General features: G+C 31.3%; 2 protein-coding genes and 1 long non-coding RNA gene across 5 annotated transcripts; 2 read left to right on the top strand and 1 right to left on the bottom strand.

Annotated features, from left to right (window-relative positions):
- Positions 1–16,227: 16,227 nt before the first annotated feature.
- LOC143056521 (D-2-hydroxyglutarate dehydrogenase, mitochondrial-like) lies at positions 16,228–31,490 on the top strand. Of its 2 annotated transcripts, XR_012972384.1 has the most exons (8): positions 16,228–16,573; positions 19,787–19,984; positions 21,037–21,230; positions 22,891–23,059; positions 25,403–25,692; positions 26,274–26,445; positions 27,035–30,550; positions 30,588–31,490. XR_012972384.1 is itself a non-coding variant. In XM_076229604.1 (7 exons), the coding sequence occupies exons 1-7, from the start codon at positions 16,312–16,314 to the stop codon at positions 27,289–27,291; spliced, it is 1,542 nt and encodes a 513-aa protein (XP_076085719.1). In that variant the 5' UTR covers positions 16,228–16,311; the 3' UTR covers positions 27,292–31,490. The 2 variants fall into 2 exon arrangements, 1 of the variants encoding a protein (XP_076085719.1); XM_076229604.1 differs by having other exon boundaries at positions 27,035–31,490.
- A 10,022-nt stretch (positions 31,491–41,512) lies between these two features.
- Positions 41,513–53,466, bottom strand: LOC143056520 (tumor protein p63-regulated gene 1-like protein). 2 transcript variants are annotated; one of them, XM_076229602.1, is made up of 5 exons: positions 53,108–53,466; positions 45,715–45,806; positions 45,065–45,241; positions 43,655–43,790; positions 41,513–41,850 (listed from the first exon to the last, which is right to left on the bottom strand). In XM_076229602.1, the coding sequence occupies exons 1-5, from the start codon at positions 53,396–53,398 to the stop codon at positions 41,641–41,643; spliced, it is 906 nt and encodes a 301-aa protein (XP_076085717.1). In that variant the 5' UTR covers positions 53,399–53,466; the 3' UTR covers positions 41,513–41,640. The 2 variants fall into 2 exon arrangements, with proteins under 2 accessions (XP_076085717.1, XP_076085716.1); XM_076229601.1 differs by having other exon boundaries at positions 43,655–43,802; positions 53,108–53,465.
- Positions 53,467–65,605: 12,139 nt separating this feature from the next.
- LOC143057331 (uncharacterized) lies at positions 65,606–68,970 on the top strand. Its single transcript, XR_012972708.1, has 3 exons — positions 65,606–66,296; positions 67,345–67,438; positions 68,896–68,970. It is a non-coding gene; the product is annotated as an uncharacterized LOC143057331 (long non-coding RNA).
- Positions 68,971–72,089: the final 3,119 nt, after the last annotated feature.

Raw genomic sequence — 72,089 nt, 5'->3', positions numbered from 1 at the left:
ATATATTGACCATATTGATTACGTTGTTAATTCAATCGATCATATATTCAACCTAGCGATTACTTTCATTAATCTATCGATCAGATATTGACCCTATCGATTTATTTGATTATTCCACAGATCAGATATTGATCTTTTCGATTACGTTGATTACTATATTAATCACACATTGTCCCTTTCGACAACTTATCACGATTGTTCACATTTCTTAGGTGAAATTTATGTCATTCTACTTTTTTGATGAGTGAGTAGGAGTCATAGTTTACTTCTAATAAGTTGGCCCTTATTTAAAGCAGCTTAAACGACTAAGACATTATACCCTCCATTTTATTTGTGATCTCTAATACGAATTAGATCAGGAATGCTTTCTATATTGATATTTGCAAGGTTTCTTATCATGAGATAAATATCTTACGGTATTTTATACTGATGGATGCTGTTACAGAAACACGTGTTAGTAATGTTCTTGGTGAAGGTTGTTTCTTAAGTACTTATTTGCAGTGTTCATGATGGAAGTTGCTCCAGAATTACGTGTTTACAGTTTTCCCGATAAATTGGTTCCGGAATTACGTGTTTGAAGTGTTCCTGATGAAGATGTGTTCATAAACATGTGTTTGTAGTGTTCATGGTAAAAGTTTGTTCAGAAGCAGGTGTTTGCAGTGTTCTTACTGAAGTCTAGTCCAAGAACATCTTAATGTCGTGTTTCTGATTAAGTTTAGTTCATAAGCAGGTGTTTTGGTGTTATTGAACATGCGACTGATGTGTTCCTAATGAAGGTTAGTCTCTGGAAATATGTTTTAAGTGTTCCTCAGGAATTTAGTACAAAACACGTGTTTGCAGTGTTCCTACATGATGTTAGTGCAGAAACATATTTTTGTAGTGTTCCTGCTGAAGGTAAGTTCAGAAACGCTTGTTTGCAGTACTGTTCAAGCAGAATATTAGCACATGTGATGTTTGCACCGATGTCATATTATGATATGGATGTTATGGTCATAAAATAATATAAGTACAAACAGCGGTACCTTTCCGGTTCATCTGTCAAGAAATTGTCCATTAGATTAACTATAGGTTTGTCCGCAGTGAAAGTGGTATTACAGAAATACTGTGACATTGTTTATTCGTATAGTGGCATTAACCATATTTGGATTCTTATAACCTCAACATGCTGAGATATATACAACCAGCAGTGTCAATCAGATGTGGATACTGAAAAATTCTAAAGATCTACTGCTAAATCTCAGTCCACAATCTCTGCCATTTTGCAGTAACATTAAAACCTTCGATTATTTTACGCTTTACACTACTATTCCCCATGCTCAATCTAAATATCGACTTCACCATCCCATAAGACAGAGATTTTTCCTTTAAAAATGGGAATGTAAATATAAATTTCTTGTTTTGGGGTTATAATAATTCTTATTTTGTGAAGTACCACACCGATAAGATGTTAGAAAATACAGTGAAGATATTGTCAAAATGCTGGACTTTTTAATCGAAAATATATTTTTGAGTCTTGGGGATTGATATTTCAGCAGACAGTCGGTGTTCCAATGAGCAATAAATGTGTTTTAGTACACGTATGAAGCAGAATTCATTCAGAACCTTCTTAAATACAAAAAAGAAAAAGCACCTTGCAAAGTTCTTTAATTTTACTTTCGGATAAAATGATGATGTCCTATCACTGAATAACCTATATTTCAGTCAGTACTTGCAACTCATATATCCCAGTGAACTCGAAATTAAGGAAATTAAGGATACTACTGATGGTATATTCAACAACAAATCTGTGTACTAACCTTGTTTGTATTGGATACCGGAGGAACAAGTGATCAGTATGCTGGAGTTTCTTATTGACAACATATGTATTGAATTTGGAGGTAGACTTTTTCAACAAATTGTCGGCATTCTTATGTTAACAAACTGTGTGCCTCACCTTGCCTACCTCTTCTTATTTTCATATGAATCGAAGTTCCGTCAAAAACTTGTCAAAAACAAGAAGATCAAAGAAACCAGGTAATTTAATTTCACATTTAGATATATTGAAGATGTTCTTTCCATTAACATCCGAACATTTCTGATTGGATTCAAACAATATATCCCCCAGAACTAGAAAAAAAGAAACAAAAGACACAACTTTCTCCACCTTGACTTATACCTTGAATTTGACATACACCATCAGTACCAAAATGTATGACAAAAGAGACCATTTTAATCTTTAAAGTATCAATTTCCCCTACCTTATTATTAATATACCAATTTCACCGGCAGATGGGATATACATTTCCCAACTTATTCGGATTTCAAAAGCTTGCAGCTCCTACTTAAACTTTGTAAAACGTCACCAGAATCTGAGCAGAAAGTTGATGAACCAGGGGTATGTATGTCAAGAACGTCTCGTCCTTTTTCCTAAAAAAAAGTTTATCGGAAGATACAAAGACTTTGTTGATAAATATTCCGTATCAACTTCACAAATAATACACGATAGTCTTGAAGTATAATTTCTGGGTATTGACGTTGTTTATCATCGTAATAAAGTTTTATAGTATTCTTTTATTTGTCTTTATGAATATTACTTTTACTGTTCAGTCTGTTTTTGTTAATGTATCCATTTGACTTGACTCTGTACTTATACACCCCGTCATTGTGTTAATGGTCTATGGTTAATTTTGTATTATTGTCTTCCATTTTTGCTAATTTGCTTTGCCTATTTCACATTTGTATTTCTTTGATACATACGTAGCTCGGTACTCATTCCGTCATTCTGTTATTGTGCTATTGTGAAAATTTATGTATTATTGTCTTTCATTTTTACTAATGAGCTATTGTGAAAATTTATGTATTATGGTCTTTCATTTTTACTAATGAGCTATGTCTATATGTTTTTTGTGCTTCTTTGTTACATATTTGTTTGATTTAATAGTGCTTAAGATTATAACACAATGTTGACTGCTTTATCCCTATTTTTTTTTACATTTACACCTATTATGTCTTTTTGTTTTGTTCACATATCGTTTTCAATATATGGAATTTGATGCTACTGACATACAAGTGAGAGGTTTAGCTAGCTTAATAAAACCAGGTTTAATCCACAATTTTCTACATAAGAACATTTCTGCACCAAATCAGAAATATGACAGTTATTATCCATTTGCATGATGTGTTTGATTTTGCCATTTGATTAAGGACTTTCCGATTTGAAATTATCCTCCTTTTTACAAGGTAGACTACTTCATGTCTTGATCTTTTTCCACAACACAGATAGACGACTTCACACTTAAATCTAGGACAAACGATCGATTTTAACTTCCCAATTATTAATTTCCCATTTCCCTGCTCAGTCGTATGATGCGTACATATCTCAATTGATACGTTATGCTCGTGCATGTTCACACTATACTGACTTCATACACAGGAGTGTGCTCCGTACGCATAAAACTGTGTTATGAGGAGGAAAGATTAAAACTGACTCTCCGTAAATTTTATAGGACATAACTGAATATGGCAGTTGGTATCATATAGTTCGTTTCTATGTAGGTTGGTGTTTGTTTTTGTTGCACTTCGGTGTTCTGTTGATTCTTTGTTTTCCTCTTATAGTCGATGTGTTTTCCTTGGTTTTGGTTTGTAACCCCGGATTTGTTTGTTTTTTCTCCATCGATTTATGACTTTTGAACACTGGTATATTGCTGTTGCCTTTATGTAAACCTAGGTTATTCTCTGAAATCAAAGCCTGTGATTTTTCTATCCTTTCCACCATTATACCACATGATAAAAAAGTGATTAACAATGCTTTCCTCCATAAAACATACGCTTTACATTTATTTTGGATATAGTACGGCATATTTTGTTAAAATTAACTAGAAAATAAAACATGCTATACTGACGAACAATTGATCAGTATGCAGGAGTTTCTCATTGACAACATATTTTTTAAGTTGAGAGTGGAATTTTCCAGGAGTCTAAAACATTTCACATATTCTAATCACCCATTTATTCTTGAAAATTAATGCACCTCTCCTGGCCGATCTTTTCGAGTTTTAAGACACTCGTAAAAAAATAAATAAAAAAGCGAGATCCTTCCACTTCACAAAATCCCTTTGAAAAGATATTGATGACTTTGTTTCCATTAACAACACAATTTTTCTGAGGGTGTCTCATTAATACATATATTTGCACTCCTGAACTAGAGATTAAAAAACCGAAGATACAGCTTCCGTTGCCTAATTTCTAGGCATATACCTCGAATTAAGTCACAGAGGTCAATTCAGTATCTCAATATCCGGGTTTGTAATAACAAGAGCATCACGACCGACGGGTGCCACATCCAGAGCACCTGAGATCACCCCTAGTTTTAGGTGGGGTTCGTGTTGCTTAGTCTTCAGTTTTCAAATGTTTGACTGTCCCTCTGGTATCTTTCGCCCTTCTTTTTCAGTACCAACATCTATGACAAACAAGACGATTTCAATTTTAAAATTATAAATTTTCTCACCTTAGTAGCAATATATAGACCAACTTCAACAACGTATGAAGTATGTCTCCACTTATACGATATTCAAGACCTTTCATCTGCTACTAAGACTTTGTAGAACGTCATCAACGTCGAAACAAAGATTGGTGCGCCAGGGTTTTGTCAAAAGGTGTCTAGTTCTTTTCCAACAAGTTTATTGGAAAGTTTCAAGATAAATATTCATTGTTTATTTCACAAATAATACAAGAAGGTCTCGAGTTATCGTTTCTAGAAGCTGAAGTTGTGTATAATTCTATTTACTTTTATTAAGCCTTTTTTGTATTTGTGTTATTATGTTGTTTTTGGTTGTAAGACTATTGACATGACTCGGTATATATGCATCCAGCTATCGGATTTTAGTCTATAAAGCGTTCCTGGAGCAGGTGATCCTGAGTTGCGATTCGGACGAAAGAGGTTTCAACGGTGTTTGTTTTTTTTTTCATTTTGTTTACCCCTGTCTATATTTTAATTATTTGTACACTGTGGATAAAGAGTACAATCACAAAAATACTGATCATGAACTCCGAGAAATATTCAATACGGAAAGACCCTAATCAAATGTCAAAATCAAAACCTCAAGCACACCAAACAAATGGACAACAATTACCTGTCATATTCCTGACTTGGTATGGCATTTTCTTATGAAGACAATGGTGGATTATACTTGGTTTTATAGCTAGCCAAACCTCTCGCTTGTATTCTAGATACTGTATATACAATCAACTACAAAAACACGTGCAAGGGTCTCTGTTTGAAGTCTTTGTGTGTTTGTTTGAATTTTTTATCAGTCGTGTTGTATTCTTATTGTCTATTTCTTGACTCTCTCTAACTGATCTAGATACTGTTCACACGTCAAGTATCATTTATATCTTTAAAAAATATAGGAGACGTACTAAATTTTATACTTTTAAAGTACTTTTTTTTAAAATTACCATAAGAAAGTTGTTTAGAACTACTAATATTGAAATAGCACATTAAGAAAACCTAATGTAACAATCAATGTAAATGTAAAATCATCAAAATACTGAACTCCGAGGGAAATTCAAAATGGAAAGTCCCTAATCAAATGGCAAAATCAAAAGCTCAAACACATCAAACGAATGGATAACAACTGTCATATTCCTGACTTGGTACAGGCATTTTCTTATGTAGAAAATGGTGGATAAAACCTGGTTTTAACGGTAGATAAACCTCTCACTTGTATGACAGTTGCATCAAATTCCATTGTAATGACAGTGATATGTGAACAATACAAACAGACACAAAAGGTAAAAATGTCAAAAATAGGGGCACAGCAGTCAATATTGTGTTACAATCTTAATTTCTATAAAAACAAATAAATAAGCAACGAAAAAGCACAAAATAACATAGATGTTTAAACCAAGCATATTGGCAAAAATTAAAGACAAGAATACACAAATTTACAATAGTACAATAACACAATGACGGGATGTATAAGTACTGAGCCATGTCATATCTGTACTATAAGTGTATATGGTAAAAGTTGAATCACAGAGTGAATTGATGTAGAGTTACGGTATGGACAAAAAAGGAAAGCTCTGTATCTAAAGTCTTAAATCTTCTTCAGGGAACGTTGAATTCAAAGATTAAATACTCAGTTCTTTTGGGTTTTTTTTATAGACAAATAGCACATAATTGAGTAATGAGAATGCATGCATGTATATCAATCGACAAAAGGTAAAACATATCGAATTTTCTGCTCTGCGTTTTTCTTTACCGGAAGCAGTGAATCGGTATTTTACTGTCTTATAGTTTTTCACCTATTTGGTAAATTTAATTCCAAGACGTCCTAAGTTTTGTATAAGAATGTATCACATCATAACAAAATATTTGCTATGATGTGATACACCATAACAGATTTTCGGCTCTCCCTTGACACCATTTGCGAGTATGGTCTTGAGGAAACGATGATAGTTCGTCGAAAGGGGACGATAAATGGCTGATCCGTGTTAAGAGAGATCCAGATCTCTTGCACGTTAAAGACACCCTTGTAGATTTCGAAAAAGAGCAGGCTAATAACGCTACAAGGCAGCACTCGCACTCGCAAAGTGGAAAGGGATTAATATAAGTTAAGAAGGGAAAAGAAAGGATATTTGATATCCATCCATGTCATAAAAATGAAAATGACCAACAAAAAACACAAAAAAGCAAAGGAACATCGCTTTTCTTGTTGTTCGTTATCTCAAAGCCAAAGTGTCAGTGAAACCTTCAACCTGGGGCAAATGTTCTCATTTCACTGTATTAGACCGCCCCTATAGAAATTGATGTCAAAATACTTTAGAGTCGAGTAAGAAAGCACTCATTTCAGGTTATTGGAATCGCTTTTGATAGTGTGAACATTTCTATGGATAATTAGTAGTGGCAACTGTGATACTCACTTTGGACATGTTATCGGTTTTATAAAATCACTTTAAGTGGAACATGTTTAGATTCATCTATTTGCTTGGGTTTTTATGCCACACCTAGTAGTTTTTGATGAAGTTGAGGTCCAATCAACTTGATACTTAGTACACACATTCCCTATGATATGATCTTTCTAATTTTAATGACAAATTATATTTGTATGCCCCATTTATGGGCATTATGTTTTCTGGTCACATTCTTGTTGATCCCAATTTTACGCATTTTTTCCCAATGTCCACTGAACATAGAAAATGGAATTGCCATTTTCAGGTTAAAGGTTTTGGTTAAAGTTTTTGGTCAAGGTATTCTTTGATGAAGTTGAAGTCCAATCAACTTAAAACTTAGTATACATGTTCCCTGTGGTATGATCTTTCAAATGCCAAATAAGCTTTTTACCCAAATTTCACGGTCCACTGAACATAGAAAATGATAGTGCGAGTAGGGCATCCGTGTACTATGGAAACATTCTTGTTTTTCATTATAGATGTTCTGTTTTCTATTCGTGGTTTTCAACAGTAACAACCATTAAGGGACTTCAGTCTTGTTAACCCTCTAATTACATTCCATAGCTTTAAGAAACGAATTGAAATGACCGAATAATTTTGTTAGATTATCTACATTTCAGATACAACCAAAATGCCATACTTAAATACTCTTTTAATCAATTTTTGAAATGCGTATGAAAATCAGGTAGGAGTACGAATTATTCTGATTGGTCGTTTCCGGTTACGTTATCGTGTTACCACGTTTTATAAAAGACGTAACATTAACGTTCAATGAGCGATTTGTTTCATTCTACATGACAATATAATTTTCAACAATAATCCCTTCAAACAAAGAATTCTTACATCAGATTTAGCAATATTTTTCGGATAGTTATTGTGTTAATTCTAGATTTATCATAATGTTGTTGATGACGTGGAATGAAGTGTGGGAGAAAACTGACATTTCGTGTGAATTGTTATGTAATCAGTCACATTTAAAAATGATCAGTTTTTGTTTTTGAAATTGCATGTTTGGTATCATTTTTGTCCTTGCAAAAATGGACAAAATAAATATAGAACTTTAACTTTATCTGTCTTCTACTTCATTTCTTCCATTCATTTGTTAAAGAGTTCTTTTGCTGATAAAACATGTATTAATTTCCTGGGATTGTCATTCGGTCAACTTAACTGTGATGAAATTCCCATGGTCGGATTGCACAGATTGATTCTTAAACAATTGAAAAATCTAAAAGCTAAAAGGTATTTAGGTATTGTTGAATTGAAGATAATAAAAAATAGAGGGGAGATATCTTCATCGTGGGAGTAGCATAATTTCAATCAGTGAGCGATGTAGGAAATGAGGAGCAGGTTAATACACAAGATTACCGTGGCATCAAATTGGTACCGTCAGTTGTTAATTTTGCTTAATACTGCTTAGCTTTTCAAGTCTTAAAAAAGAGGAAATCCTCAAGAATTTCGTAATGATGGGTTTACAGCTTCAATATGTGTGGAAAATTTCTGCGAAATGGTAACATGGTCCTGTTTGTTCTTTGTGTTGCGCAAGATTGTAAAACTCACTACTCTGGTAGTAATGGAGTTAATTGTTTCCTGTATTTGATTTTTTTTTTACCGCAGATTAATCCACAAGGGTGACTGGGGAATAGAGATATGGTGACTACAGGTCTTCTGCCAACCGACAGAAAAACCCTTATTAAAGTGAGGCGTTTAGCTGGTTGACTTTCGGGATGTACATGTACACAGCCACGTCCGGTCTGTTCCTTTTTCACTGTGTCCTCATTTTCCCAGTAGCAGTCTAAAATTCCCCGGCCTTCATTCTAGACGGCCTCCACGGCATGTTTGTTTCAATCAGATTGTCAAATGTCTGCCATCATCGCCATTCTAAAAAGAAACTAATATAATAAATACATTAGCATGTTACGTGAAACAACCACTGACGAGGTTCATTACATGCACAAGTGAATAAAGCTAACAAAATATATGATTTGACGTAAGATCTCTCTATTTGGTTTTGATAAACTTTTGGATATAAGTCTTGTACTTTTTGGAGGAGAATCAAAAAGCTTATTATAATGTGATGAAACTAGGAAATTTAAATAACCCTGCTTTGAAGTTTTACCTATGTCTGTCCGTGTCTTATTGCTCACAGTACATCTTGTTTTTCTGCATTTAAGTGTTTTTCTTACTAGTTTGACATTTTCACAATATGATGTATTTCTTATCACTCCAAGTTATACTTGGTAAATAAAGGCAACAGTAGCATACCGCTGTTCGAAATTCACAAATCGATTGAGAAAAAAACAAATCCGGGTTAAAAACTAACACTGAAGGAAACACATCAAACATAAGAGCAGAACTACGACACAATAGAAACACAACACTAAAATGTAACACACACAGGTACGCACTATAATATATCAATAACCATTTTCCTGACTTGCCACGGTACAGGACATTTTAAGAAACAAAATGGTGGGTTGAATCCGGTTTTTTTTTTGGCTAGCCAAACCTCCCGCTTTTAAGGCAATGTTTAATTCAACATTCAAATGACAACATTACATGACTGGACTACAATGCAAATCCATATAGGACAGAGAAACACACAATTTTAGCTTTCAAAAGGTACCAGGTTTATAATTTAATATGTCAGACGCGCGTTTCGTCTCCACAAGACTAACCAGTGACGCTCAGATAAAAAAAAAGTTCGAAAGCCAAAAGACGTACTAAGTTGAAGAGCACTGAGGACCAAAAGTTCCAAAAAGGTGTGCCTAATACGGCTAAGGTTTTCTGCCTGGGATAAGAACATCCTTATTATTTAGAATAATTCATACTTATGCAAACAGTAAATTTTTAAAAATGATTATATTATAGATATACTTGACAACCGAAGTGTTGACTAACTACAATATAAAAACAAGTACATAAAACAACCTAAACCAGCACATAAAAAGTCACAGTCGAGTTAGCCGAAGAGGTCGACGCAACTAGTGACGTCGCATTTGAATTTCTAAACATTTCCAAAAATAGGATAGCATTAGGATATAATTCAAGATTAGGTTTGTAAAACTGATATAACATTTATCAATAACAATAAAAATTACAATACTAATTAATATAAAATTGTGGTAGTAATTAGATAATGTATGTCGGTGTTTCTTCTAAATCAAACTGTAAACCAAATATATCGTATAAATTTAGTTGACCCAAACTAAAATCTAATTAATGAACTGGGTGATTAATTATCTTTACCATAACACACGAATACAACAGAAAAAAAAAATAAGATTTACAACTACAAACGATAAAAAATTTGACAAAATCCGATAAGAATAACAAATATATCATCGTAACTAAATACATGAATTTTGGATAGAAAAGTACCGTGACACGTCTTATAGCTAACCAAACCTCTCGTTTGTATACTAAATACTGTATATACAATCAACTACAAAAACACGTGTTAGCGTCTCTGTTTGAAGTCTTTGTATGTTTGTTTGAATTTTTTTATCAGTCGTGTTGTATTCTTATTGTCTATTTCTTGACTCTCTCTAACTGATCTAGATACTGTCCACACGCCAAGTATCATTTATATCTTTAAAAAATATAGGAGACGTACTAAATTTTATACTTTTAAAGTACTCTTTTTTTAAATTACCATAAGAAAGTTGTTTAGAACTACTAATATTGAAATAGCACATTAAGATAGCCTAATGTAACAATCAATGTAAATGTAAAATCATCAAAATACTGAACTCCGAGGGAAAATCAAAATGGAAAGTCCCTAATGAAATGGCAAAATCAAAAGCTCAAACACATCAAACAAATGAATAACAACTGTCATATTCCTGACTTGGTACAGGCATTTTCTTATGTAGAAAATGGTGGATAAAACCTGGTTTTAACGGTAGATAAACCTCTCACTTGTATGACAGTCGCATCAAATTCCATTGTATTGACAGTGATATGTGAACAATACAAACAGACATAAAAGGTAAAAATGTCAAAAATAGGGGCACAGCAGTCATTATTGTGTTATAATCTTAATCTCTATAAAAACAAACAAATATGCAACGAAAAAGTAAAAAAATAACATACATGTATAAACCAAACATATTTGCAAAAATTAAAGACAAGAATACACAAATTTACAATAGTACAATAACACAATGACGGGATGTATAAGTACTGAGCCATGTCATATCTGTATTATAAGTGTATATGGTAAAAGTTGAATCACAGAGTGAATTGATGTAGAGTTACGGTATGGACAAAAAAGGAAAGCTCTGTATCAAAAAGTCTTAAATCTTCTACACAGAACTTTGAATTCAAAGATTAAATACTCAGTTCTTTAGGGTTTTTTTATAGACAAATAGCACATAATTGAGTAATGAGAATGCATATATCAATCGACAAAAGGTAAAACATATCGAATTTTCTGCTCTGCGTTTATCTTTACCGGAAGCAGGGAATCGATGTTTTACTGTCTTATAGTTTTTCACCTATTTGGTAAATTTAAATCCAAGACATCCTAAGTTTTGTATAAGAATGTATCACATCATAACAAGAGATTTGTTATGATGTGAAACATCATAATAGATTTTTGACTCTCCCTTGACACCATTTGCTAGTATGGTCTTGACGGAACGATGATGGTCCGTCGGAAGGGGGCGATAAATGACTGACCCGTTTTAAGAGAGAGCCAGATCTCTTGCACGTTAAAGACACCCTTGTAGATTTCGAAAAAGAGCAGGCTAATGCCGCTACAAGGCAGCACTCGCACCCGCAAAGTGGAAAGGGATTAATATAATTTGCAAAACTTGTTTCCCAATACACTCTAAATAAATTGTTTAAACTAAGAGATTTGTTTTTCTTAAAAAATTTAGAAGGGAAAAGAAAGGATATTTGATATCTATCCATGTCATAAAAATGTAAATGACCAATAAAAAACACAAAAAAGCAAAGGAACAACGCTTTTCTTGTTGTTCGTTATCTCAAAGCCAAAGTGTCAGTGAGACCTTCAACCTGGGGAAAATGCTATCATTTCACTGTATTAGACCGCCCCTATAGAAATTGATGTTAAAATACTTCAGAGTCGAGTAAGAAAGCACTCATTTCAGGTTATTGGAATCGCTTTTGATAGTGTGAACATTTCTATGGATAATTAGTAGTGGCAACTGTGATACTCACTTTGGACATGTTATCGGTTTTATAAAATCACTTTAAGTGGAACATGTTTAGATTCATCTATTTGCTTGGGGTTTTATGCCACACCTAGTAGTTTTTGATGAAGTTGAGGTCCAATCAACTTGATACTTAGTACACACGTTTCCTATGATATGATCTTTCTAATTTTAATGACAAATTATATTGGTATGCCCCATTTATGGACATTATGTTTTCTTGTCTGTGCGTCCGTTCGTCTGTCCCGCTTCACGATAAAGTTTTTGGTCGAGGTAGTTTTTGATGAAGTTGAAGTCCAATCAACTTGAAACATAGTACACATGTTCCTTGTGATATGATCTTTCTAATTGTAATGCCAAATTAGAGATTTTCCCCATTTTCACGGTCCACTTAACATAGAAAATGATAGTGCAGATGGGGCATCCGTGTACTATGGACACATTCTTGTTGATCCCAATTTTACGCAATTTTTCCCAATGCCCACTGAACATAGAAAATGGAATTGCCAGTTTCAGGTTAAAGGTTTTGGTTAAAGTTTTTGGTCAAGGTATTATTTGATGAAGTTGAAGTTCAATCAACTTAAAACTTAGTATACATATTCCCTGTGATATGATCTTTCAAATGCCAAATAAGCTTTTTTACCCAAATTTCACGGTCCACTGAACATAGAAAGTGATAGTGCGAGTAGGGCACCCGTGTACTATAGAGACATTCTTGTTTTTCATTATAGATGTTCTGTTTTCTATTCTTGGTTTTCAACTGAAACAACAATTAAGGGACTTCAGTCTTGTTAACCCTCTTATTACACTCCTTAGCTTTAAGAAACGAATTGAAATGACCAATAATTTTGTTAGATTATCTACATTTCAGATACAACAAAATGCCATACTAAAATACTCTTTTAATTTTTGAAATGCGTATGAAAATCAGGTAGGAGTACAAATTATTCTGATAGGTTGTTAATTCTGATTGGTCGTTTCCGGTTACGTTATCGTGTTACCACGTTTTATAAAAGACGTAACATTAACGTTCAATGAGCGATTTGTTTCATTCTACATGACAATACAATTTTCAACAATAATCCCTTTAAACAAAGAATTCTTACATCAGATTAAGCAATATTTTTCGGATAGTTATTGTGTTAATTCTAGATTTATCATAATGTTGTTGATGACGTGGAATGAAGTGTGGGAGAAAACTGACATTTCGTGTGAATTGTTATGTAATCAGTAACATTTAAAAATGATCAGTTTTTATTTTTGAAATTGCATGTTTGGTATCATTTTTGTCCTTGCAAAAATGGACAAAATAAATATAGAACTTTAAATTTATCTGTCTTCTACTTCATTTCTTCCATTCATTTGTTAAAAAGTTCTTTTGCTGATAAAACATGTATTAATTTCCTGGGATTGTCATTCGGTCAACTTAACTGTGATGAAATTCCCATGGTCGGATTGCACAGATTGATTCTTAAACAATTGAAAAATCTAAAAGCTAAAACGTATTGAGGTATTGTTGAATTGAAGATAATTAAAAATAGAGGGGAGATATCTTCATCGTGGGAGTAGCATAATTTCAATCGGTGAGCGATGTAGGAAATGAGGAGCAGGTTAATACACAACATTTCCGTGGCATCAAATTGGTACCGTCAGATATTAATTTTGCTTAATACTTCTAAGCTTTTCAAGTCTTAAAAAAAGAGGAAATCCTCAAGAATTTCGTAATGATGGGTTTACAGCTTCAATATGCGTGGAAAATTTCTGTGAAATGGTAACATGGTCCTGTTTGTTCTTTGTGTTGCGCAAGATTGTAAAACCCACTACTCTGGTAGTAATGGAGTTTATTGTTTCCTGTATTTATTTTTGTTACCGCAGATTAATCCACAAGGGTGACTGGGGAATAGAGATATGGTCACTATAGGTCTTCTGCCAACCGACAGAAAAACCCTTATTAAAGTGAGGCGTTTATCTGCTTAACTTTTGGGATGTACATGTACACAGCCACGTCCGGTCTGAATAGGGACGAGGCAAAATTTCTGTTCCTTTTTCACTGTGTCCTCATTTTCCCAGTGGGAGTCTAAAATTCCCCGGCCTTCATTCTAGACGGCTTCCATGGCATGTTTGTTTCAATCAGATTGTCAAATGTCTGCCATCATCGCCATTCTAAAAAGAAACTAATGTAATAAATACATAAGCATTTTGCGTGAAACAACCACTGACGAGGTTCATTACATGCACAAGTGAATAAAGCTAACAAAATATATGATTTGACGTAAGATCTCTCTATTTGGTTTTGAAAAACTGTTGGATATAAGTCTTGTACTTTTTGCAGGAGAATCAAAAGGCTTATTATAGTGTGATAAAACTATGAAATTTAAATAACCCCGCTTTGAAGGTTTACCTATGTCTGTCAGTGTCTTATTGCTCACAGTACATCTTGTTTTTTCTGCATTTTTAAAGTGTTTTTTCTTACTAGCTTGACATTTTCACAATATGATGTATTTCTTATCACTCCAAGTTATACTTGGTAAATAAAGGCAATAGTAGCATACCGCTGTTCGAAATTCACAAATCGATTGAGAAAAAAAAAAAACAAATCCGGGTTAAAAACTAACACTGAAGGTGTCATACCACCAATTAAAAGTCCCTATCTGTTCAACCAAATTTTGCAATTTTCACAGCTTTCTAAATATTTTACCTTAAGTTTAACTTCATAGAAACTAGGTATATCCTGAATTGTACAGGTGTCACCTTTCTGCATGCCAATTTTCAACATACATTCAAAATCATATAAGAAAGAAGAGAGCTCCCGAAAGGAGGTACCACTAAAAATAACCCCTGGTTTTCTGGAAATCTTAAATAAGTATACCATGGAGCGCATTGATCCTCAATTTTAAATGCAAACTCCTAGACAGGTAAAAATGTTGCTCAAAATGGTCTTAATATATTTCTCTTTCAACAAAAGTTTCATTTCTGCAAATTTGTTGGTTTGTTTAGGTGAACAATGACATCAAATGCACTATTTTTTGTCCGAGTAGGCCTACTTTCACATACGTTCTAAATTTGAGGGAGTAATTGGTGGTATGACACCTAAATGAAGGAAACACATCAAATATAAGAGCAGAACTACGACACAACAGAAACACAACACTAAAATGTAACACACACAGGAACGAACTATAATATATCAATAGCCATTTTCCTGACTTGCCACGTTACAGGACATTTTAAGAAACAAAATGGTGGGTTGAATCCGGTTTTTTGGCTAGCCAAACCTCCCGCTTTTAAGGCAATGTTAAATTCAACATTCAAATGACAAAATTACATGACAGAACTACAATGCAAATACATGGGATAACATATAGGACAGAGAAACACACAAATAATAGCTATCAAAAGGTACCAGATTTTTAATTTAATATGTCAGACGCGCGTTTCGTCTCCACAAGACTACTAAGTACTAAGTTGAAGAGCATTGAGGACCAATCCTTCTCCCCCCCCCCCCCCCGAGAATATCAAATGGTCGTCCCCTTATTTACTATTTCTATTTACTGTTCTGATAAAAAAAATACTATCATTATAAAAACGTTAGAAATTTAATTTAGTATGTACAAAAGAACGGCCAGTAGTGATCAGTAGTCATTGGATATTGTAGATCATTTAAATAGTCTTGACCTGTTTATTAGTACAAAAAAACAGCTAGTAGTCATTGGACATTGCAGATCATTCCAGTATTCTTGACCTATTTATTTGTACAAAAAAAAAAACAGCGAGTAGTCATTGGATACTGTAGATCATTAAGGTAGTCTTGACTCTTGATCCTATTCATTTGTACTAAAAAAAAACAGCCAGTTGTCATCTTAACTTCACACACACATATACGAATATCAATTATATGCTTAGGAGACATGTTACAATGTTGAACTTATTGCGGTATGTGAAAATCAAGACTTGCATGAATATATCCCAATATTAGAGGAAGTGGCGTCATTTTTCCTCAGAGCTTTCAGCTCTTTGATTTGCACTAGCTGGTGTTTGCTTACAGAACTTTCGGATTCTATTATCCATTCCCGGCCCGGACTAGGACTCGATATTAAAATTTTCAATATGTCTGCGCCCATGGATTTGATCTCTTATCAGTTGTCGAATTATCTTTACATTTAAAACTGAATTTGGTACCAGTTAGAGACAGATTACGAAAATGAAAGCTTCTTACGCTTTGAGAAGACTGTTATCAAACAATTATAGTTTACAATGTCAAACTAAAAGGACATTTTATCGCTCATTTCTACGTCAAACAGTTCCACTAACAAGTGTACGTTATCCAAATCTAAAGCGCGGTGGTTATTCAGCACTAACTGACAAAGACCTATCAGTATTTGAGAAATTGATACCTGGGAGGGTTCTGACTGGGTCATCAGAACTCGATGGATACAACACTGATTGGTTAAAAACATGCAGAGGTATAAATTTTAATCCCTTCTGGTATAATTTCTTTGTCCCAAGTTATTTTCTTATTTGGATGGCCACATCAGTGCCACCTAACTTCCTGTAGCAGGAACAATTCTGCTGAAGATTCAGGGATGCAGACCACAGCTTGATCTGGTTTGCAGGTTTGTGAACTGAATTGTACGGAAACGACTGATGCCAAATGTGATGCGCTAAAATATATCTAAGTAAATGAAAACGAAAAACAGTGAAAACAATATATAATTTAATCAATAAAGTACAACTTTTATCATGTAAAGTCAAATAGTAGAAATGAAGCATTCAATGACTTCAAATTACTCGTACTTAAGGAGGCATGTAGCTAATGCACTAATCTAAACGATGGTTGGAAAGCTTGGCTTTCCTTGGTTTGACTGAAAGTCAGTCCTCAGAGGATTCAACATAATAATCTAAAACCAGTTATATAAAATATATAAGTTTCTCGCAGAAGGTAATCAAAGGTTTTGTGACGATGCAAATATTAAACTTTACAATATAAATAAATATCTTTAACCAATGAATTCAAATAGCAAAAGCTATGCAATTTAACAAATATATACTGAATAAGCTTCATCCAAATCATCAAATAAAGAAATATGAAATATATAGTTTTAAATAGTGTTGTTCCGATGATCGGAATAAGTCGGAAATCAGTTGGGTGGGCCTGGCGATTTGGATTTTGTTTAATCGATTGTCGGTTTGCATTTTATATGCGCAGTCAAATAAATAATAACAAAAAATATCAGGATCAATGACAATAACAATGTCAAACATCCTATAATTAAAGACATAACCAATTTCCTTCTTTATAAACGTGACAAATGCATTGACTATAAATATTTGCAGATTGATGGAATATTATTTAAAATTAATAACTTTGTATAAAATACTTTCTTCCAATACCGGTAGATTCTACTTGTTACTTGAGAGCGTACATAAAATCATTCTGATTTTAGACAAAGTAATTTCTTAGCTTCATTAGAACGTGTTGCAAATTGCCTTTTATTAATGTTTTTTCCATTTGTAGCATCAAAACCGTCATATTCCTTTCCAAACTGCATGGCAAACATCGTTCATTTTTGTAAATTTTCCGAAATTTGTCCGCCATATTGAAAAATGTAAGAATCACGAATCGGATACGGTTCAACTATGTAATAATTCCGCATTCATGCAATTATAAGTTCAGACGCACAAATGACACAATTGACAGAAAAATAATGATCACAAAAGTGAAAAAAAGCATTCTACACCAATTAACAGACATTGGCTTTGTTTACTGTATATATAATGCAAATGCATTGTTTTATTTTTTTCTGTTAATCTTAATTTTTTTAAAGTTAAAAATTTTATATATCTTTTCTTAATTAGAAGCACTCAAATGTTTATACAGCTATGTTATATTGAAATTGTATTGTGAGTTACACTATTGAAATTTAGAAATGTTAGTGTCACTGTTGGTAATTAATGTTGTAATTATGAGATAAAATATGCTCAATATGAATCTTGATTCTTATTAATTAATTGTTTTAACTGCTAAATAAATAGTTATCAAAGGTACCAGGGGTGGTGTTCTCGAAAGTATCCTAAGATTCGTCCTAAGTCATCATGGTCATAGATAAGACCAATTTTATGATGGACTTAGGATCAATTTAGGACACTCTTAAGTTGTGTCTCGAAGCTATCTCAGACGTATCTTATGTTAGGACGTCATAAACATATCCTCAGTCGAAATTTTAAATCATCAAATTTATTTTTTGATAAAACATTTAATAATGACTAAACCAATTAATAAAATTGTTTAGGAATTTTATAATTACAATTAAAGAATTAAATCCATGATTTTAAATGTAATACTAAAATTATACCAAAAAGGATTGTAATTTAAACTGGAAAACAACTTGTTTTGAAATGAGAATTGAATTGGTAGTGTAATCGTAAAAACGAAGTTCAAAGTTTAAAATCATGCATTATTTCTTTATATATACGAGTCAAAACCGATGGTGCGTTTCATTTCATGTTAATCTTCAGGTAAAAAAGTGAACAAAAAGCGAAATCCAAACTTTATTATGTTAGGATGAAGATAGGATGATCCTAAGACACCTAATTAGGTGTCCTAAAGTTAGGACGAAAACTGAGATATATTGTAAATTAAGAGAGCTTCGAGAACACGACTTAGGATAAATACCTGTCATAAGATGGACTTAGGACAGGTCCTAGTCCTAAGATAGCTTCGAGAACACCACCCCAGGATTATAATTAAGTACACCAGAATATATATGAAAAGGAAACAAAAAATCAAATATGAATATATATAAACTCTACAATGATATGGAATATACACATTAGACATGTACAATGAGACTAAATGCATGATTTCATTTAAAAAAAAAATGGCAAGGTATTATGATGCGATTATAACCAATAGTCAGTTGGTTGCTGTCAACCGATTGTAATAGATAATCGGTTGGTAATTTCAACCGATTATCCAACACTAGTTTTAAACAAGGGAAATAATAATGACATAATAATTCTAACTGCCACATTCCTCCCCCCTAAGACAAACAATAAATTTCATAAATAAAGTCTGCACACTTAAATGTCTATCAAATCGATATAACTGCAACACTTATCACGCAAAATCCAATTGTCATGATCAAACATCAAATCAAATATACATCAGTTAAAGTTGAATCACGAGAATGTTCAAGGAGACCACAACACCAGTCTTGTTTACATCATGTACATTAATGATTATTTGTTGATTACAAATTGTATATGTATGAAAATTGTTTTTATATACAACTTGCAAGCATAAAAAAAAAAACTAACTTTCAGTATAATTAATCATGGTTCAACCACACCAACACCTGACACTTAAGAAAAATATAGCTCCACAAGCAAGTCCTGATACAGACATGACAGATATAAACCTGATTTTTCTATCGGTACTAATTAAAGTTTGTTAAGGTTAGATTAAAAAAAGAGACAACTCCTTCAGATAGATTGTTGCCTGTCCAAATATGTGATGGGTTTAAACAGCTTTTACATACAAGGACAATCCTCTTTGCTCCAATAACAATGAATTATACATGTACATGTTAAAAATTCATATATATACAGTAATATACATGTAAAATTACAAGAAATATGTTAATTTTATATATTCCATATTTTATATTCAATTTAAGGATCAAGTCAGGTAGTTTTGAGACCAAAGACCACAGAGGAAGTGTCAGCCATTTTGAAGTATTGTAATGAAAGGAAACTAGCAGTGGTGCCCCAGGGTGGAAATACAGGATTGGTTGGAGGAAGTGTTCCGGTCTTTGATGAAATTGTTGTTTCTACCCAGTTAATGAACCAAATTATAAGTCTGGATGAGATTTCTGGTAAAAACTTATTGAAATGATAACATTTAAAAAAAAGAATCAACAAAATTATTCAACATTTATAATATTACCATGATTACAGCTTGGTGTCTTTTGATGAATTATATTCTAGAAAGTCATAACAGGGAAAACTATTTTTAATTTTTTTTAAATTAAGAAACTTAAAACCAGATTCAATAAAAATTTGATAATCTTGAATATTTTTTTGTTCATATTAAAGTTAGGGTTAAAGTTCAACTAAATCTTGAGATAAAAATCAGATTTTTGATAAAGTGTAAGTAGAAATGTAAACAGTAGTAAAATTCAGAGATTGAATAATAAATTAGTTACAATGTAGTCAATTTCTTTGGGTCAGATTGCATATTTCATACAAAAAAAATCATTTAAAACTTAAGAAGTCTATGAAGTTTTGGAATAATAATGTTGTTTGCATGAATTATCACTTTATGCTAAATATGCAAATATCTCATCTCATTCTTTGCATGTAAAATACACAAAACAATTGACCATTTTATAACTCAATAATAGAAGTTTTAATAAATTTTGAGAAGATAGCCAGCCCCTTAGAAATCAATGAGAATACTTTTTTTGTGTTATATAAAAAAATACAATACATTTTTTTAATTTTTTTTAATGAAAATGAATTATCTAAGTTATTTCCCCTTCTTTTAATTTTAATATTTTTGATTGTTCTTTTACTATATGTTATTAAAAGTTATTGCCATATGATATTATGAAATCAAATAGAATCAACTGTTTTTAAAATGAAAAGACATAAAAATAAATTGCATTCAGAAAGTAAAATTTATTCAATAAAAATTCATTAAACAAAATCTTTATTACATTTGAAAAAGCACATGGCAAATGAGCAGTACATTTATTTGACAAAACACATGGCAAATGAGCAGTACATTTATTAGTGTCTTACAAAAAGAAAACATTTTTTTCTGTCTCGAAACAATGAACATCATTTATAAAATTATCAAGAATTATAATTATTAAAATAAAGAGATAGTCCAATATATATTTAAAAGTTGTCTCCCTATTTTCAGGAACATTGGTTTGTGAAGCAGGTTGTATTCTTGGTAATCTCAGTGACCATGTGGCTGAAAGTAACCTTATTATGCCACTGGACCTTGGAGCCAAAGGAAGCTGTCATATTGGTGGTAACTTAGCAACCAATGCTGGAGGGCTCCGACTATTACGATATGGATCATTACATGGTAGTGTGCTAGGTCTGGAAGCTGTAAGTCACCTGTTGTTTTAAATATCTCAAAGCTGATGAAAATATTTTGAATTTCTAATTTCTATGTAAAATTCCTGACCTACAGGTTTTCATATGATGAACATACATTTAAATCAGTTAATTTAATCAACTTGTTAAGATGCTTCTGGCCATGGGAATAAGATTACATTGTAGATGTCTGATGATGAAAGACAACTCTGTATGAAATTAAATGAAATGAAAGACTTTTTGGAAGTAAATGCATCAAAGAAAATAAATTTATAAATATGTATTTAATTGGAAAAAATAGTTACATATTGATTTCTGACAAAATGGTTTAAATTGAGATGTGTTAATCATGTTGTACTTGATGGTTTGCTGCTCAGTTGATACAAAATGTTAAAATTTTTATACAACCACTAAAAAATTTCAAGGTCGTATATTGGTATTACGTCATCTTACGAAGACACTTGGTTTCCGGACAATAACTTTAGTGTAAGTGAATGGATCTCTATGAAATTGAAACACAAGGTTTGAAACCAAAAAAAAAAGAATGTTAGGATTGATTTCGGGGTTTATGGTCCCAACAGTTTAGGAATTAGGGGCCCAAAAGGAGTCAAATGAACATTTTTCTAGTTTCCACACAATATTTATAACTTGTGTGTAATTGTATGGATCTTTCTGAAATTGTACCACAAGGTTCCGTATCACAAAGGGAAGCTTTGGATTGAGTAATAGGGGTAATTGCCCCAAAGGTTCATAAATTAAAGGCAAAAAAGGGACATAAAACAAGCAGTTTTCTAGTTTCCAGACAATAACTTGTGTTTAAGTGCATGGATCTCTCTAAAATTGTAATGCAAGGTACCCAACACAAAGGGAAGGCTGGGATTGAATTTTGGGAGTAATTGCCCCAAACATTCAGGAAATAGGGGCCAAAAAGGGGCAATAAAAGCATTTTCTTCTTTCCAGACAATTACTTGAGGTCAAGTGTATTGATCTTTCTGAAATTGTACAGCAAGGTACCATGCAACAAAAGGATAGCTGGGATTGAGTTTGTGGGTAATTACTGAAAGGGGGGTTAAAATTATAGCTATAGCACAGAATTGCACATAAGCAAGAAATCTTCAATTGAACAGTATTGTGCAATAGCAAGAAATCTTTTTAAAATTTCACAATATTATACAATAGCAAGAAATCTTCATTTGAAAATTAATATAAATATTTCAACCCATTTCAAATTTTTAAGATCTTCCACCATTTATTTTATGTCAAAAATTTAATCACAATTCAAATTCAGACAGAATCAAGCTTGAATATTGTGTCCAAACTTGCACCAACTGTTCATGGTTGATCACTGCAGTCAATTCAGGCTGCTCTCATAGAAGCATTTTATTCTGTCTATGAAGAAATAACATCACAAATATGGTTCCCCCTTTAATTATGTGGGTTATTTTAAAGAGTGCACCAATTTATTTCAAATAGACATTGCAGTCATTCCTTATGATTTAATTCTAAATTCCATTTAAAACTGTTGTAAGTCACGAAAAAAAACTTTCCTGACGTCACAGTCACATGACAAAGTTATGTCTATGAGATAATAGACAAAACAGTGTCAGTCAATCAAAAAACCGTGTTACATCCAAAATTAAATTATTGAGATATGAATGTACATTTTTTGCAGGTACTTGCTAGTGGGGAAGTGGTAGATTGTTTATCAACTTTGAGGAAAGATAATACAGGATATGATGTCAAACAACTATTTATAGGATCAGAGGGAACTCTTGGATTGATAACAAAAACTTCCATACTTTGTCCACAAAAGCCAAATGCTGTTAATGTGGCTTTCCTAGGTAAGACAGGCTGTTAGATTTAAAAGGTAAATGGTTCATCACTGAGGTTGTAGTGGACACAATTTGGTTTAAAAATAGATTCCATGTCCACACTTGGCTTATAAGGATCTAAAAGCAGTTAATTCTAGTTATTGCTTGAAAGACCTTTTGGGATCTTCTGGTTTTATTGTAATGATACACATGTTCAACAATTTGGAGGCAGACTTTTCATGGGCTAATAAATTAATTACCAGAACAGAAAGTAAAAAGTATTGTTTTGAGACACTTGTAAGCTGTTGTCAAACTACTGTATCACTAGCCTGTCAACACTGAGGTTGTGAGCTAGAGTCCTGTACTGGGCAGGTGCACTCAACTCCAATCTTAATTGACAAGGATTGTCAGTTTCCTACCAAAGGTCAATTGTTCACTTCGGGCACTGCTGCTTTCTCCACCATGAAATAGCATGATAATGTTGACATCAGTCTTCACCAAAAACTTTTTCAACTACTAGTCCGCAGACCAATATTCTGACATTTTTCTTATTGGTCCAAACAGAGTTTTGCAAAAACTTACCATCTTACGGTGTTTATATATCTCAACTTGTACGATTCGCTCGTGTATGTAACAATGTTTTAGATTTTAACGAGAGAAATTTATGTATTACTGAAAAATTATTACACCAGGGTTTTCGATATCACAAACTAGTCAAAACATTTACTAAATTTTATCATCGGTATAAAGACATTATTCGTAAATATAGCTCAACATGCAGACTTTTAATACGTTCAGGTATTTCACATCCAATTTTTTATGGTAATATTCTTTATAAAGCACAAAGGTGTCAGTATTCACCTCAGAAACTTACAAAACCTTTGAATAGACTTATTAAGAAGGGATATAATTACGATACTGTTGTCAAGTCATTAAAGATTGCATATTTTGGCGTTAATATTGAGTCATTGATAAGGTCTTTGCATCGGAACTAAACACATTTATTCTAAAAACAGTTGTTGGCATGACACGGGTTATGTTCTTCTCATATATGTTATGATGGTATGATACTAAACCCCTAACGGGAAGGATTGTGCCTGATGTTCATATGATGAAATCATAATCTTTCAGTCAGTTTAGTTGAAGTCTGGAGCTGGCATGTCAGTTAACTGCTAGTAGTCTGTTGTTATTTATGTATTATTGTCATTTTGTTTATTTTCTTTGGTTACATCTTCTGACATCAGACTCGGATTTCTCTTGAACTGAATTTTAATGTGCGTATTGTTATGCGTTTGCTTTACTACATTGGTTAGAGGTATAGGGGGAGGGTTGAGATCTCACAAACATGTTTAACCTAGCCGCATTTTTGCGCCTGTCCCAAGTCAGGAGCCTCTGGCCTTTGTTAGTCTTGTATTATTTTAATTTTAGTTTCTTGTGTACAATTTGGAAATTAGTATGGCGTTCATTATCACTGGACTAGTATATATTTGTTTAGGGGCCAGCTGAAGGACGCCTCCGGGTGCGGGAATTTCTCGCTACATTGAAGACCTGTTGGTGACCCTCTGCTGTTGTTTTTTATTTGGGCGGGTTGTTGTCTCTTTGACACATTCCCCATTTCCATTCTCAATTTTATTACTAGTCCAAATAAAATTTTAGTAGTCTTGGGCATCATACTAGTGACTAACCGTGCAGACTGTGTTGTGATTGGCTTAAAAACACTAATCAATCAATCAATCAAATCAGATTAGGGTGTACAGCTTCTCTTCTATATTACATGAATTGACCATGAAATTACAAACATAAATATTATTCTAGTAGGTTTTTTACCTCCACTACTATAGACAAATTTCAAATTCATGCATGCTCTTTGCTGTAGATTTCCTATGTCACAAAGGTTATGTTATTACATCATAGTTAGAAGTTAGAACCGATTATTTAATGATCTCGTTTTATTAAATACATAAATTCATAACAAATTCATAAAAAACAACTGCAGATTGGTTATGAATAGTTGATTGTTGTTTAATCCACAATCATACAGCATAATTATCTTTACTTTTCAAAGTGAAGTTTTAATTGTACCTCCTTATCATGCTTATTTTCTGCCAACCATGCACCAATGTGACTTTTGTTGATGACTATCTTAGTACTTTTATACCTTTTGAGTATTGATTATAGAATACTATAAATCTGTTGAAATATTTAGATACAAATTGTGTGGACTTTAGTGAGATTAACATTATTGAAGACCATATTTTTACCCTGGTTTTCTTATCATTTGTTTTGCATTGTTGCGTAACTGCATTATTTGTTATATGCTTCACATTATCCATTTATTGAAAAAGTACATAATTTCATTTTTTTCTGTTTTAGGTTGTGACAGTTTTGAAAGGGTTCTTGACATATTCAAAGAAAGTAAAATGAAACTGGGAGAAATTTTATCGGCCTTTGAATTTTTGGACGCTGATGCCATAGCAGTAGCTAGAGACAATCTTAAACTGTCCATACCTATTGATGACTCATTTCCATTCTATGTTCTAATCGAGTCATCAGGATCTGATGGAACTCACGATGAGGAGAAAATGAATGGATTCCTAGAAGACATGATGAATCGAGGATATGTCATTGACGGTACAGTGGCATCTGAGCCAGCCAAAATTCAGGTTTGTATACAATAATTCAAAATTTAGATGTAAAATGAAGAAGTGAATAAACCTCTGTTTGATGTTAAAGCTTTGTCTTGAAGACAAAAACAGTGCTGCTCACTTTATCTACATGTAGTATCTATAAATCTAGAAAACAAGAGAAATGAAGGAACATAAAAGATAACTATGGGAAAAATGAGATGAACATGAGGAGTAATTTCATTGATTAAAAGGACAATTTTGTAAAGCAAGCAGTCACAACACCAATTTAAAATAGCACTTATTTTCTAAAAATCTGAATAAACTTACCTATTTATCATTATACTAAAAAATTGTGATGCAGATTCATACACACATGTAAATTTGTCGAAATATTTTCTCATTCATAAAAAAAAAAATTCATGTGAATTCAATGTTTGTACTCAGTAGCGCTAATTTATGTATATAATAATCGTGATTGAGTGAATTTGTGATACGACACTCAAACACCTAAAAGTCCTCTGCACATATAAGACCACATTGCTCTCTTGTATGTCCTTTATATAAAGTTTAAGTTAATCACATTTCGTGATTTATAATCATTCCATGTATCATTTCAGTACATATGGTCTGTCAGAGAGAGAATAGCAGAAGGACTGATGCATGATGGGTATTGTTACAAGTACGATGTATCTATTCCTTTATCACATTATTATGGATTGGTTGAGGCAGTAAGGGAGAGAACTCAAGGCAATACTACAAGGGTCATAGGTTATGGTCATGTTGGAGATAGTAAGTATAAATGACATGTAACAGTTTTATATTATGTACTAAACATGCTAAATATCCTGATTTTTTTATGTGGAATTTTCCTATATTCAGACTACAATGATTTATAAACTGTTTCCTTTCTTTTGCTTAATTTCATAATGAAGTTTCAACCGGAATGAAAAGTTATTGTGATATATTTTCTGTCTATAGAAGATTAAAACTTATTGCAGAAGACAAGGAAGCCTCTATTTCACGTCTTCCTAAATGGGGGTCATGATACACTCTGGGTTTCTTAACTACTGTATTCTAAATTTTTAGAGCATTGTTTTTCTTAAAAAATAACGTTTATTCTGTAAATTTCTAATAAAAATGATTTACTATCCAAATTATCTGTTCAATATTGATTTTGATATTTTGTACATTGTATGTACTAAGGTAAATGAATCACTATTTATAATCGCATGAATTGTATAGAAAAGTAGGGGAGATAATTCACAATAATAACCTACTCTATTTACATTCAACTTTAAAATGTTATTTCTATAGCTTTTATTCTGTGTTTTTGTACTCTAAATGTAACTAGATTTCAATTACATTTGAACTTTTTTAGGCAATTTACACTTGAATGCTACTTCACCAGAATATAGTCAGACAACAATGGACTTACTAGAACCTTTCCTGTATGACTGGGTAGCTAAACGTCATGGAAGTATTAGTGCTGAGCATGGTTTAGGGTTCAAAAAGCGGGACTTTATTTACCACAGTAAATCAGAATCAGCTGTTAGAATAATGAATCAGATGAAACTAGTCTTAGATCCTAATGGCATATTAAATCCTTATAAATTGTTACCAACTGTTGTTAGATAATCATGAAAATTTAGTACTTATCGTTTACAGTTGTAATAGTCCTTTTGTCTAGTCCTTGATATACAATAAGTCTTGTTTTATTGTTCTGTTGGGTTGCTGTCTCATTAATATGTAACCCACATATCTTTTTGATTAAATCATCAATTAATGTCCCAAATTGTAGGGAAAAGTATATTGAGATGTTTTGAAATTGTGTTTTAAATTTCATCATCAATTTTCATTACATTTTTACTTATAATCCTGTTTATATGAATGCCTTACTTTTGTTAACACTTACAATTGTATTTAAGATTCTAAATTTGTATTATCTTCATTTCATATCTATATTATTTGATGAGTGTTTAGAAATTTCAAGTACTGTAAATTCAGAAATTATTGCAACGTTTTTATCAATGTTAATAATGCAACTTGGTGATTATGGCAATAATTAGAAATTGCATTCTAATATCTCTTATACCTGTATGCAGATTTCGCTGAATTAACAATAATAAATCTTGCATTTTTGTCTATTCTTCGTAAAATGAAATAATAAATGCACACAATTATTTTTGAATTTACGGTATTCTTTAAAGTGCTATGAGATGCAATATGTTTTTTAATTTCATAAATATACGTACTACTAGAGTCCTGTGGTAGTGTAGTGGCCTTGGTTTGGAAGATCAATGGTTCAATCTGTGGTCTTTTCAAACCAAAGATATTAAAATTGGTATTTGCTGTTTCTCCACATATCACCTAGCATAGATCAGGTCAAGTTATAATCTTAACAATGTTTTCATATAGTGTGACATGTCTTTCTGCTGACCTTTGTGAGATAACTTGTTAAGAAAACTGGCTTAGCTTTTGTGTAGTACAAAACAAGATTATTGATCATATCACAATGATATCAACCTAAATATGCATGTAATATTTGCCACTGGATGTAAATATCCACCAATCAAAAGGCAAAGCAGATTGAAAGCATTGTATTTCTAACAAGGAATGTTTGAGTAGCAACACTATATTGTTACCCTTTCTAGCATCTTATATAATCAGATAATGAAATTTTATCATTGTAAGCCTTGGGTTTTTATCTTTGTAGAAAATGTGTATGTCAGTCCCATGAATATTTTTACCTATATAAATTTCTTGAAGAAGAAAAATTTGGTAATGGGCATTGAGGAATATTTGTTTATCTGTTTATTTTTTTAATGTTTTTTTCTTATGCAGATATTATTAACATTAGTTCAGAAATATGTTAATATAGTTTTGTGCTATTTTGTTACAATATTTTGTAACATTTGCATGATTTGTTATGTATGATTCAAGTGATAGCCCTTTCCAGAAACTAATTTTTGAAATAACAATTTTACTCAAAATTATAATTTTAAGTTGATTATCTCCCTTTTCAGAACATAGAATTGCTTTGTGGCAGTGAAGCTCAAAGAATAGTAATCTTTTGGCAGTTTTCAATCCCTGTTAATTTAGAGATAATAGTTGAATAATATGAATATATACAAATTATCAATGGAAATTTTTCTTCAAACTTACTTGTAATCTAACTCAATTATTTAAACATTTGTAAAGCTACACAATGTTTTCTAATTTACTTCACAACCTTGATCTTCACTGCAGCAAACTGGTATTTTTACCACTATATATACTTTTAGCATACTTTTAACCTAGGAAGCAATTTGCATAAAATGATAATTTAAAAGTTAGAGTGGGGTTTCGGAAGTAAGTTTCTGGAAAGGCCTATATTCCAAGCATGATATGTGATATTGTTAAATGTTATATATATATATATATATAGATATAAAAAGATAAATTTTGGTGACTAAAGTTTCATGTAATTGTTGGTTTTAGTACCATGAACTTATACATGTTTCAATAAAATGTCAATGAAAATATAAAATTTTAAACCTCCAAATTTTCCATTGAAAAAGAGTGTTAGAAGAATGCTAACTTAAGGATGTTTTTTAAAAAGCTTTTTGTTTCTCTGTCTGCCTCTTTATCAAGGTTCATTTGTTTTGCCTAAAATTTACAACAACAATCTTGTCAGTTTATAAAATGTGTCTGATCCAATACTATTTACTCTTTTAGTTTACCAATGAATTAAGGGAGTTCGATTCTCAGTTAAGTAATTAACATTTCAAAACACTAGTTTATATAGATAGGGGATTAATAAAGGAATCCAAAGAGCAAAAGAAATATATAGGTCATTGTGCTTGTTTTCAAGATATTAGCCATTGAAATTTTGGCGGGAAAATATTCTCTCTTGACTTTTCATAGCTTTATCATTGACAAGTTAAAGTTCTCAAAAACTGTTAAAAAGTAATTAAAAATTTATAAGACTTTAACAGATGGCTTATCATTATACATGTAAAAGATTTACAAAAAGAAAAATGGGGGTCTCCGGGCAAATTTTTTCAAGGCATTCAAATGGATAAAACCAGAGGATTCCGAAAATCTGACAAAAAATCTAAAACATGACAAGCCAGCTTCCTTAAATTCTAGGTAAAGAATTCACTATAGAATGGGAAATAACTCATGTAGGAATAAATTTGAATGTTAGTTGCTTTTTGCATGTATCTACAAAGGTTTTTAATTTCAGTACTTTTTTTATTTTTATTATTGAATGTATTGTACACTGAGTTTAATTCTGTTGTGCATTTTATTTCAATATTATGTCAGCTTCATGCAAAACATTTTTTAGAAGAGTTAATTCAAAATTATATTTTCGAAGGAGTCAACTTATTTGAGTCTATCTCAAATTTTAACACACCAAAGATAATGTATTAACTGCATATTTTCTTTAGCTACTTAAGAAAAAGTGTTTCTCAACAAAATTGAAACTAGTCAATGACCCAATAAAGCTTTGTTAATGATGGAACAATATATTTATATAGCATTTTATTTTTCACTTCACAAAGCAAAGCAATATTTTTACATTGTCTATTTCATTTACAATTTTCAGCAAATAATATATATTTTAGATTTTGCACCATTGTAGTATTAGAAGAATAAGAATATATAGCAAGCCTGTTTTGTTTCTAAGCTTGTGCATTTTGTTTTCATTCCAAAACAAGTTTAAATATATTTTATATAAAGATACCTTAAATGTTTTTATATTTATATGCATTTACCTTAAATGTTTTTATATTTATATACAAATGCATAGGGACAATCAATTACCACATACATTTTGATAGTGCACATAAAAAAATAAAACTGCATAAATCAAAGTAAGAAGGAAGAAATATTCTTTTAATTTAACCATAAAGTGCTTATTTGTTTAAAATGTTTTGAGCATCCAGAAGTGATGTTTATTAATGTTATAGTATATATATATTATTATTAGTTACATGGTGTTAGTGACCTTATACAATATATATGGGGTCAGTAAATTCCATATGGGGTGAGAGTGGATTAGGTCACTAGCAAACAGTGTAACAAATTTATCTTACCAACTATGTAGTATTTCGACTAGGGGCCTATCAAAGTTATCAAGTCTTCAATCCTTAGAATTAAGATCCTACTTCCATTTGTCTATACAGAAAACAAATGCCAACAATAACAACTTTTTAGCTTTAAATTTATTTCAATCGTTCATTACATGTATCAATTTCTTCGTCTGTTAATCCTTTCAGATTTCTTTTTTGTTTTGAAAGGGAAGTAACTCAGTTATGCCAACAATAACAACTTGTTAGCTTTAATTATTTTTTTGTGCACTTATTTCAACCTTTCATCATCGATTTCATCGTCTGTTGAACCCTTTCTGATTTTTCCTCAACACTGGTTTTTTTTAAAGGGTTGTGGCATCTTTTTTGTTTGGAAAGGGAAGTAACTCCTTACTAACCCCATATGGTAACTAACTCAGTATTTTTAGGACACCCTATATCAAATATACATTGTCACCATTTGTAGTCCTTTAATCAATCATATCTCTTTAAATACATAGGAGGTAAGATAAATATACATATATATTCTTGTGATATAATAATGGTTGAAGGTACATAATTTGTAGTTGCTATTTAATTAATTTTAATTTAAAATTTTGATTTGTTGATTTAACCACCAAATTGATAATAATGTGCCATAGATTTACAAAAAATATATATTCCAGATTGTACATTGTTAATCAGAATATAATGTAGATTCTTTCTTACCAATCTTTTAACAAGATGGGTATTTGTTAAAATAAAATATGATATCCTGAAAAATGCCTTTCTTTGTCATGCCCATGGTTCATTATTCAGAACAGAAAATGATTGGTTGCTTTAAAAGGAATCCTGGAAATAAGTAAATGTAGGTAAATGATTGTACTTTGCATAGGTAATGTGATTGCCTCACAATAAAAGAAGCTGCCATCTATTTTGACATACAAACTGGAAATATACAAAATAATTTATTGATTGATATTTGCTTTTTGTCCAGTTGCAAATATTTTAAAAAGATTGAACTAATTATGTAGTGTTCGAAATAGGATGTTTTGGTCACCCTGTCTTCACATTTAAATCTTCATCGAGGGGTGATTTATATTGGCAGCCTTAGATGAATTTTGTTCTTCCATAGTTATGTTAGAAAAATGATAATTTGCATTTTGCAAAACAGCTGCTAATGTGAATTTGAACACAATGTTACTGCACATTTTACACTAGAAAAGTTTGAGAATGATGCTATCATGGTTTTCACTTTTGTCTCACATGAGTTATCCCCCTTGATCATGCAGTACTAGCTTTTCTTTGGCTCAAACAACTATAAAAAATTAAACACCCCAGTAGTCCAACACCCAAATAGTCAGACACAAGCTGTAATTGAACATCTATTTCATGTAAGAAATGGAAAAGACAATTGGATTCTAAACTGGTACAATGATTAGCTTAAATCCATTTGTATAGGGTAGAAATGCCTTTTATTGTTGAGTTTCACATTTTTTTGCTCCCGTTATTGGTAAACATTTTATTATGATTCGTCAAAATATCCTAATCATGATTTGTCATTGGTCACAAACAATTAGCTGTTCCCCTTATCTTTGGAAAGAATTTTTCATGATCTGTCAAAATCAGTCAATTGTGTTATTGTCAATGATTGTCAAAAAGGAAATGTACATTTTATCGTCATTCACCAAAAATTACAGTTAACGTCATTTGGCAGGTTATTTACTATCTTTGTGAAGAAGGTACGCACTTTAATATGAAATTATGATAATCAATTGAAGTTCTCAAACTAGGGGTGAAAAATGCAAATTACTAATAAAATAAGAAATAACATGTAAGGTTTATAACTTTTGATTTGTTGACTAGAAACTTTTAACAGAATACCCATATGAATGTAGATGTTAAAAAACATTGTCATTGAAAATTATTCATTTATTACATAATTCAGATTCTTGATGATTGATGATATAATACTGTTATTATATGAATTATGGTGTGAAAATCTTTAGATCTTAAAAAGAACTAGTACTCACTCAAGTGAACACACATTTTTGATAAAAAATAACATCAATACCAGGTCACCACTGATGAAAGTTCAGTGATAGCATATCAAAATGTGTAATCTTCTGAAAAAATCCAGAAAGAGGCTTATCACTGTTCAGTTCAATTATTATTCAGTCAGAACTCATTTATTGCTTGAACAGTTATAACAGTATTTGACCATTGAAAGGTGTCTTACCCATGGCAAAATAGACTGACCTGTTCTGGAAGAATCCATTTTAATAATTCGGTAGATATATATTATTTACCTTTTTTTCTTCTTAGTTTTTTTTCATTTCTAAATATCGGCTTTTTTAATAGTTGTAACAGAGCTGGAGGGTATCATTTATCAGTTTATGATTTCTAAATATAAGAAACATAACCCCGTTGAATTTGACAATATACGGCACTAAAACTTCTACGAAAGTTTTTATTTTTAAAGTAGTACACTAAATCAAGTACTACCAAGATAGCACTCTCTGGTATATATCTATACTGTACATAACTGCAAACATGAACACTTACAATTTATTACACACAAATATGTTACAACAATACATTATAGATTCTAATTATACATACACAGTAATTTATATATATATTTTTTTCTTCTCAGAGAAAGTAAGTTCAAGAAACTTTTATAAGAGAGGGTGCTATCTTTAAGTCAAATTCAATATACAGAGAATCACAATTTACCAAGGACGTACGAGCCGCGGTATAATTGTATTAATGTGTATACCATGTATGGGAATATGTCAGACCCCTTCTACGATTTGCATATTTGTAAAAGTCAGATATGTCTATCCAAAAGTATATGATACTTACAGTTTTCATGTTTAAAAAACAAACAGACCTACCTACCAAATCATTTAATATTTATAAACAAAGAAGGCTAAGTTACAAATAACGGAATAATAAGCTCACATATATTTTTCTTCGTAATATAAATCAACCAATAGATAATCAAGATATTTAAAATACACACTATAGCTCAGATTTAAATAACAAGATTAATTAAATTTAAGGGGAAAAAAACTCACAAAATTTCTATAATATGAATATATAATATAGGCTAACATCTAAATAATGAAAAATTTAAAACATTTACTTAAAATGTTTTTATATAAGGTAATCTGGCGCAATACCCGCAAGGGTAGTCGCCATTAAATTCTATTTAGTAGTAGTAGTAGCATTTTAAGTCCATATTTAGTACCTTGAATTTTAATGGACTGAACTGTCTGGGAAGAAACCATGTTATACCTACTATTTTAATAGACTAATCTGTTATGGAACAAATTTAGTACCTACATATTTTAATGGACTGAACTGTATAGGAAGAAACCATTCCTAGTCCATATTTAGCACTTTAATAGATATATTTGAATGGATTGAACTGTACTGGCAGAAAAAAAAACCATTTTATATATAAAAAAGATGTGGTTTGATTGCCAAAGAGACACCTCTCCACAAGAGACCAAAATGACACAGAAATTAACAACTATAAGTCACTGTACGGCCTTCAACAATGAGCAAAGCCCACACCGCATAGTCAGCTATATATACTTTATTACAATGGACTGAATGCAATATTCTCTTGCTTAATATTGTGCTAATGAAGAAAGTTAGACCCCCTTTTTACGTGTTCATACAGGATCAAATACCTGAATGCACATTCTTGGGTAGTATTCTACAACTTCAGAAAATGTTCAACAATTGAGGTTCTCAAACTAGAGGCCATAAGTGAAAATTACAAATAAAATAAGAAAGAAAATGTAAGATTTGTATAAACTTTTGATTTGTTTGCTAAAACTTATAACAGATGTTCAAAATCATTGAAAAATGTTCACTTATAGTTAAATCTAACATAACATTTTAGCCAACATTATTCAAATTCTAGTTGATTACTCAATGAACATTGTTATTATTTTGGATGATGGTGTGAACATAGTTTGGTCGCTTTTAAACAGAACATGTGCTCACTCATATTAACACACAATTTTGATAAACTTAACATCAATATCAGGTCACCACTGATGAAAGTTCAGTGATAGAATATCAAAATGTCTATATTTTCTTTAGATTTCAGAAAGAGGCTTATCACTGTTCAGTTCAATTTTTACTGTCAGAACTTTTTTATTACTTGAACAGTTATATCAGTACTTGGCCAGTGAAATGTCAGTCTTACCCATTGCAAAGAAGACTGAACTGTTCAGGAAGAATTCATTCTTAGTCCATATTTAGTACCTTGAATTATAATGGACTGAACTGTAGAGGAAGAAACCATTTCAATCCTTATTGTAATACCTGCTTCTTTAATAGACTGATCTGTTTAGAATGAAATTTAGTACCTACATATTTTAATAGACTGAACTGTTCAAGAAGAAACAATTTCAATCTTTATTGTAATACCTACTTATTTAATAGACTGATCCGTTAAGAAAGAAATTTTGTACCTACATATTTGAATGGACTGAACTGTATAGGAAGAATCCATAAAAAAATCATTTTAGTCTTTGTTTTAAAATTATTGCAATGTTTTTATTATTGCGTAAAATGCGACAGGGTTATATTTGCAATAATTTAAATTTGCATTTTGAAATTTTGAATTAAGCTGGATTTAAACCAGTATTGCAAATTTTAAAATCGCATTTTAGTGTAAAATAACAAAATCGCAATAATAATTGCACGCATTAATTTCTGAATTTATAGTATATATTTTTAATGGACTGAATGGAATATATTATTGCTTAATATTGTACAGTGAAGAAAGTTTGATCCCCCTTTTTACATGTTCATACAGGATTATATACCTGAATGCATCTTCTCAGGTAGTATTCTACAAATTTCATCAAGATACAGGGTTATATACCTGAATGCATCTTCTCAGGTAGTATTCTACAAATTTCATCAAGAGATGTGCTTTCAAAGTTATGACCCAATATTGTTAAAGTAATGAAAGGATATTCAATTTTCTCCCTTTAAGGATACGGATATAATTTTAATCACACCATCAGTAAGTGTTTAACATGTGTGTAATTTCCGATTAATATCGAAACAAAATGTTTTCCTCATTTTCTTCAGCGTTTGGAAATGTCTGCTCAATGGGATGTTGCAATTTTGAAATAAAACAAACACAGACACACAAGGAAAACAAAAGGTTATTTTTAACATCTAAGATTTTAAAATGACAGAAATTAAGTACCAGTTGGGCTTCACTGACAGTAATGAGAATTGTGGTCAATTACATGTATATCCATGTAAGAATCAGAGGCATAGATCATTTCAAATTAGAATATTTTACAATTTAACCTCTGTAAATGCATTGTAATGTAAAAGTCAAACAGACTGATTAACAAGTGAAAGTGCAAGCTGCTGCTCACTGATGATACCCTGGTGAATATTTCGGTAAACAGTAAGTTGTTGAGTGATGAATCTGAAAAATTTTCACACATAATAGCTGACTTATATAAACACTGAAAACAAATTCAAATCAACTTGGCTATTATGTGTAAAATAATACAAGTGTTCGGTAAACAATAAGTTGTTGAGTAATGAATCTGAAAACCCATCACACGGTATAGCTGACTTATATAAACCTAAAACCAAATTTCAGAAATCGTTGTATTGTAGTTCCTGTGAAAGATGGGATGAAAATATTCATGGGACAGACGGACAGACAGACACCAGTAAAACAGTAAACCCTCACTGTTTTAAAGTGGTGATATAATAAACTAAACTATTGTGAGGTATACAAATTTATTGAAATATGTTGAGTGTACATGTATACCAATATGGCAATAGCCAAACACCATAAAATACATAAAATGTACTGATTATAAATTACACAACACCACAGACTAGTTAAATTTTGAAATAAGCTGAAAACTTTTCTTTCTTCCGCTGTGAAGTTTGTCAAAAGTTTTAAGGTGAATTCTGTAGATACAAAACCATTAAATTTTAAATATGGATAAGAATTTAAAAAAATCAGGGGTAGCAATTTTTTAAGAAATACCAAAGTGTAAAATTCCAATTCAAAAATGTCAAAAGTAGTTGTATTATTCATATACAAATGCAAGCTACACTTCATATAAAATTAAGGAGATGTGGTATGATTGCTATTGAGACAACTTGCAATCAGCGTTAAAATAAGTTTTATTTTATCATTTCCATACACAACCATATTTTTATCTATAATGCAAGGAGATGTCTGAGCAAAAGAAAAAGTATAATTTTACATATAAATACAATCAGGATAAAATAATGTAAGTATGAAATCCATGATCATGTGAAACTCTTATTTAAAAACAAACAAGATCTAATTCAAAACATAATTGCGTATACATTCTATGATTTACAACATGATGCCATTTAATGTATTAGGATAAGTGGGGAACTATTTGCATCACCATAATCAAGAGGGTGGTACAATTTGAAAATTTGACTATTATTATTAATCATTGTTAACTGGGTGGTGTGGTAGTTACAAATAAGAAGATGTGATATGAGTGCCAATGAGACAACCCTCCATCCAAGTAACAATTTATAATAAATTAACAATTATAGGTCTTCAACTTGGTAGAATCAATATTTATCATGCTTTATCCCAAAATAAGAGTAAATATAGAAAGACATTTCTTCTTAACTACTGAAAGCTTTCAATTTGCAGTAATCATTCATAGTGTTATTGAGGTATATACCCAATCATGCAATTATATATCAACCTCAGAGTACATTCATTAAATGCTTGGAAATTAAATGAGATATGATTTTATAATAAAACAGTATCATAGAAAATAATTGCATTGCAAACATAACAAGAGTTGAGTTATCTCATCTTTAACCTTTTTCTAATCATTTTGTGTTCTCTCTGCAGGAGTTAACCTATGCAATGCATTGCAAATGCCCAGCAATCTCTATATAAATCTGTTTAAAAACATTCTTCACAAGTACATTCTGGATAAGTCATTTCTATTATTTTCATCACACCATTTTTCAATCAAATCCTTTTATACATTGCATAATTATGAAATTTGAGATAGTTTATTTTATAATACTGCTGAACCAATATTTATTTTTTATATGATTTTAATGTATTATGCATTCTACATTGAAAGACACTTCATTAATGAAAATGTATTCAAAGTTTCAAAATTTACAATTCTTTTTAGATGAACATACAAGTAAGCTATTTGATATAGTCAATAGAAGTAACAAAAAATTACCCCACCTTTAAATGCTCTATTCCTATTTCAAACATCCAGAAGGGTCATACAGACTTTCAAACTTATATTTATCTTAGCTTCTTTCTCTTACAGACAACAGTGGTTCAAATTTGCATTTAATAATGAAAGGTCTGGGACCATTAGTATTTTTTAATGAAAGGTCCTCCATAAGAAATTCAGTGGATCAGTTTAAAGCATCTGTGTAAAGGTCCTTGGACTTTTTTAATTTAACGATAAAAAAGTCCCTCCTAGAAAAGACAGGTCCTGGACATCTGACTATTTTGAACCCTTGAGACAGATACACACCTGATGATACAACCTATAAGCTAAATTTTCAAAATGCCCTGTAAAGTAATAACAGCTATTACATTTATCATGAGTTTTTTCTGATATTTTCCCACACAAAATATTTATTATAAAGTCCATGTTGTTATATGGTTAATATACTATACTTTGTCAGTTATTTGTCAAATTGGGACAAAATTTGATACCATTTTAGAAGTTCAATTAAATATGTCATAAAAGATATTGATAAGTAATTGGAAATCCATCAAGAGATCAGAATTTTTTTCCTGATTGCTTCAGTATGAAATAGAAAGATGGTCTAAAAAATCAAATTGCAAAGTTGTATTTAATATAAGTTTGCCTTACAATATCTCATTTTTCAAATCAATAAAAACAAAAAACAATTTCTAAACTTATAGTACACAACAGTTTTTTCATAGATATGCATAATAAATTCAAGCAAAAAAAAAAAAAGAACTTAAGATGGAATGACCTTGAAAATTGATGCTGGATTTCTTAAAACACATATTACAACAAATTACTGTTCTACTATGCTCTACTGCATAGAAAATCACATATAAAGTCATATCAGCTAACATTTAATGTATATATTTACAATGATTAAATTAGTTACACATCTTATAAATCTCTGAGTAATTCAACAATATGTATATTTAACACTAACACAAAGACTACACACAAAAAATCTTAACTCAGGACTATGCCATTAAAATAAACCCAGATATCAAAGAAAGACATTTTAGTAGAAATTTTAAATTTTCATGCGATAATGCACTCGACACCTCAAATACAAATCAACCAGGCCTCCAGGTCAGTTTAACACTAGATTAACTATCTTGTCTCATATAAAAAACACAGTTGATAAAAACCAAACATATTCAAAGCATAAATTTACAAGTGTCTTCCCTGGGTCTTGAGTATATTTTATGGAAAGGCTTTTTAGACCAACATGAAGATTAATAAACCTTCTCTTAAACTGACCCTTTTACTGTCAAGTATCACAAATCTAAAAGTAAGAAAAAGACAGTACATGAAACACATTCAAGAACATGTAGTGATGCTTAATAATACAAAGTTTGATTAGGATAAGATAGGAAGTTATAAGGTAGAGAGCACATGGGTTCAGGGAAATCATATTTCACTATATGTACTAACTCTTTTCCTAAAAACAAACAGAACTAAACAGATAGAAAAAAACAATGACACAGTCATATATAACTTAGTAATTATATACAACTTATTTAAGGAAGTGATTTTCTTAAAGTAAAAAATACAGTTATATTGATTCAGCACAAATGATTCAAATGTTCTGGTTTTTAGTATAAATATTTAGAAAACACACCAAAAAAAGCTTTATTGAAAAATAAATTGACTGGAAACTATTGCTCATATTATGCTTTTTTCAAGTCAATTTTTTTTATCAATCCAAATATCCTATTCCCTGGTAATGCATTAGTGACATTTTTTTACAAACCTTCTAATGTCAGAGGATGAAAAGATCTTTTTTGTTAATTTAATTATGCTGGATTTCTTAATAGCATCGCTATTATTTTTAGTAAAACATACACAAAATTGCATTAATACTAACTAAATAATTCAAAATATTACTTTTGTGTTTTGTTTCATTAGCATGATCAAGTTAGTATTTGTTTATTGCATAACCCTTTTATTCAATATCAAATGTTTTGGAGCCTAAATTTGGTGCACATTAACTTGTTCAATGTTTTCAATCGTCATGATCGTTACAAAATGTCCAGGGGTAAAAAAGCGATCTGGGTACACTCCAATGAGACTGAAACTCAACTACACAAATTGCCAAATTACATCTTAATATTGTCAGACATATCTAAACAAAAATTTTTGATTTTGTAAAATGCTGCCTTCAAGTATGGAATTTCATCAAAATAACAAAATACTGAACAATCTAGTTTCTTGTTATTTTAAAATATTTTCGAGTAAAACAGATAAAAAATAAAGCTGAAACCATATAAATGAATATCTATTTATAAAGAAGGGATATAACTCTATATGCAGATTAGCAATAAGATAAGACCAGCACTATTTGAAGAATGACAGCACTTTTTGAATATAAATTCTTTTTAAAAAAATCTTGCAACTTAAATTGTATGAAGTCATACTGAAATGTTCACGACTTGTGCATAAATTTACTCATTAATACTTTTTTGAAAAGAGTGGCAGCACTATTTATTTGTAGAAAGAAGCTCTGACTATTTTTTTAATTATGTGAAAGATACAAAGAGGTCCTGTACAGTATACAGTATACCTATAACTAATAATTCAAATAATTAATCTTTAACAAAATAATAAATACACAATTTGAACACAAAATAAAGATACATGGCACACAACTATGCTGTAGAAAATAAATAAACTTTACCATTTAATTACAAGAGCAGGGAAACTAGAATTATCATTTGTTCAAATTATCATTGAATCTTAGTTTACTTAGATTTTCAAAAAAGTTCTTTGATATGATTATCTTGAAACCAGTCAATTCATATTATTTTTCACAATATATTTTTAATCTACTTTACAGAGACAATGTTTAGCTCAAACCTTTAAAAATGATGTTTAAATTATGCAATTCAAATAATACAATTTATTTATTAATATTAGCTATAATCATTGTGATAAACACTCAGATAGCTTTAAAATGTTTAGAAAGCTGCTACAATTTAAAAGTAACAAACATTTACACAGCCATAAGCATAAAAATACATACAGAATGTCAAAGGTGTAATTAAAATGATTATCAGGAATGAGTTGTCCAGCAACTTAAAATGAAAGTTATGATGAAATTTCATATACATTTTTTATGTACATGTAGTTAAAATTTGGTCTACATGTTGATTGCTTTGTGTTATTTTCTCATTTTTTACTTTCTATTTTCAGCTGAATTATTTTTTTTATGGTTTCTCTTAATTTTGTCAATCAAATGAAGGAACTGAATAAATAAAAATAAAATAATATGCTTTACAATCTAAACAATTAACACTGATATAGGCATATGGCCATATTTAAAACGGCTATACATTTTTCATAAGTACACTTATAATGGGTTACAATTATCACTTAAACCCAATGTACTTTTAAAAAAATGAGAATATTTCTATAAATTAATTAATTAATGACAATTATTAAGTGTATATTATACCTATACGATTAACAGGTGATCCATTTTACAGCATATCATGTGGCCTTAATTGCATAAAAAAACTGATTTCATACAATTTTAATTCAACTATTAGACTCTGTAGCATCTTGTGTTATTAGATGCTGGTATTAAATTGGAAACAGCAATATAAATATTACATATAAACAAAAACAATCAAAACAATATATGTCTAGAAACAGATCCCGTTCCTGTCCATGAAGAACCCGAGTCCACTCTGGTTGTAGATTAAAGATGAAATACTTGCGTAGCTTTCAATAAGTATAGGACCTTCCAAGATTGTCACTTTCTCTCCAGGTCTTTTCTTCTTGTAACATTCGCTGACAGCTTGGACTAAATGTTCATAAAACTCATCTACGTTGTACGTTACTGTTTCATTTTCCTGGAAAGATATTTTCTTATATATTTTCTGATTATTTCATTGATACTGGACTCTTATTGTCCTTTTGATGTGTTGTGTGTTAATTCTTGTTTTGTCACATGTGTGTGTGTGTGTTGTGTTTCAATGTGTGTGTTGGTAATTGTTTGCTGAGTTTGTTTTCCTTACACAGGTTTGTACTGTGCACCAGGGTTTCCCCTGGGTCAATTATTTTTTTCGCCACCTCTTTCGCCAAAACAATATATTTTTCGTTTAAAATTTACCTTTGTTCTACCCCCTCCCTCCCTTAAATAAGATGATTTTGTCCCATTGTGTCTATGATTATTCTCTCAAACTTATTTTAGAGTCTACATTTTAATGAATAAACACTAAACATTTACTTTAAAACATCAGAATTTTTTTTAACTTAAAAGGGAAAAATATTCATTGTTTTTTTAAACAACTTTTCTAAATGAGGGGCTGTATACTTTTAATAATAAAGAAGATATAAGTCCTGGAATATAACAAAATAATGTTTTTTTTATCATATAATACCAGTATAGTTTGTACGGAAAGTTTCTTTAAAAGAAAAATACTGATGTGCCCTTTTGTACTAAGAAGTGGTTTTTAAAACAAAACAAAAGCTTTTATCACATGAAATTGATCCCTCATTTCATGTGTAGTCATTACATTGAAGAGTTACTCTCACTCGAGGGGTTGTTCCCAACCTTTTGGATATATTTCGTCATAACGACATAAAAAAGTTGAGACGTAAAACTGTACTTGAAACACGTGTGTCACTCAAAAAACTTTAAAGTAGTCTTCCTAATCAATTACCCATATTAATGTCAAAGGATAATTAAAGTTTTAAATCGGAGATTTTTCTTGCTTTTGAACATTTTTCGTCACAACAACAGTTTTCTTTTTTAAACTGTCTTTAAAAGGAGAGGAGACGTCAAAACTTTGCTTTAAACATGTGTGTCGCAAAGTGGTAAATAATTTCTGTATGTGACATTTAGCCATATCATTTTGTCAAACAATTTAATCAACACCTTTATTAATTAACGGTTATTAATTAGTCCTTTGTTGTCGATAGCTTTAAAATGCAATCAGCTGATTATTGATTTTCTGAGCTCAAGGTGAATTTCGAGTATTGTCTGATCGGGTAAAGTCCGAGAAACTCGAAAAAAGGAAATAAACAAGACGGAGGAAAATAAATCGTTATATATATATTTCTTTCGCCAAATTCTTTTGCAAATGACGAATTGTTATCGCCACAATTATTATTTTTTCGCAAATTGCGAAAATGGTGATTGCCAGCGGAAACCCTGCTGTGCACTGATAGTTGTGTTCATTGTAAAAATATTAGTTATCTGTTAAAAAAGTGTGCTTACTGTTAATTAATACCTCATGTTTAGTAATTGTTAATAAATGTGTTGCTTCTAATTGTGTTCTTTTCACAGACATGGCTGTAAGGCTGTACATGTTGTTTGTTCATGTTGTTTGTAATTGCATTTGTCATACAGATGTGTATGTCTTCTTATTATGTTTTAAACACACCTTTCGCCATACAGACAGATATGTTGTTGGTTATTAATTATATTTGTAGTACATATATGGAGTCAATTGTGTTTGACATTATTGAGAACTCCTACATGTACTTTTGTCATATTTGGTCTCTAGTGGAATATTGTCTACTTGGCAATCATACTGCATCTTTTTTTTTTTTAACTTTCATCTTGTACTGTTGATTGTACATCACTTAAGTGTGTGTTAAAATAAAAAGTATCTGTATACACATAATTAGAAGTTACTACACTATTCCTACCTTTGGATTATACAATACAGGGTGATGAGAAAATGTCATGTATGGTAAAGTTGTACAAAATGGATTCCATTTCTGTGCCCAGCCTGGTTCCTCATTTTTGTTCCACCGAATCTGTATTCCACCATGTTCTCTGTCCCTGAAAAGGAGACTAAAGGCAGTGAACTGCCAGGCTACATACTTTGTGAGTGTTACAACAAAAACTTGCATATATGGTTAGCATTACCTCCATCATTACACATATACTACACAAACATGCAACATTAACTAAGGCCATAAAAAAGAATAGGTTTGTTTGCCCAAACCCTATCTACCCAGAAAAAAGCTGCCTACTCAAATTCTTTTATTGTCCTGATTTGAAGAAGTTTTTTTTTAATCAGATAGATATAGGAAGATGTGGTGTGAGTGCCAATGAGACAACTCTCCATACAAATAACAATTTAAAAAGTAAACCATTGAATACTAATAAACATCCGATACTTCAATTTCTTTTTTGAAAAAAAAAAAAAAAATGCCTACCTACCTACCCACTGTCTCAACCTTTGGGTAGGGTTTGGGCAAACCTAAATATTTTTAATTGTGGCCTAACACAACACAAATTTTGTAACAACAAATGTACATGCCTGTAGATAGTGCATGCAACATCAACTAAAACTACTTGAACATGTTGAGTGGTGTTACTACATAAATAATGTACATGCAACATCAACTGATATTTGACAAGTATTGTCATTACACACAGATGAGACACCAACAAACTCTAACTGCGTCACTATTTTGTTTTGTTATTGCAAAAAATTATTTTCAAGTCATCTCTGGACAAATTTGATAAAAGTTTTTGCCTTTGGAATACATGTACATGTACCATGTCAATGGATTATTTCTCACATGTAAATGTAGTTAGAGGACAAAATAATTTCCAGTCTCTAAGTAATAGTTTCATATCTGATTTTCATGATTAACTAATTGACAAGTTACTTTTTGTATAGATGACAACCAAATATTTGATAACAATATTCCTACATAGAGATCAATATTATAGGCAGCTTTTAATAATTATGTAGTTGTTGCAACTTATTCCATTCTAACAGTACTATCATAAAGGTTCCAATTAAGCCAGCTACTTTCAACAATTAGTTGTTCATCACACACATAGTATTTAAATTCAAAGATTCTAAGTTTCTGTTGTAAGATCATGAAACTGCATGAAGGTATCTTTTTACATAATTAATTTGTTACCAATACACATCATAAACAGGAAAGTGTATACTTCATTTGTCAGACTACAATGGACTAGTTATGATTATCAAAGCTTGAATAATATGTTTGACTTTTGTCAGTAAAAGGTTGGTTGTGTTTATTTTTCATGTATTTTACATGAGAACATTTTTTAAACTTTTAAACTAAGCTTACGGCATTAGGCTTTTGTCAGGATATTTGAAATCTCCAATAGCAATGTGGTCAACCATATGTAGCAACAGTCGTCGCCATTCTTCTAGCTTGTTTAATATAAAGTTGTACTTGAATACTAAAATAGATCCTTCAGTTAACAAAATAATCTTTTCTCTTTCGTTATTCCAATGGTCAATCCTGAAAATGTAAAATGTACTAAATAATATTTTTACTCTTATTCTAACCTCTGTTTTCCCTTTCTCAACAAGCATGACAAGTTGATTATTTTTTTTTATAATCAATGAGAAGTTCATTTGATCTCAGTCATGTCAGTCCTCCATTTGATAAAATTTAATTAATACATGTAGTGAATTTGTGACAGTCACATTTGAATTTTAACAGACAACAAATTTTCTTGCTATCCTCTGAATATTTTATTGTTAGTCACTAAAACAAATGACCATGCTTGATGAAATCACATAAGAAGAACATTTGTTATGCAGATTATCATGATCATTCAACAAGAAAGATATATTGGTTTACATGTTGTATAAAATCATTGGACACATAGATTTCGAAAACAAGTGGCTGTCAAGGTAATTTTCCTGCAGAGGTAGAACCCTGAACAGTATGAACATTAACATCACAAAATGTACGCTATCTTTACTTACTCAGTCAAAAGATATTTTCCCAATATCTTGCCATCTAAATCGTCTTTCATAACTTCCTTACATTTGTCAATAGCCTTATCAAAATTTGACTCCTAAAAAAGAAAAGAAAATGCACATATATATGTATATGATGATGACATACATGTAGAATAAAGATGTTACACATCATACACTTACATTCGAAAAAGAATCGATCATTCGACCGTACAGCAATTGCTAATATGATCATGAGAATCAAGATGAATTAGTGTTTTATGCAGGAGGGTTTGGCATGGTATGGCGCCCTGTCATGTTTTATTAACACTTCTACGTAGAGAGTGCCCTTACAGTACTAGTGTAGTTATTCAAGCTACGAGTGCCCTCTGAGAAAAAACTTACCCTGACTTTTCAAACGCTGCAGGAAACATAATGTAAATTTTGAAAATTTGTGAGTGTGCAATACTATATACATGATATAGGTAGTATAATCATGTATGATGAGCAAAAACATTAAAACATGTTCATGGTGTCGTACATTTGTTTGTTAGTTTGTAGACAGTGGTTAATAACAGACTGAATTTTAATGCACCCATTCTGACCTGACCTTGTGCAAGGGGAGGGTCTAAAACGCGGAAATGGAAAACGCGGAAATGAAAAATGAGTGTATTATAACTAATATCTTTGGAACCGCTAAAGCTAAATTAATAAATAAAACTGATTTTGAAAGCTAATATAATAGTCTATAAGATAAAATTTTAAAAATATATATTTGAATATGCTTTTTTACCGAAAAGTTGACCGGAAGGCTTTCTTAGTGCGACTCTGGCAACACATTTTTGAACATTAAAACTTAAATTCACGAAAAACCATATAACCCGGTCAAAGTCTGTAAATTGACTCTTTAAGATATTTAAATGACAAATAATATGATATAAAGAAAAAAATAAATATATTGCTATAAAAGGACAAAAAGTTGACCGGAAGAACCCCTTGTACACAAATATTGAAATGAAATTTTCAACTTTGAATTAAAATTCACAAAAATATAAAAAGCCCGGTCAAAGTCTTTAAATTGACTTTTATAGACATTTAAATGACAAATAATATGATATAAAGAAAAGAATAAATATTTTACTATAAAAGGGCAAAAAGTTGACCGGAAGAACCCCTTGTACACAAATATTGAAGTGAAATTTTCAACTTTGAATTAAAATTCACAAAAATATACAAAGCCCGGTCAAAGTCTTTAAATTGACTCTTATAGACATTTAAATGACAAATAATATGATATAAAGAAAAAAATAAATATTTTACTATAAAAGGGCAAAAATATGACCGGAAGAACCCCTTGTACACAAATATTGAAGTGAAATTTTCAACTTTGAATTAAAATTCACAAAAATATAAAAAGCCCGGTCAAAGTCTGTCAATTGACTCTTAAAGACATTTAAATGACAAATAATATGATATAAAGACAAAAATAAATATTTTACTATAAAAGGGCAAAAAGTTGACCGGAACTCATCCTTGTATATGTTACAGTAAATAGGTGAAATTAGGAATTACATGTAATTACTAAAATTTAGGAATTACATGTAATTCCCGATGCACTTAGTAAATACAAGTAATTCCTAAAACTGCCCAGTAATTACCAGTAATTACTGATTTTAAATTGAATTTTTACACCTATTTACTAACTGTTAAAACAATGTTCTAATATGGTCAACTGATCAAAAGTTATGGTAATACTAATTAGAAAATCATTGAGTATTCAGCTATCAAAATTTTAGGGTTTTGCAGAACCCAGTGTCTCGCCTACTTTTGCTGTGAGTCGCAGGCCCAACAAAAATAGGAAAACAAATATTTTTAATTTTCTTCTAGATACTATCTTTTGACTAGTTCTGTAAGAATCTTCTATCAAAATTTGATAAAAATTCAGGATGGTTTATGAAATCTAAACTTTAACTGCAGAGTGTATATTATATTAACTGGAAAAAAATAGTCTGTTTAAATAAGAAATATACGAAAAAGTATAGTTTTTTTACAAACTTTATTTCTAGATATTATCTTATGATCATAAACAAGCTTCTGTCAAATTTTGGCAGAAATCCAGGATATTTTGAGAAAGTTATAAAATTTAAAAAAACCACAGTGTGAATGTTATGTTAACTGGCATAAAAACTAAGTCCCTTTATAAGTAACAAATACGGAACAACTTGATTTTATTATTACAAATTTACTTCTTGAAATGTATCTTTTGATCATAAACAACTGAAGCTTCTGTTCAAGTTTGGTAGAAATCCAGGATAATTTGAAAAACTTATCAAAATTTAAAAAATATAACCACAGAGCGAATATTTGTGGACGCAGCTGGCGACGGAATTATTAGGTTGGTTTGCTATGTCTCGCTTTTGCGACAAAAAACGCAGGCTCGATGAAAAGGAAAAGAAATGTCAACATTGAAAGTAAAACTAAAGGGATGGATTATTTAGTTGACTTTTTCAATCCACAAAAAGATCATTCTTATACAGGAAGAAACGATGATAAAATTTTGTTGGAGGTATATAAGCTTAAGTTTTGAGGTCTTGAAGAACTCATAAAAACATGGAAATATGAAAATGTGACTCTTAACGCCATCAATTTGTATAAATTTGTTTGTGAAGAATATCAGCTTCATCGCAAATGTCTGACAAAAGAAATCAGTTAAACCCGTTTTGTAAAAGGAATTTAGCTCATGTTATTGGCCGAGTTGATATGCAGAGTATGCCTGATGGAGATTTTAATATAACAAAATTATGAGATTTTAAGAATTATCAAGATCATTTAACCAAGTTTGCCATAATCTAATGTCTATCTTAAAAAATAGCTGTCTAAGTTGCCTATAAATTTCTCAAAAATGTTTTTCTCAATTTTGGATTGATATCATTGTCTTGCATGTTCAAAATGATTTTTTATGGAGTTTCAAAACTTATAAAACAACCATTTTCCAGTTTCAATTTACAAACACTGAAGAGTATGCACTTTTTATGTGCCTTATAATCCTTGATCCTTAAGTAAGCCCTAAAAATCCCTACCCCTTACTTTCTTATTTGATATCTTGAATTATGTCTTTAATTTTTAAACAAAAATATCAAGTTAGTAAATAGCTGTAAAAATGACAAAAAAAATCAGTAAATACCTGTAATCACTGAAACAACTAGTAAATACATGTAATTACTAAATTGACTAGTGATTACAGGTATTTACTGAAATGTTTAGTAATTACGTGTAATTCCTAATTTCACCTATTTACTGTAACATATACAAATATTGAAGTGAAATTTTCACTTTGATACTAAAATTCACAAAAATATCTAAATTTTGGTCGAAAGCGACCTCGTTCTACATCAGATTTTAAACGTATAGCTCTATATTGGTTAGACAGTAATCCAAATTTGGTTCTCATTCACTATATAGGCAACGAAGTGTCATATCAACCAATGCCGCATGGAAATAGTAAACATGATACTGAATTTGTTCGTACTATGCCTTCAGTCAGTGATACCATTAAAGAAAAAGAGGGTAATCCACATAAGGTTTATAAAAAAATGATTTGTACAAACGATGTAGACGGGTCGCACCAAGCCGTAGCAAATCCCCGAAATACAAAACAGGTAAAAAATATTTTAAGTAAAGATAGGCAAGAAAAGGCCTTATCAAAAGATGATATATATGATTTAGTACTTTTGGCATATCAGTTAGATGGTTTTGTTTCTGAAGTTTTAGTCTATCCAGATCTTTACGCTGTTGTCGCACTCCCCGAAATCATAAACGCATTCAAAGATATAATTGAGCTGAAATCTGAAGACCCAGTTTACTTAGTTTATGACACAACTTTTAATCTTGGCGATTGTTATGTATCACCGATAGTTTTCAAACATGTCATATTTGATGAAACACCACTTGTTCCTTTGGCATTTTTTTTCCATGAACCAAGAACCAGGTTTAAAAAGGGCTATTCGAGATACTTTTCCAAATTGTCCGATTATGTTTTGTTGGAATCATATAAAAGAAGATTTTAAATTCTGGTTAAAAGGCAAAGTGGATAGTGATAATATTAAAATTTATATAGATCATTTGAATCAGATGTTGCATTCTGATAATGAAGAATTTTTGGAAACAAAAATGAAATTAACAACAAAATGGACTCCCGTAGTTTTAGAACATTTCAATAAACATATATCTCCGGCAATTCAAAATCACTCTGGTAAATGGTTAATTGAAAAATATCCCGGCATGTTTGATCCTATATTCTGGAATAACAAACAATCTTTCCGAAAGTATGAATGCCGTTTTAAAAAGAGAAAATGATTGGAAAGAGCTACCAGTAGATTTGCTAGCTTTGGGTTTTTATTACATACAAAATTTTGAGAATTATGAAATTTTACGTGGACGTTCTGGTTTAGGAAATTATCATTTGAAAAAAGAGTTCAGTAGAGCATTTATTTCACCATCAGATGTTATTTTTCCAAAAAGAATTGTAAGTCCTGATGAAGTTATTGAATATTTAAAAAACGACAAGCCACTTTTTCAGTCTAATTCTTTCCAATCTGACACTGATCCTTTAGGCAATTTAAATTCACAGGAAATCATAAAACAAACAAACTCTGATGAGAACACTAGTACTAATCAGGTCAAATTAGAAAATAATGAGGTAATAGTTAATCAACAACCTGTCATACAATACCCGACTGATAGCAGTCAACAACGTTTGGCACGGTTTATTGTTGACAATCATTTAATTACTTTGGTTCCACAACAAGGTGCGTTTATTGTAAATGGCGGGAAAGGAAAATACTGTGTAACTCTTTTTCCAAAAGAAACATGTCAATGTGAATCATCATCTACTTGTTTTCATATTTTGGCTGCAAAAATGAGTATAGGGTTACAGTCAACACAAACAAATAACGTCGTTAGTTTAAGGGCACTTTCAAAAAATAGCAAGAAAAAAATTGACAAAAAATCAGGAAGAAAACAACCAAGAACAAATGATTTGAAATGGAATTGAATTCGAACCTGCGCCATATTCACAATTTTCTATAAATACTCCTTTAAAGCAAAAATTGATGACAACACCTTCAACGAATGGTAGCATAAAACCTAATAAAACGCCTAAATATCAACCGAATTTTCAACTCCTAAATCGAAAAAAAAACCCTGAACTAATCGAAGAAGATGCGGGAGAAACACATATTATAGATGAGAAAAAAAATTCGACCGAAATTAATAAATCACTCCCTGTGAAAAAAAGAAAGATAGACGATATCAACTTAGATGAAATGGAAACCCCCACTAAAAAAACAAAAACTCTATCAGATCTCCCTTGGATAGGGTATTGCAGTCAACAGCACAAACAAAATATTTTAAATAATAAGTATCTTTGTTCTGATATCATTATTTCAACACAAAATCTTCTGAAATTTGAGTTTCCAGAAATAAATGGGTTCCAGGAAACAACTTTAGCGCCTGTTAAGGTAAATGGTAAATGGGTAAGTGAAACAGGTTTTCAATCACAAGAGTCACCAAGTGTACAAATACACTATAATGGTAATGATCATTGGGTTTTGTCTCTTCAAACTAGAGATGGAAACATATATCTTCTAGACAGCTTATCACTAAATTTAACAACTTCATTAGAATATCAGTTAACGCAAATCTACGATAAAGACAAGAAAAAATTATTAATAAGAATAATTGTCAAACTGGGTTTAAAGAAGGTACTCATATCACATACGAACAAAAATATATGAGAGAATATTTAATTCATTGTCTTGAAAATGGTAAATTCACCCATTTTCCAAAAAATTATTTCGGTAAAACTCCTAAAAATCTGAAAACTAAAACCCACATTATCTCAATAAACTGTGATAGTGGAAAACCCGATACAATAGAGGATATGGTAGGTTGTGAAGGAAAAACCGGGCGTAAAATGTGTGATATCTGGACACATCGATCTTGTTAAAAAAAATATGAGAGGAAACAGCAGGTTCTGCGAAGTACATAGATAGTTTAACTGAAATTTTATAGCAATTTAAAGCCCCGATTTACAGTTTTGATAAATCTGAAATAAATCTTAAAAATGTTAACAATGCCTATTCTTTAAATTAATTTGAATAATATTTATCCTACATAAATAGATAATAAATATATGAATTAATGCCACTGAGTGTAGTGTATCAATAAATAATTAAGTAAAATAAGGAGAGAAAAAAAAAAAAAAAAAAAAAAACAATAACTCTGCCTACGCCGGTCCAAAGCCCGGGTGAAAAAGGAGGAGGGTTGTTAATATCTAAATGGAACACATGAAATATCAGAAATGATAAGTATGTTGATACTATTGAAATAAAATTAAATGTAATAGAAATAGCAAGTTCAAAGTTGAAAATTTCACTTCAATATTTGTATACAAGGATGAGTTCCGGTCAACTTTTTGCCCTTTTATAGTAAAATATTTATTTTTGTCTTTATATCATATTATTTGTCATTTAAATGTCTTTAAGAGTCAATTGACAGACTTTGACCGGGCTTTTTATATTTTTGTGAATTTTAATTCAAAGTTGAAAATTTCACTTCAATATTTGTGTACAAGGGGTTCTTCCGGTCAACTTTTTGCCCTTTTATAGTAATACATTTATTTTTTTCTTTATATCATATTATTTGTCATTTAAATGTCTATAAGTGTCAATTTACAGACTTTGACCGGGCTTTTTATATTTTTGTGAATTTTAATTCAAAGTTGAAAATTTCATTTCAATATTTGTGTACAAGGGGTTCTTCCGGTCAACTTTTTGTCCTTTTATAATAATATATTTATTTTTTTCTTTATATCATATTATTTGTCATTTAAATATCTTTAAGAGTCAATTGACCGACTTTGACCGGGTTATATGCTTTTTTGTGAATTTAAGTTTTAATGTTCAAAAATGTGTTGCCAGAATCACACTAAGAAAGCCTTCCGGTCAACTTTTCGGTAAAAAAGCATATTCGAATATATATTTTTTTAATTTTATCTTATAGACTATTATATTAGCTTTCAAAATCAGTTTTATTTATTAATTTAGCTGTAGTGGTTCCAAAGATATCAGTTATAATACACTCATTTTTTCTCTTCCGCGTTTTTCATTTCCGCGTTTTAGACCCTCCCTTGTGCAAGGGTTTCATGACAAGGCCAAGAAAACCAAAGTTACAATATTTCTATTCCCCAGGCCGAAGAAAACCAAAGTGACAATATTTCTATTCCCCAGGCTGAAGAAAACCAAAGTTACAATATTTCTATTCCCCAGTCAATGTGTTGGAGGGTTTGTGAGCAGGTGAGGGAAAAGAAAGAATTTGTGAGTAAAAAGGGTATGATTTTATTTTTAAGACCTCTATTTACCTTATAAGAGAAGTATTGATCAGACATGCGCTCAGTTTTAATAACACCTGGTCTCATTGAAGTTCTGCTTGCTGTGCTTCTTACACTCTGTCTACCAATAACACTACCTGGTCTGTTTCTGTTGAAGTTGGATCCGGGTCCAGCATAGCCAACGCCTGGTTCTTCTCCGTTTTGTGTGGATGGAGCATCTATTTGCAGGGTTGCCCCTTTGAATTCTTTCCCTCCTGGTGGCTTGTCATCATCAAGGTGCTCATCAACAAAATTACTCTGTGGATTTATGCCGTCTGCCATTTCGAAATTGTATGTGCAAGATTTTGCGATGCCAAATTTATTTGTATCCTTGACGTCAGAGTCACACTTCCGCCGGAAGATGGTTTACCTTATAAATGCTAAAAGATGTTTCACAATTCCGTGATCCCTGAGTCCCAGATATCGTCCGATTGAGTTCTATGATTCTCTGTCATTTTAAAAAAAAAGTTTGAAAAACAAATTTGAATTGCGAACTTGTATTATAACACTTATTTTCAAAATCTGACAATATTTGTCATATTTTAGAAATTAAATTGAAAAATGCTACATTCCAAACTAAAAGACAAATTGAAAGAGTTGGTATTGCTTTGTTTCATAAAAAAAGAATGGCTAACGTAGATACAAGTATCTTGTCTTTATAGGGAGGGATACATCCTTCTTTGTAAAGGATCACTCTGATTCAAACAAAAATTCTCTGAAACTGACATTATCAAGATGCTTGATTTCTTGATTGACAACATATTTGTTGTACGTTCGGAGGACGTGTTTTCAACAGACTGTCGGCATTCCAATGGGAACAAATTGTGCCCCTCTTCTTGCCGACTTGTTTCAATATTATTATGAGGCTGACTTCATACAGGAACTTCTTAGGAAGAAAGATAAGAAGTTAGCAATATCCTTTAACTCTACTTTGGCTATATAGATCTATATAGATGATGTTCTTTCACTAAATAATTCAAAAAATGGTGACTATGTTGAACGCATCTATCCTATCGAACTAGAGATAAAGGATACAACAGATATAGTTAAGTCGGCCTCATATCTTGACTTACATCAAGAAATTGACAATGAGGTTCGGTTGAAACAAAACTTTACGACAAAAGAGACGATTTCAGTTTTTCCAATTGTGAACTTTCCATTTTTAAGTAGCATCATTCGAGCAGCACCTGCATACGGGGTATATATCTCCCAATTGATACGATATTCCTGTGCTTGCAATTAATATCATGATTTTCTTTATAGAGGGTTGCTGCTCACAAGGAAGCTTTTAAACCAAGAGTTTCAAATGGTGAAGTTGAAATCATCCCTTCGTAAATTCTACGGACGCCATCACGAGTTGGTTGAGCGTTATGGAATAACTGTTTCACCAATGATATCGGATATGTTACTTACGTCGTAACTACAATCACCTTCGAATTCCCTTTCATGAATGTGACATACCGAATTAGACTATTTACCGGATTTGTTATAACATGAGCAACACGACGGGTGCTACATGTGGAGCAGGATCTGCTTACCCTTCCGGAGCACATGAGATCACCCCTAGTTTTTGGTGGGGTTTGTGTTATTTGTTCTTTAGTTTTCTGTGTTGTGTCTTCTACTTCTTTTTCTTCTTCTTATGGTATCCAGTTATCCATCAGATTTTTGATGATTACTAACTGCTGCGCATGCGTAGGATATAAATAAATAAATATTTACAAAATAAAAGTGCAAAAAAAACCCCCATAAATACTAAGATGACATGTGGTTAAAATTATTTCCATAACTACTAGGTTTACTGTTCTATATTGTAGAGAACAGTAGGTGTCAACTGTTCTCTAAAAATATTTATAGTGGGAGAAAGTACTACCATTGGAGGTAGTACATTCCATTGTGTAATAGTATACGGAAAAAATGAATATTTGTAACAATCTTTAAATGTATGCAGGTGTCTGTAAGTTTGTAGATGAAATTGTCCTGTTCTATTGTCTGTTGGTATGAGTAATGTTGATGGTACAGCGGCAATATGATGAACAATTTTATAAAACATTATAATACTAGTTTTAAGTCTGCGTTGTGGTAAGGTAGGCCAATTTAAAGTATTGATCATGTCTGTAACGCTAATGATGTTGTGATAACGATTTCAGGCATATCTAGCAGCCCGACGTTGAACCATCTCAAGTTTATTGCATTGTTTAGCAGTATGAGGGTTCCCAACCGAAAAAGCATATTCTAGTTTAGGTCGGACAAGTACTAGATATGCCTGAGACTTAATGTTTGTAATGGATGTTTTCATATTTCTTTTTAGAAAGCCTTTTATTAGCATTACAAATTATGTTGTTTGTATGCTGTGTCCATTTTAAGTCTGATTGCAGTGTAACTCCAATATATTTTGCGGAGGAGACAGATTCTAGAGTGTGGCCGTGAAGGCTGTAGTCGTGTTTAATGGTATTTTTCTTGTTTGAGGCAGTGAGAACTGTACATTTGTCTAAATAGAAAGCCATCAGCCAGTCTTCTTCCCACTTTGCAGCAGCACCAAGATCTTCCTGAAGGCTATCACAATCTTGTCATGTGTACTATTGTTTGTCTTTTTTTCATTTTTATCCATGGCGTTTTCGATTTTCGATTTAGGAGTTTAACTGTCCCTCTTGCATCTTCGTCCCTCTTCTATAACACATTATTAAGACGATAAACAACGTCAGTACCCAGAATCTATACTTCAAGACCATCGAGCATTATTTGTGAAGTTGATACGGAATATTTATCAATAAGGTCGTGGTACCTTCCGATGAACTTTCTTTTAACTGGTTCATTAACTTTCTGCTCAGATTCATTCTTTTGGATACGATCCCACTACCTATTTAAGGACTTTCGAAATATAGCAGAAATATATGGTCACGGCCTCAAAAGCTAAATAAAAGCTAAAAATAAAATAAAAAATGTGCTGCATAAACCCAATCAAAAAGCAGATAGGCACTCCGAAATGGTATATTTGTTGGTATAATTCGCTGATGAATGAGCTTTTCAATTCGCGTTTTCATTTACTGTTTAGTGACTTTGAGTTTTGCATTTACTTTTATTTCTTTTGATGATCATTATATATGTGAAATCAAGAAAGCCGGCCATCATGTAAATTTGAAAATTAGGTTAAATATCAATAGTACTAAAGTGCACACTCTCAGACTGTCTCTTTCTTTTAATTGTAAATAAACTCATCATAGATACCAGGACTTAATTTTGTATATACGCCAGACGCGCGTTTCGTCTACAAAAGACTCATCAGTGACGCTCGAATCCAAAAAAGTTAAAAAGGCAAAATAAAGCATGAAGTTGAAGAGCATTGAGGACCAAACTTCCTAAAAGTGTTGCCAAATTCAGCTAAGGTAATCTATGCCCGAGGTAGAAAAGCCTTAGTATTTCCAAAAATTCAAAATTTTGTAAACAGTAAATTTAAAAATATAACCATATCAATGACAATTCATGTCAGCACAAAACTGTGCTACTGGATTTGTGATACTCTCGGGGAAATAAATCTCTACCAACAGTGGCATTGACCAGTGGTTGTTAATAAACTCATCATAGATACCAGGACTTAATTTTGTATATACACCAGACGCGCGTTTCGTCTACAAAAAAACCCATCAGTGACGCTCGAAGATTGATCTATAGTAAGATTGATCTATAGTTTCGATTGCCCGTAAAACAGTTACACCCTGATCTATTTTAATATTTGGATAACGGATAATATAATACTATAACAAATAATTTTAAAGATAAATGATTGAACAATTAAAGAATACAAGTGTTTTTAAATATCATACACAGTGTTTCTTTTCAGACGGGGTCTAAAAGTACCTAAAATTGCAATTTTCTTAACAATAAGTTAACCCAGTTGAATTATACCAAATGTTCATGTGGTTGCTATGGTAACCAAGGAGACATTTATACAAAACTAGACTTATTTTTCAAAGTTTCATACAACAGTCAACTAGTTAATAAAGAATGAATAAAATCTGCAGATAGCTATATTTATATAGCCGTGGCCAACCCATTTTGATGCTTACAGAGAATGCCTCTCAATACGTCATTTATTTATTAATTTCCCACTTTAATCATGATGAAATCGTTACTTTACATACGTTTAAAAAGTAATGGATATTAACATAAGACCTAGGAGTACTAAGTGCATATGAAACAAAGAGCAAATCACAGACTTAACAAGTTGATTTCAATATGAGTGCAAAAGGATGCATTAGACGGTGGCGTAGGCAAAGGAATCAACTTAATTTACAAAAAAAGAAGATAATTAATGTCTGGGTTAATGGCTCTTTCCAATAAACGAATTTAAACCGCTAGCATTCTACAACTAGGTACGTATTGATATATCTACTGCAGACAATCCTCCGCCCAATCAACATTGGTCCCACTCATGACGCACATGAGAAACAAAGGTCACCAACTATCTTTAATATTAGTTTGATTGCATCCTTTCTGCCGAACTGGTCTATCATGAGAAACGTATTTTCTACTGCAGAAGAAGGGTAAGGACATTCTACAGCACAATACATCTTTAAAAATGAATACGATGAAAATGGATAAGTAATCAGCCTGCGTGTCAAAAAGTTACTTAACAAAGTACTGACAACATCCACCCTAACTCTATCAAATTCAAAATTAAAATCTATCCACAAAACATGTATTATTTCTATGGATTCTATAGATAATTGTACAAATTCAGTCACAACTGGACTCCAACTGCCAGTTAATTTAAAAAGTGGAAGTCTATAAAAACTGACAACACCAAACAGTATCAACCAACGGAACGAATGCACACCTGTCATATTGTTGACTCGGTACTGCATTTTTCAAGAAGATAAATGTGGATCAAACCTGTTTAATAGCTAGCTAGACCTCCCATGTGCATGACGGTTATTTATATAGTTCCGATAAATTGACATATTTGTCTGTTGTTGATTATGGGAAATATACACCTAAATCATGTTTTAACATTTTAGTGTGTCTGCCTATCATTTTGAACAATTTAGAAGATATTCTACAATCGTATTATTTAACATTGGTGGACATATATTCATTATAGGATAGAGGCAACAGTAGATAACAGATTTTTGAATCTCATATCCATTCAGATCATACAAATCAAGGTAAGAAACAAAACCTTGAGGAATGACTGGAATTTACATAGGAGCAATCGAGACCAGGTACACCACGAAAATTAAGAACTTTAAGACAATGTCATTTTATGAGTCTAAACTGGAACATTTCATATTCCCGATGTCAGTCATAACAAACACTTCTCAAAAAAAATTATAAACATTATAAGTGAAATGAATTTACTTCATAGTACAGACGAGATTTTTTATTTCTCTGTGTTTTAACAACAGTTTAATATAATTTAATTGTGATATTAAATATTATCCATATTCATCCATATATACCACTAAACGACACATAGTTCTGTTTTGTTACTGTTATCCACTTCATCGAAACTGAAAGCTTACATACTTCTTTTTATGATATAGAAGAACCCCACCCTTTGACCACCAAAGGATTTCACGTGAATATGTTATCCATATATCTAAATCTAAAATCATAAGAACCCGCTTTTTAACTTCTCTATCAGTTTTGAACATAAACAGTACTATTATATTAAAGACAGAGGAATTCCTTGATTAAAGAAATATTTTCATAAAAAGGAAAAGTACCAAACTGTAGGGAAAATCTAAAACAGAAAGTCCTTTATCAAATAGTAATATCAAAAGCTCAAACACATCATACACGGTAATAGTTCAAAATATATTGCAATTGTAATAGACGATCGAATGGTAAATGGAAGACAATTCCACCGATGTATCATCCTTGCAAATGTATAAAATGTAATGAGATAGTATTAATGAAGATCCAATGTGTATACATTTTTGAAGGAATCACTTTATTTGGATAAAGAGGCTATATAATGTGTTAATAAATGTAAATATTTAGGGATAGTCAAACCTCTTATGGTCTTTTTCAACAGGGGAAAGAAGAGCTATTAAAAAAATCCTTAAACATTACAAAAATCCATGTCAGCTTGTAATCCAAGTATTGATACTGCAATTCATTTATATGATCACACAATAAAACCAAATTTATTATATTGTAGTGAAATTTGGGGTTCATTTAAAATTTACTCTGCTGCTTGCAAGAAAAAAGTGATTATCTATTTGAATTAATCTACATAAATGATTATTTGGAAAATCACATTTCAGATATTTAAAGTATATTCTTGGTGTAATTAAGAAAGCCTCAAATTTAGCAGTGTTATCAGAGATTGCAAGATTTCCTCTTTATTTTTCTGTCATATCTATGGTAAAATATGTACACAGGCATAACAAATTGGACAAAGGGTTACTTTATGATACTTATGTTTGTAATAAAATTTTACATGCAGAAAACATTAATTGTTGGTATTCATCTATGAAATATGTACTTCAATCACTTGATATACAAAATTTAGATACAAAGCTCAATAAATTATCTAAACTTTGTAATAGTTTTAAAACATTTTAGTTGGTCAAAAGATTTGAAACCTTATCACAATGTAATAGTAAATTCTTATTTTAGTATGAGAAGAGCTAAATGTAAAATGAGAATAAGTGCTAATGATCTTAGAATTGAGAAAGATAGATATAGTAAAAAATACATAGAGAGAACTCAACGGCTATGTTATCACTGCTTATCACATGAATCAAATTCTATTGAAAAATAGGGACGAAAGACACCAAAGGGACAGTCAAACTCATAAATCTAAAACAAACTGACAACGCCATGGCTAAAAATGAAAAAAAGACAAACAAACAACAGCACACATGACACAACATAGAAAATTAAAGAATAAACAACACGAACCTCACCAAAAAACTAGGGGTGATCTCAGGTGCTCCGAAAGGGTAAGCAGAATCTGCTTCACATGTGGCACCCGTCGTGTTGTTTATGTCATAACAAATCCGGTAAATAGTCTAATTCGGTAGGTCACATTCATGAAAGGGAAGAGGATTGTAGTTACGACGAAAGAAACAAAGTAGGATGTATCCCTCCCTAAGACAAGGTACTTATATCTACGTTGGCCATTCTTTTTTACGAAGCAAAGCAATACCAACTCTTTCAATTTGTCTTTTAGTTTGGAATGTGGACTACTAGTGTACAGGGTAGAAAAGTCAAATGTTTTAATACTGTTACAAGATGAAAGAGAGTTAGATTGTATGTACTCGAAAAGATCTTTGGAATTTTTGAGTATCCACATCTGATTCACGCCCCCTCTAGAATAGGCAGTTTCACAATAACTTTTAAGACCGTCTTTGATTGCTGATAAAATAGATGTTAATAATTTAGAAAGAGGTTTCGTGGAGCACTTGGAAAACCCAGCAATATACCGTTGTTTGTAAGGACACTTATGTAGTTTAGGTATCCAATACGGTGATGGAAGATCCAGTTTTTCATCTTTGGTTGAAATTCCAAAGGAACACAGAACAGACCTATGATTATTCAGGATTTCCTCTTTGGTAAGTGTCGTAAGGGTATATGTTGAGTTTCCAAGTGAATTGTCAATACCTAATTCGTTTATTAAGCAGTTAATGAAATGAGTTTTACACACAAAAACGATGTTGTTTGAGGCTTTATCTGCGGGGACAACAACATATTTGTCGTGGAGGTAGGATATGTGTTTTGCAACATTTGAATCTTTAAAGATTGACGTAGCATGGGCATTGATAGACCCGTTCAGTTTCTTAATTCTGATTTGTATCAACGACCTAACTGCTTTAATACGTTCGGAAAGAGTGTCTACGTCTTCCTTCTCGCGCTTAGCCCATTGCCTGGCATAATCCTCAACTGAATCCATCAAAATTTTAAAGTTGTATTTCCAATTGATGGATTTAGGCTCACGATATTTCGGACCTTTCGATAACACATTTCGTAGAGAAGTGTTATTAACAATGTTGAGGTCACCAGTAATAACGTAGCAGGATTATATGTGAATTGGGAACTAGCACAAGTGCAATCATGAGGTTTAGACTTGAAGTCGTTAATATCGAGATCCTGCAAAACGTGTTTTTAATTGACAATTTTAGTTGCAATAGGTTTGGTATAGGTATAAGAAATGATTGGTACAGACCTGCTTTGAAATAAGGAGGTATTTTCGATTGAACTAATTTATGATGAAGGATATTGCCTAAGTTGACGCCATCGAGACCTTTGCTGGCAAAGGAAAGATTAAGGAAATATCTTTTCTCTTTTTCATCTTTGCCAATGCGGACTGGCTTAAAAAGTCTGTGACTTGCAATATCCGAAATTATAGCTGTAATTTTGTATTGGTTTGAATGAGGGTTTGTAACAGTGGATTCCAAACATAAATTGAACAGAGAATGAAGTTTTGAAAGGGATAATGAATAAAGTTTCGTGCGAATGTGATGAATACTAAAGATGAGACCCATTTTACAATAAATTGTCCATTATATAATGAACAGAGGAAATTATTATTTGATAAAGTTATCACTTTTTTGTACTAATTTTAAAGAACTACCTAATGATGAGAAATATTTCTGGCTGTTCACAAATGAGCATTTACCAACTCTCATGTGCCTAGGAAATTACATTATTAAAGGTTTAGAAATAAAATCCAGATGTAAAAAAAATATATGAAATAATATAATATTTTATTGTTATAAGATTTAATATGATAGTTAAATAAAACACATGTTGTGTTAGGCTCTGATCCTGTCCATAATGTTATAGTATGGTATTAGTTTTCTGTTTTGCTTTTTCCAATCATATTGTGTTGTAAAATGATGCCCTTTATGGGTTCTTGATTAGATTAATAAAATTATTATTTTTATTCTTATTCTTATTCTATATATATAAAGTAGGATTTATTCCAAGGGTTGAACCATGCATTTGTTTCAAGTATTAATTTCATAACTGACAATGTCTTTGTCTATGTTTTGAAACAAAATCATTGATTTTGAAAATTGATTAACATGTTCAAGGCTAAAGTAAAATTCTGTTCCGAGGTAAACGATAGATGACATTTATCGCTACTATAGTTCGCAGAATTCAGAAACATTGAATCGACATATTGGCAAAATATGCCAACTACCTCCGTTTAACGATTAATTGAGCCTGTTGATATTAAGAGGAGCAATACATTTGTTATAATTGTCTTTTCATATTGGATTTCAGTACACCTACAAAATTATGCTTATGCTTTATTACACCATTTCAAATTTAAATGTCGATATGTTAAATACTCAAAATATTTAGGCCAAGGTGTACACAAGATCTACACGTAAAATGGTTTTTAAAAAATCAAGTATCTACCTGTGGAGGTTAGTTACGTAAAAATACATATTTGATCTATTGTATACGTATGTTCTGTTCCATATTAGTATATTGTGTAAGGAATAAGGTAAGAGTAAGATAAGAGTTTACAAATATAGTTAAAACTGTTTGCCTTTTTCCTAAATTGAAAATGCTTTATTGTTTATACAAAAATCATATTACTTACCTCAATTAAAATTCTAACACTATCAGCCATTTTTTCAAAGGTGAATATTTTCGTTATTGAAATCCATATTCAATGGTTAGTCTTTTAATATCATAGAATGTTCTCTCTCTCTCTCTCTCTCTCTCTCTCTCTCTCTCTCTCTCTCTCTCTCTCTCTCTCTCTCTCTCTCTCTCTCTCTCTCTCTCTCTCTCTCTCTCTCTCTCTCTCTCTTTAAAGCTATGATATGTCTCACAGGCACTTGTTTCTATCCACAGGAAGGTCGACTATCCATAATATATCTGTATGGATAGTCTACATTCCTATGGATAGAAACAAATATGAGTGTTATTCCCATTCGGAGGCATTTATCTTAGCTTAAACATGCACCAAAATCTCAACTGGGAGTGTGCTAAAGAACAAAGCTAAATAATATGTTTTGTAAATTACCTGGACTCTTAAAGGGCTCTAGCAGCCAAATTTCTGTTCACCGATTTGACTCAAATTCTCATATTTTTTTTTATAGCAATGTAAAACATTTTTCCAAACTATCAAAAGCGTAAAATAAACAATTTACAGGACATGGTCTCAATAAGATGAAGCTTCGTTTCGTTTGAATTTTAGCCAAGACGCCATCTAATTATCTATCGAGTTGACATTCTATGAACATATAAGCGATGTAAATATAAACACAGATATATAAATAGATTAAGCAACTCGTGCAATATGATTTTTACAGGTCTATTAGTTTTGTATTACAGATTAAAGATTTATGTTTATCGTCGTTTTTACCTTTAAAAGAATGATTATGTGTGGATCGAATCAGTTAATCAAATCATTTACCTTTGATTCACTTTCAATGTTGACATTCTTTTCCTTTAAATACCCGTACACGGACAATGCATGCGTTATTCTATCCACGGGGTTAAATTGGAGTTCCCATGAATACTGATTTAATGAAGTGGAATTATTCACTTGCAAGTGAATAATTCATTTTCAATGTTTATTGGCTTAATTTAACAAAGTTGAACCATTTTAGCTAATAAAAGCAAATTATTATTTCACTATTTCACTTTCATTAATGATTGATAAAAAAAAATTATACTATTGTTTTTTTTTTATATATCTCGTAGCTTTAAGAAAGGATTGCGAAATAATACTAGCAGGTAAAGGTGCACTAGCTATTACTTCATTGAATTCGTGCAATAAAACCCATATGAAATATCCAGAATAATCTAAAGAATAATAACAAATACCTTGTCTAACGCTTCACTGAAATGATGTTTCATTGATATTTGAAATATTAAGATAAGTCAGCTTGAAATATTTACAGGTAGACAATTTACTCTATCCCATGAATGAGCGGGCCACCATCTTTTGAAAGTCAGCCTCTCGTATAGATCAATCAGAACTCGATGTTTTAAAGAACAATGAATTGAATGGACATCAAATAATTAATTGTAAAGCTCAATTTCTACGTTTTGGCTCAGAACGTTTTTTTTTTATAGAATGTCAAAATAAAAATCCCATGACGCTTCACTTCTGTTAATTTTTCTATTAACAATGAATAATACTCTTTTTTGACGTCATGGTAATATACTCCAAATTTTAAATTCAACAGTAAAAGACAATAATGATAGGACATTCAGTATACTATATTAAATAAAATATAGGTGAGAGGTTGATAGAGCATATTGGTACCCCTCGAAATTGTCAATCTTTGCTTCCCCTCAGTTGATTATGTGTTCTCGGAGTAACAATATGATCTATCACACTCTCAGCTATGTTTTATTTATACAGAATTAGCAAAAAAATGAATAACTCCAACGAAGACACATTTAAAAACACATGATTAATGGTTTTACATAGGCTTTTTGGAATTTGAACATGATTATTGCGTATAAAAATAAACAACCATATCATTAAATATTCATGTATGAAAAACTTAAAAACAACATTTTGTCCGCTTTATGTCACTTTTCATCCTGTTAATAAGTTCCTGCTAGATCTACATATCATTTAATTGTTTGATGAAGATTATTGTTCATATATTCACAGGCGGTCAATAAACAATAATGTTCATTAATTGAGGAAAAAGACTTCGACAACAACAAGTGGAATATTTGTTTATCAAAAGAGCAGAACAGAGGAATAGGGTTCATAACTAATCATGCAAATACTTTATTGACCATAATTATAATGAATCATAGAACCAATTAATTCTGAGCATATAGGAAAAAGGTATCTTTATTGAGCATTTAATTTTCAGCGTTCTTTCATGACGTCACAAAAAGCACGCCACTTGATTTTCTCCCAAATCATTGAAAACAGAGAAATTTTCTTCGGGTTATTAGACTGAAAAAATACACCGACTTTTGACTCCATGTCTTAATAGCCGCTATACTGATGGGAAACGTCAGAGATGACAATATATATGTCATTCAATACATGTATTAGTACCGTTGACGTTATTGTAGTAACCTATAAGTTGTAACAGCCATGCCATGTAATCTTTGATGATATTTGTCATATCAGAAATTTCACATAACTTCTTCATTTAATATTTTGTGAATATATTATCCAATCTGATTGAAAAACTAACCTCGAACACACATTTTGCTCCATTACACCGATATACAAACATTCAGTAATTGTTCCGTTTTAAGATTTTTTTTCTATATCAACCTATAAAATATCGGCCTCCAAATATGGATATATACAACAAAACCCGATGACTCCGAAAGGTAGTCTGAGCCCCGAAATTAGAATGAACATTTGTGTAAACGAAACATGGACATAAACTGTATTTAAATCAGATTGATATTTTGTCATGAAGGACAATATATACGATACTGCCTAGATAGGCATTTAAAGAATCAATCGTAATGTGAAAATTTTCTTGATTTCTACACAGTATTATTTATTTTAAAGAACCCTTTAATTGAAATGGAGGCAGTGTCCCTCGACGAAGATGAAAGGTATCATATGCAACTTTACACTTTTACACATGGAATTGGAATGGAGGTTCTACATCTTTATTTTGAGCAAAAGATTTTAAAAGAAGAGGAATTCTACATGTTTTTAGAAAGAAATAAACATTATCTGTTTCACGATTTTTATTCTTATGTTCAGTGTTGTGAGTGTTTTAAAAATTCTAATGGAGGGCCTTCTAGAAAAGGATGTTTAAACAAAAGTCAATTTCTTAAATTATTTGATATCAACCATCCAACTGAACAGGATCATTTTAAAAAAGGATTACATGATGAGGTTATCAAGGATTGTTTGTGCAGGATCCACGCGAAAACTTCCAACGATGTTGACTGTATGGATATACCCTTAATGTATGAAATAATCAAGTCATGTTTTTTAAACAACAGGAAAACATTTCACGGAAATCCAAATTTTCTTAAAACTATAAAAGACACGAGAAATTTTTTGGCACATGCACCTGGCAAACGTATTTCTAAGTCTGACTTTGATAGCCATCTAGCTGAAACTGAAAAGGCGATCTTAGGAATAGCAAGCGCTGTTGGAAGCTATTTTACTAAATTGTACAAAAGAAAAATAGATGCATTCAAGAAAAACGACTTATCATTGAACAAATTAAAAGAAATCATCGAGAGCAGTACTGATGAAGTTAAAAAGGTTATCACTATATTGCAAATAACCCACAATACTTCTTTAAGTCTTCTTTTTATCAATTATGACTTATAACTATTTTTTTGTGTACGAATTGTAAAAACAGATGTAAATCTAAGGTTGACACAACTGGCCGAAAACCCTTAGAACTGCCTTATATGTATCACATTACGATACTGTATGATTCGAAATGAACATCGTACAAAATTATTCGGTACTTAATTCTGCGAATACAGCTAGGTAAAATGTTCGTTGTCACGATATGAGACCAACGTTAGTAAAAGAGTACGAAAGATATCAGAGGGACAGTCAATAAATATAACTCATAAATCGAAAATAAACTTACAACGCCTTGCTAAAAAATGAAAAAAAGACTAACAGAAAAACAATATAACACACGACTCAACATAGAAAACTACAGAATAATCGAACCAACCAAAAACTAGGGGTGATCTCAGATGCTCCGGACGGTTTAGCAGGTCCTGCTCCACATGTGGCAACTGTCGTGTTGCTTATGTTATAAAAAATCCGGAAAAGTAACCAAAAGTTTAGAACTGGTATGAAAATACAGATATTTTTTATTGATATTTACTATTATACGATTTGAAAATAATTTCAAATTCAGAAAATTTATACAAATGACAAATTTAGAATTTAGAAAAATTAATAAAGAAGATCGAATTCCATCAGAAAAAAAATATAGGTGGATTTGGCTACTATCGTCCCTTTTAGCGTATAACTCTTCACATGGTTTTGGTACTTATGCATCATTCAAACATTTGGCTCTGAGCCAGCCTGGGAAGGTAAACCAAGAAAAAAAAAATAACAAAACTTCGAGAAATATTCAAGTCCCTTATCAAATGTTCAAATCAAAAGCTTATCAACATTGAATGTCATAATACTGAATTGATACAGGCATTTTCTTATGTAGATAATGGTTTATTGAACCTGACGAAAAGCGACTCGTACGCATGCATAACATTTTATGAAATGCTATTTATATTTTTCTGTGATGTTTAATTCATCATGAAATATCTATAATTCAAACATTTAGAACCTGCAACATCTTATTGACGATCAACAGAAAAATGCGGCTTTGGTGAAACAGGTTAAAGATGAGCTTTTAGAACAACTTATCAAACACAAAGGTAAATTTATAATGTTGTTATTCATGCTGCATCTTTGTATATATTGAAATCTATTATGTTTCCTTTCCTTTCAAATTATTTTCGATGAAAAATCTTTTCGTTTGGTATGAGTTAATAAATATTGCTACACAAATGATATTGGACGATATTTCTATTGTTATTCGATTACTTTTTTTGTTTATTCATCGACCCATTACAATATTTTTCTTATCGTTTTCAATTTGTTTATTAATTTTGATCTATTGTAATAATATGCAATAATTTTTATTTGGAGTTTCTCATTAAGTAGCTTATAATTCACAACAAAACCGGGAATCCCCTACAACATTCACAAGGGTAATTTATAGAAATTCACAAAATTACAACTTAACAGCCCATCCCTTCTTTGGTAGTTATATCAAAATGAAAAAAGACAGTTTTCTTCAAATAATATTGTGACGATGTCACAAGGAAGCTATTAAACCAAGAGTTCCAAATGGTGAAGTTGAAATCATCCCTTCGTAAATTTTACGGACGCCATCACGAGTTGGTTGACCGTTATGGAATAACCGTTTCATAAATGATATCGGATATGTTCCTTACGTCGTAACTACAATCCCCTTCCCTTTCATGAATGTGACCTACCGTTTTAGACTATTTACCGGATTTGTAATCACATAAGCAACACGACGGGTGCCGCATGTGGAGCAGGATCTGCTTACCCTTCCGGAGCACATGAGATCACCCCTAGTTTTTTGGTGGGGTTCATGTTGTTTATTCTTTAGTTTTCTATTCTGTGTCGTGTGTGCTGTTGTTTGTTTGTCTTTTTCATTTTTAGCCATGGCGTTGTCAGTTTGTTTTAGATTTATGAGTTTGACTTTCCCTTTGGTATCTTTCGACCCTCTTTTATTCAACAAGCGGTATCATTCAAATGTAGATTCTTTAAGATAATCTTAAGATAATCTGAAATATCTCAAAGACAAAAACAAAAATATCTTTTCTGTAATATCCCTTTGAATAATTTTGATGCATATCTGTAACTAAATAACCTATTTTTATCTGTTTTGTGTATTGACGGTTGCACAAACGTAATGGTTCCATTTTTCAATTGTATTTTTTTTGTTCTTAATAGTTCCATACACTCTTTTTAACCTATGACATTACATATATCAGATAATGCATTAACTTTGTGTAACGTAGATTTTGTTTATAGGGTTGTGCCCCTCAAAAATACTGCTCGAACAAATTTATGAGAAAGAACCACTGTAATCGAATTTTACGGTGACCATTACGCACTATTTACGATTTAAAATTTCGGAACGAGTTCCTTATCTTACATTTCATTGAAGTTATATCTATATCGCAAAATAATATAACCAAGATCGGGAACGGTTCTGTATTCAACAAAAAATAAGTGATAAATTCATACAAACAAATTTATTTCAACTGCATATACTAGTACTCATTATGTTTTTCAGATGAATTGTCGATTGACATAGGAAATGTTAGATTTGACATTACACAATATAATTTGGCAATGTCCACGTGCTCCCAAAAAATGCAAAAGGAGACGTTCAATACGCAAGGTAATTTAAACAATATGAAAAAAAAAAGGTAAAATCACAAAAATAATGAACTCCGGGGAAAATTCAAAACGGAAAGTCCCTACACAAATGGCAAAATCAAATGATAAAACACATCAAACCAATGTAAAACAACTGTCATACTCCTGACTTGATACAGGCATTTTAAAATGTGGAAAATGGAAGATTGAACCTGGTTTTATAGCGCTTAACCTCTCACTTGTATGACAGCCGCATCAAACTCCACTATATTCATAACGATGCGTGAACAAAACATACATAATATGTAAAATTGTCAAAATAGGGGTACAGCATTCATCACTGTGTCACAATATCAATTAGAACAAAAACACACATATTTAACAAAGAAACACAAATGCATCTATCAAATTAACAACCACATTCATTGCTTACTTATATATGTATTTTAAGTAAATCTGTAAAGAATATACATAACTAAAGTCCTGTTACTGCATTCACATCAACTCAAGTGTAGAGTTGCGTGTTTGACGTCAGAATGTAAAAGTCACACCGGAAGAAATATAAAATAATTTTGTCGTTGAAAGTATTTTCAAAATTATAATTTCACATGGTGAATGGTGGTAAATAGAATTGAATAATCAAAAGTTTTGATAGAACTAATTTCAGAAAAAAAACCGAGATTAAAAATCATCCAGAAATTCCTTAGAATTTTTAAGAATACACAAATAGTTAATACTACTCGAGTAAAAGTATCCACGTTCAAAGTATATTCAAAATTATAATTGAACAAGAACATAATGGCATTACCATATAACAATACCATAATGGCGGGATCTTTGAAAGTTCAGAGCCACGTCATATGTACCAAAGAAACACAAAGAGTCACACGTATAAAACACACCATCAAAAATGAAAGATAATACAAACAGCACATTGACGGGATTATATGTGAAGTTGATAAGGAATATTATCTATCAACAAGGCCTTGGTACCTTTCGATGAACTTTTTAAGAAAAAGGACGAGACGTTCTTTGATATACCCCCGGTTCAACAACTCTCTGCTCAGACACTGGTGACATTTTACAAAGTAGGAGCATCAAACTCTTGAATATCGAATAAGTTGGGACATGTATATCCTATATGCAGGTGAAGTTGGTATATTCTATTAAGATGGAATATATTTATATAAATTTGAAGTTCTTATACAAAAATAAAAGCACAAGTGAGGTCGCCGATTTCATCAAGACTGATTTTTTTAAAACATAAACATTCGCGAGTTAAATGCTTATTGGTGTAATTTGCCTATTTTAAATGAAGAACTTAAAGCAAAACCACACACAAATGAATATAAACATCATTTCAAAAAAAATTATTACATGTTCAGAAAGTTTACATTTATAGTAATAGTATCTTGATGTTAGTTTGAATATTATGCACACAATTGTGATTGTACCAAAAAAAATCATATTTTAGCAAATATCTAGTTTTATTATCATATTTTACAGATCGTTTGTCCCAAAGAAATACAGCCTGCAGTTCTGAGGTAAAAGTGACAGAAGAAGATCAACGTAAGTTTACTATTTATATATGTAAGTCTAGGTTTTAAGAGGTTATCACACTTCTTCCCAGTTTTGTTATGTGATTAGTTTTACTTTTACGTTATGACAATAAGATTAAAAAAAGAGACTAAACATTTTAGCCATCAAAAAGTTCAACCTGCGACCGGAAAGATGTTCTAATTCATTTGTTACCAGTAGTCAAACATCGCGAGTGTCTAGTGTGATGTACTACCAATACAGGCTTTATATTCTTGCCGTCGGGTTTGGGTTGTATGTATTTAAAGACAAGTATCAAATGTCTTTAATTTTAATAGCTTAACATTTCAAACTCTTTTTGATAACAAGTAAAAGGATAATTATTATCCCAATTGACAACCTATAAAGTAAAAAGTGAAATAAGAAATGTCAAGACTTAAAACGGTTCGATTAAGCATTCATTTTTGTTGCCACAGGTACCATGCATATAACTTATGAAAGCTTTTAGTAAACTTCACATAATTCAATTATCTAGCTCTGCATAATTCTTTTACAGACGTAAAGAAATGTCGTGTGGAATGGAGACTTCAAACACCAGACACATGGAATTTGACAAAAATAAAAGAAACATTAGAGACTTGTTCAGCATTATTACGACAATTTTTCGAAATAGAATTTATTTATCTCGGATCCTTAATTATAAAAACCTTAGCTCCAAAAGAAGTTTTGGATAATCGAGATCAAATGAAAAAGTCCATACAAGCATTTTTAGAAAAGATTGTTGAAGTTTGCCATATCAATACCGAGTTATCAACAGTTATCAAAGTCGATTTAGTAGTGTCTGATGAATCTGATGATACCACAGGTAAGATAGATAAGAACAGACTCCTTTAACACGTAAATATCCAGTACTCCATAACTCATGGCGGTTATCTGTAAATGCCAGTTGTTAACTAATTATGTAATTTTTAAATGCAAAATCTTGGGATTTTTTTACACCAAAATATGGTTAAGTATCTGTTACACGGACATACAACTTAAAAGAGCGGCGAAAGATATCAAAGGGACATTCAAACTCAAAAGTCGAAAATAAACAGAAAACGGCATGGCTACAAGAATACCACAAAGACACCCAGACAACCAACACACAAAATACAACAAAGAAAACTATAGACTGAGCAATATCAACCTCAACAAAAAAATCGATTAGATTATCGTTTTAATCAGAAAAGACATCGTCTGTTAATAAAGCTCATTACATTTATACATGTTTTATTTCAAAATATTTAGGTTTGGGCGATCATGATTAAGGTTCATACAAAAACCTCTTCATTTATCAATTATCTATTTATAAAACTTTACATTTTTGAAAAACTAAGGCTGTTCTTTCTCCAGAATAGATTACTTTAGCTGTAATTGGCAAAACATTTAGGATTTGTTGATCCTCAATGCCCTTCATCTTCGTACTTTATTTGGCCCTTTTAATTTTATTTGAGCATCACTGACGAGTCTTTGGAAGACTAAATGCGCGTTTGGCTCAAGTACACACTTTTAATCCTGGTACATTGTGAA

The sequence above is a fragment of the Mytilus galloprovincialis genome, chromosome 13, assembly GCF_965363235.1.
Source record: "Mytilus galloprovincialis chromosome 13, xbMytGall1.hap1.1, whole genome shotgun sequence".
NCBI lineage: Eukaryota > Metazoa > Mollusca > Bivalvia > Mytilida > Mytilidae > Mytilus > Mytilus galloprovincialis.
This window is presented reverse-complemented; position numbering and strand designations above follow the sequence as displayed.

Coding starts and splice junctions, on each gene's coding strand:
- LOC143056521 (XM_076229604.1), top strand. CDS start 16,312: ATGAAAGCTTCTTACGCTTTGAGAAGACTGTTATCAAACAATTATAGT. Junction 21,231..22,890: donor GTGTGCTAGGTCTGGAAGCT/GTAAGTCACCTG, acceptor CATTTTTTGCAG/GTACTTGCTAGTGGGGAAGT. Junction 26,446..27,034: donor TTATGGTCATGTTGGAGATA/GTAAGTATAAAT, acceptor GAACTTTTTTAG/GCAATTTACACTTGAATGCT.
- LOC143056520 (XM_076229601.1), bottom strand. CDS start 53,398: ATGGCAGACGGCATAAATCCACAGAGTAATTTTGTTGATGAGCACCTT. Junction 45,242..45,714: donor GGAAAATATCTTTTGACTGA/GTAAGTAAAGAT, acceptor TTACATTTTCAG/GATTGACCATTGGAATAACG. Junction 41,851..43,654: donor CTGTATTGTATAATCCAAAG/GTAGGAATAGTG, acceptor ATATCTTTCCAG/GAAAATGAAACAGTAACGTA.